The sequence below is a fragment of the Lissotriton helveticus genome, chromosome 7 (assembly GCF_964261635.1).
Source record: "Lissotriton helveticus chromosome 7, aLisHel1.1, whole genome shotgun sequence".
In the NCBI taxonomy this organism is placed as follows: domain Eukaryota; kingdom Metazoa; phylum Chordata; class Amphibia; order Caudata; family Salamandridae; genus Lissotriton; species Lissotriton helveticus.
The window spans coordinates 115,926,404-115,998,492 of NC_136068.1; positions in this window are offsets into that span (position 1 = coordinate 115,926,404).

Genomic DNA, 72,089 nt, shown 5'->3' on the forward strand with positions numbered 1-72,089 from the left:
ACAGAGTCTATTTAAGTTTAAAAGCTTTATTAAAAGTAAACACATTTATTAAAATCTACTTTGTCATAAAACTATTTAACTGAAAACGGAAAAGTGGTTAGTGCTGACGATTAATTGGACACATTTCTTGTGGTCGAGCCGAGCTCTCACCTGGTTTGAACTTGATCCTGGTCGTGTTCTTAGGAGTCAAGCTTCTGTCTGTTAGGAGAAAAAGTGGTGCGTGTTAAAAATAAAAAGCAAGCATTCATCAGTTGTGCATAAAAGTGCAGCAAGACAACAGCCTTCCCTGGAAAAAGGGACATTTTTACTTTGGAGTAGACAGTCACAAATTATTACATTGTATTCTGTTTTTTTAACATTTCTCCTAGACCAAATATTATATAGTAGTGAGTGGTGTATTCTAACATTCTTAAATGTACTTTGTAGGTGTAACATCTGGTGACGGGGCCAGCGCGGAGGTGGCTGTGTTGGGCGAGGACTCGGAGGACTCTGGGGAGGAGGCGGTGCAAGAGCCGGCGGACGGTCCTGTGGGGGTTCAAACGGTGGTGGCGGAAACAGGTAAGCTATATATTCCTTACTTATTGAGATTGAAGACTGCATAGTGTGCTTTCTGCACGGGTTTATTACAAATCAACCAGGTAGTAGCCTCCTCGAAATTTACTTCGACTTAGCTTTGAAGTTTTTGGTGAGAAGAATCCCAATAAGTTCTTAGACGAACGTGATGGATGGGATGAACGAAAAGCGAAAGAAGGGTGTAAGTAAGTGGGACGCGAAATTGTATGATGGCTGGCAAAGAAGAACGATATGTGTTTGCTTGGCCCCCGAGGTGGCTGGGAAGAAAGAATATGGTATGGTGCATGGCTGGGTCAATGATGAAGCAAGGATGGGTGGAAGGACAGCAGCCTGGGTGGGTGAAACAGAAACTGTATGTGTGCGTATACTTTGACTGAATGGATGCCTGGAGCATGGTATTCTCTGACTCTTAGATAGCACATGTGTATCTAGAGAGAGTAGATGGTCGCTGCATGAACTAAGTGTTACCTTGAAGAGCATGTACCACCGCACCCGCACGTCCGTTCCAGTGCAGGGAAGGCAAGGAAAAGAAATTGTAAATGTGTCCAATACTACCATGAATAGTAGCAGTACTTTGTATTGCGTCTGCAATCACAGCATATATCTGGTTATTACGGTGGACACTCCGTACCTCTCTTAATAACTTTAGTTTACTTGTAGTACGTCATTCATGTGTGGGTGTATCACTGTTCACTCAATATTAAGCAAAGCACCTAAAGTCATCCCATATGTCATCAAATACGTCCCATGTGAAGTGATAGATAATCAAATTAGTTAGCTTCTTCATTTTCCTTTTCTAGTACTCATTTGCACTGTAGGGTGAAAGGTAAATTAATTAAGCAGTAGCCCTTGTAACAGAGTATTCTCAGTGCCACCCGTAATAGAAAAGTAATAGCTTCACCACCTGCATGTACTGGAACGGTACAGTAACGCAAGTCTGTCTCACTCATCATGGTGTGCAACTTTTTTTCTCGGGTGCAAGTTCACTGTGCTGTCCATGTCATTCTGCCGGCTTGCATAAGATAACGTACCAATTTTCCTAAACAAGAGAGAAGAAGAAGAGCTGGCTCCACATGAAATGGGGATTAACGTTGTCAATCCTGGGCGGGTGACATTTCCTCATTGCGGTGGTACTAGTGGTGTGACACAGTGGCAGTTGCATGCCTATGGAAAAAAAGAAAACGAAACCTTGTTTGTCCTTACTGTAGCATTACAACGGTTACGGTACGATCGAGAATATAGCAGGTGACAGTACACTAGAACAGTGCCATAATGTAGCCTAACAAATGGTGGTAAAGTATTTGCTTGCAAGTATAACTAGTACTTGCGTTGAATTTATTTGACATTGGCTACTACTACTAGAAGATATAGTACTGAAGCTGAGTAAGTCTAGAAGATATCCTCGTATTCCTTCACCAGCCTGTTGCTATGACCTTATCCTCCCCAGCATGTGTGTGGAATTATTGATGTCATTTTAGTCAGACATCAAGCAAAACAACACAGCCCGGGGGAAGAGGGTTAGGGTTTGTAAAATGGATGGGAATGGGGGTTTCTTTTTGGGTAGGTTTTGTTGAGAGAAGAAAAAAAAAGCAGAGCATGGACAAACAATAATTGAAGATAAAGACAATCTTTGGTTACAAACTAAAGCTAAGCACATGCAGTCACACTCATAGAATAAAACAATGGATACTGTATCTGTATTGCGTATGTTGTTGGAGTTGTCCTGTTGAATTTGGTAAGTAAGTTGCATGCAGCAAACAATTCCTCTTATTGGCGGCACTCCTCCATTCCAGCTGACGCTTTGTCCATCAATGTTGGTGACCACTGACAGAAGACACCCTGTCCACTGCCTGCCTGGCGGATGTTGACTGAAACCCGGCCTGTAATTATTGAACGGAAAACAGGAAGTGCTATTACAATACCACTGATAAATAAATAAAAGGTATGTACGCTGTGTGGTTCAAAAAGTGACACTTTGATTTCCCTAATAGACAGTACAATATTTTTGAAATTGCGTGCTCTGTCTGAGTCACCTTTTTAAGGATAAATAAGTATGGCCAAAATATTATAGCGGATCTTTCCCCTCAAGGTAGGTGTACTGTAAACTGTGTTTTAGAACAAAATTTGACCTTCCCAGCAATGCTCCCACCAAGACCCTTACTAAAGCCAGTCGCAAAAATGTAGAAGAACCCCAATCAGATCTCCAAAAACGATGCCTAGCAGAAAAATGGTTACAAAACGTACTTTGAAAGTAACAGTAGGCCCAAATACAGACCGTGGATTGTATTCAAACCACTTGCAAGCAAGCAAAAGTATCCATAGCCAGCATCGCTCCAACAGTGCTCTACAACACCAGAACTGCGTTGCAATAGAACCCCCCGAAACACATGCAATCCTGCTGCTAGGGCTAACCCTAACGAACCCTAACTTACAAAAAGTGCCAAAACTGGTGTTTCCTTATGGATTTTGTCCAAAACACTTCTAGCCGGTATTAGACCTTCCCAGGAATGCCCCAGGCAAGACCCGCCAACCCACCCGAAAAAAACCACCCGACAACACCCCCAAACAGCGAAAAAGCTAAATCTCATACTTACAATATCTCTCGGCCTTCGGTCCAAACGCGGCGCTGTGCAGCTAGGTCATCATCATCAATCATCATAACTCCTGTTTTCCACCACGGATTTCCTGAAAAGCAAATGCAATCAAGATTAGATTGTCGCAGCAGTGCTTCGACAGAGACCCCGGCCGCAACCCACCCACGAACAGCAGGAAGCCCCCCAAAACGCTACATTGAGCAAGATGACAGAAGAAATAGCAAAAAAAAGGCTGTTCCTTAAGGATTTTGTCCAAAACACTTCTATCCGGTATTAGACCTTCCCAGGAATGCCCCAGGCAAGACCCGCCAACCCACCCGAAAAAAACCACCCGACAACACCCCCAAACAGCGAAAAAGCTAAATCTCATACTTACAATATCTCTCCGCCTTCGGTCCAAACGTGCAGCTAGGTCATCATCATCAATCATCATAACTCCTGTTTTCCACCACGGATTTCCTGAAAAGCAAATGCAATCAAGATTAGATTGTCGCAGCAGTGCTTCGACAGAGACCCCGGCCGCAACCCACCCACGAACAGCAGGAAGCCCCCCAAAACGCTACATTGAGCAAGATGACAGAAGAAATAGCAAAAAAAAGACTGTTCCTTAAGAATTTTGTCCAAAACACTTCTATCCGGTATTAGACCTTCCCAGGAATGCCCCAGGCAAGACCCGCCAACCCACCCGAAAAAAACCACCCGACAACACCCCCAAACAGCGAAAAAGCTAAATCTCATACTTACAATATCTCTCCGCCTTCGGTCCAAACGTGCAGCTAGGTCATCATCATCAATCATCATAACTCCTGTTTTCCACCACGGATTTCCTGAAAAGCAAATGCAATGAAGATTAGATTGTCGCAGCAGTGCTTCTGTGGAAAAGTAAATTTTGCCATGTTCTGTGTCCCTACGTGTTCCCCATGTTATGTTATACGTGCATGATTAATATGCATATGTATTCCCCATGATCGATTAAAGACGCAATTACAGTTGTGTCCATCTCTAGTATGCCAGTTCCCAGTTTTCGTGAATACAACGAATATCAGGCCTATGTAAAGTTACGTTGCCACGTTTCTCAGTGTGCACGTTAATTCAGTAAAAGTCCCCGTTTCTAGGCCTCAAAAGGGCCCGGACTCAGATTCAGCTCCTGTCTCCTGAACCCTCTCCGAGGAGCGATACAGCCCCCACCTGTATCCCTGACCCTTAGCTTACTTCATGCCTCACAGTGCCCGGCTCGGCCTGGCTCTGCCTGCCAGTCTGCCAAGAGTATGTTATGATTCTAGTTATCAGTCCAGCTCTCCTTCCCTGCATTCCTAAGCTACTGAATCGCATCAATAGTTTCAGTCATCATCTAGCCTTTACGTCTCCATGTAAGAGAAATACTGTATTTATGGTCATTTAATATTCCTCAACACGCACTACATGTAGAATAATGCATGCACCAGTCTTAGAGTCTGTTAGCTTTTACCCTGATAACTTTTGGATTCTATCAACATGTTCTTTAAACATCAGATACTAGATAGTGTTTAGGCACATGTCGCTCTGACTCTCCAGACTTTAGTCACTCCTTCTAGCGCAGAAGTCATAGCCCCCAGCTTCTCCCTAGTAACACGTCATTGCCAGCTTGCGCGCACCTCTAGGTTAGAGGTCCCGGCTCCTTAGGTAGCCCCCTCCATGTTTCCGCCCCATTTATGACATATTCTGTTACGTTTACATCACATGTCTATGTATACGCCTCTTGTTACACCTACTTTATGCCTTATCTTTCGCGACTGCTATGAACTCCACCCACTGCTACGCCCACTACACTGAATGTAATGCAATTGTTTTAGTATATATATGTTGTGTACTGTTATTAAAGTTAGCGCGCTCATCCCAGATCCTGTCCCGGCAGCTGCCGGGCTCTGCCATCCTATGCCTGTGCAGGTTGTCCTGTTCCTGTCCTTTATGCTGTATTAAAACCTGCAAACTCCAGCTACCTCGAATCTTGACTCTTATTTATTGAGCTATCTGTTATTATAGTATCCTGAAAAATAGTACCGGTATTTAATTATTTATTTACCACATAATGGCGCCCGAATAGGGACTTGCCCTTTCCACACGCGCTGGAGAAGCCCCGCAAGCCCCCTGATCCTCTACAGCCGTGACGGAACCATACCGTGCACGTGCAGATATTTCTGCTTCAAGTATCCCTCAGGCCCACGGAGGAGACGGAGGTTGCGGTCCAGCATCCAGACGAGGCGGTGGAGGAACGCGGCGAGTCCCGACCAGAGCCCAAGCCGAGAGTCCAAGGTCCGAGGTATCCGGAGGCCCACCGGTAACAGAAGTCCGAAGTTCGTCCGTCCGTCATCGTAGCAGTCCAGTCCAGTCCGAGGCTTTCCGTTCTTGCTGCCCGGTGAGTACCGTTGCTGGGGTAGTATCTAGACAGGGTCAATTGTATTGTCTCTGGTCCGTGGGTTTGGGTACACAGATCCAACACGAAGTGTCCACTTAGGTGGATGCGGGTCCTGACGTGTCTCTTTATGAGACCGGTAAGTTTCGTACTGTTTTAGCAGTGCATCTAGTTTCTGTTCTAGTCTGTTCTGTTCTCGAGAAATTCATGTATTCTGTTTTTGGTATTCCAGGTAGTATTTTGTCCGAACTGTTATCTTAAATGTCATTCATGTATTTCAATGTCGTGGTATGAATGTGTTGTTCTTCAGTAATTATCGTGTTCATTGTGTATTGTATTGTGTCTAGACTCCAGCCCAGTCATGCCTCTATTCTCCAAGTTACGTCAGTTAAGAACTAGAAAAGGTCTGTTAGAAGAAGCAGTTCCTGTCCCGCCTAGGGACAGTCCAGGTCATTTTATGTATCAAAAGCATGGCATAAGTGCCATATTGTATCTAGATTTGTGGGTAGAGTACACCAAACAGTTAGAGGAAAAGTATAGATGGCCCGTATCAGGTACGTGGGATGCCGAGTGCATCATGCGAGTAGAAGAGGCATTATGGAAAAAGAAAGCCAGACAGTCACAGAAAGATGCCATCGAGTTATGGCGCAAAGAATCTCATAAAAGAACCGAAAAAGAAATCAGAAAGTCAGAATTAAGTAGGGAATCCACAGAGAGAGCCCAAGAAAGGGAATTAATCGAAATAGGTGAACGAGTTAAAACCGAACAGTCAGACAGACAGAGAAATGCCCTCATTAAGGGTATGTATCCTCTTCTTGCCGAGGGCTTGCCAAAAGCAACCCCGGAGGCATCCAGTAATTTTCCGCCGCCCTTAGTTCCGACCAAGCTACATCACAAACCGACCGAAGCTGATATTTTTCTCTCATCCTATTTGGACGACACAGTCCCAGAATATGCAAATCCTGTTCCGCCAGTTCCTGTAAATAATGTAAATCCTGCTCCTCCAGTCACCGGGGCACCTGTTACAGCACCTGTTACGGTACCCCCGGTCCAGCCTACATTACAAGTACCCGCTACATCAGTCACTTTGCCAGCACGAAGAGTATCAGTCGACGATTCCAGTTCAGGGGCCGCGGGAGGAGGTCCTCCTGGTACCCCGCCGCCAAATAGACGTCTAGGGGTAGTCGAGTTACATGAACGTGCGTTACAGCGTACGCCCAAATATCAGTCCATTGCAGAAATCAGGCGAGCTCTTACTGAATGCTGTTATGATCCAGTTCCAGGCGAGGATGGTATGGTTATATATTCCGTGCGTATAAGACAGGTGTCCGAGTATTTGGTCACCCTACCGAATATGAAAGAAGATCTAGACAGAATGTATCGTTTCATTCGTACAGGACAAGATCCAGAAAGTATTGGTGAAGTCATGTCTCTCAGGAAAGCTGAGATTCAGTTCATGCTATTAAAGTTTCTAATCAATTGTTTAATAAGGGAACAAGATTATGCGACTAAAGATTTGAACGAAATGAAAATTCTGACAAGGTGGAGTGATAATATAGCCGAGGGTAAGCACAAGACACTCAATAGTATAGAGAGTATGTACAAGAAAATACGTAAAGAAATAATAAGGTTACACGAACAACGCAAAGAAGCTCGAGTAAGCGAGAAAGAAAATGACTCTTCTAGTGAAGAGGTAGACGACGAGAATCCCGCCAGAATAGCGTATGTAGGTAAATCTAGATTTCCAGACCGACATTTACGCCTAGAACACAAGAAAGTCTTTCCTCTTCCAGCACCAGAACAAGGCTCTCTAGAACAAGTATTTCAAGCTACCGATCAAATTCTGAAATCACGAATCGGTTATAGTGAGTTAAGTACCATACATGAACAAGAACTAGACAGATCAGCAGTCAGATGGATTACTGATTCTACCACTTTTCCAGACGAAATAGTGGCACAAATGTTTCTGAAACTGCCCCCAGCCGAGCAGCGACTGGTGGGTATGTATATGATCCAGCACCTCATTACACTGTATGAGGGTCAACATTCTGATCCAGGTCCGTTACATGATATCCTGAACGAGTTACTCCAGTATAGATGGAAAGGTTTAGGTACCGATTTAATTAGTGTCATTCTAGAACAGCGCCACAAATATAGAACGTTTCTGAACCCGCATTTTGTTCATGTCCCACCTCCAGAAAGTAAACCGTTTTACATAGACAGACAGAATCCGTTACGAGAAGTACACCCAGTTAAGACAGCGGGTGGTGAAATGCAACGAGTATTTGTTTACACCCCAGTTACCAAGATGGAACTCTTAGAAATGAAGAAGTTAATTCCCTGTCACGATAAAGATCCAGCAGGGTTCCACCGAGAATTAAAAGACATGCTCCGTATGGGAGAATACACGTACCCAGATATTATTAAAATGCTAAAAGTCCTGTTGCCCGCAGGGGTATACGAAAAACTCAAGGAAAAAGAATGGGAGGTGGGAGAGAAAAAGATCGATTGGACAGCTCTAGAAGCTGAAGATAAGATACGAGTACCAGGTACCGGTCTCGGAGACAAATGTAAAGAATTACCAGAATTGTTGATACAGGTTTTGCCTAGGTTATTAGCCACTAAAAAGGAAGACTGGGATGCAATCTCAGCATGTAAACAGAAACCAGACGAGGATACTAGTGATTTTTATTCCAGATTCGAGAAATGTTTTATCATAAACAGTGGTTTAAAGACGAGTAGCGAGTCATACCCTCATCTTTTTGTTACTAAATTAGTCGAGAATTCAAGTCCACAAGTTAAGAATCGGGTTTTGAAAGTCGAAAGTACATGGCAGGCTAGTACTCCGTCCCAGATGTTACAGATGCTCCAGTACCACCAGAATAGAATCAGAGAAGAGCAAGAACACGAGAGAAGACGTATGAAAGACACGAAAATGAAAGTACTAGTTACACAATCTGTTCCTCAAGACAGTCAGAAGAGGGGTCCGAATCAAGCCAATCATCCTGCAGTTCCTGTTAAAGGGACCTGCAATTATTGTAAACAGCCAGGTCATTTTATAAACGAGTGTGCAGTTCTGAAACACAACATAGCTACCGGTAAGACTAAAGAAAGACCACGTCCGCCTAGACAAGAACAAGTTTCACAGACTTCTCAGCCACCACAGAATGCACAACAGACAGTTACAGTACCGCAGCCTATAGCTGCAACACAGCATGTTACACAGCAAATGTACCAGTATGCACAGTCCGAGTATCCAGAGTATCAAGCGTATTCATGAAACAGCCTAGAGAGGGAGGCAGGCTTGCCTCTCATCGAGATTCCTGTAGATCAAGAAGGTCCCTATGTTCATAGTCAAGTATTAGGGAAAGACAGAAAGTTTTTGATTGATACAGGGGCAAGTAGGACCACTATCAGTCATGACGAGGTTCCAGGGGCTCCGCTCTCAGGCTCTAGAAATGTTTCCCTTGGATTTTCAGGAAAGCCTATTGTAAACGAGATATCAAAGCCAGTTACTCTAGAAGTAGGTCCATTGTCCCGAACTACTGACCTGTTACTTACGAAATCATGTCCAGAAAATTTGTTAGGTATTAAGACATTGAAAGAATTAGGTGCAGTCATATGCTGCTCCCCAGAAGGAATACGTTTGTTTTTGCGTGACTTCAAGGGTCACTATGTTTTACGAGATTTTGATCCGAGATTGTCTAATGTTCCGCAGCATCTATGGGCACAAGGACCAACTGATGTTGGTTTTATGCGAATCACACCCCACCGTGTGACTCTCAAACCAGGTGTAGTGTTACCACGAATCAGACAGTACAGATTGCCACCTGAGGCTGTAGCAGCCTTATCCAAAATTATTGATGAGCTTATTGCTCAAGGAGTGGTTGTAGAAACTGACTCCAATGTATGTAATTCTCCTATCATTCCAGTCATGAAACGTACTGATCCAAATGCACCTCCAGTATATCGATTAGTGATTGACCTTCGAGAACTCAATAAATGTATCATTCCCCAGTATCCAGTAGTCCCAGATATCTCATCTCTGTTGACAGCTATTGATTCTGAGGCAATATTTTTTACTGTTATCGACCTCAAGAATGCATTTTTCAGTGTCCCCATTCATCCAGACAGCCAGTACCTTTTCGGATTCTGTTTAAATGGAAGGAGCTATAAATTCACACGAGCTCCTCAAGGTTTCACAGAAAGTCCTAGTATTTACAGTCAAGCACTTAAGAGACAACTAGACAATATTCACATGCCAACTGACACTGCCCTGCTCCATTATGTCGATGATCTACTGATCACAGCCCGATCTGAACGTGACTGCGAGCGAGCATCACTTACAGTCTTGTATTTCCTAGCCGAGATGGGGCACAAGGTGTCCCCTTCGAAGCTTCAATTCTGTGTCCAGCAAGTAATCTACTTAGGCCACTTACTGTCCAAGTGGGGTAGGCAGTTGACACCTGATCGCATCCAGTTGATAGCGAGTCTTCCACAGCCCAGGACACAGAAGGAGGTACGAGCTTTTATCGGCCTTACTTCTTATTGCAGACAATGGATTCCTCAGTATGCATTTCTAGCCAAGCCACTGATACAGTTAACGACTCAGGAGGCAGCCGTATCGACTGTCCTCCCTTGGACATCTGAACATACACTTAGTTTTAATGAGTTAAAGAAAGCCTTATGCCAAGCACCTGTTCTAGCTACACCGAACTACAGTAAGCCTTTTACGCTTTTTGTCACAGAACGTGATGGTACAGCATTATCTGTTCTTACACAAGACCAAGCCGGACAATACAAGCCTTGTGCTTATTTTTCTAGCACATTAGATCCAGTAGCCCAGGCTCTGCCTGCGTGCCTCAAGTCAGTTGCAGCCACAGCACTAGCTATCAGACAAAGTGATTCCATAGTATTAGGACATTCCTTGACAGTACAAGTTCCACACTCCGTGGAAGTTCTTTTAAACCGAACACAGACTCAGCACTTGACAATTGCACGTTTAACAGGTTATGAACTGACACTGTTCCAGCCACACATAGAAATCAGACGCTGCAACGTCCTAAATCCTGCTACACTGTTACCGTCAGTTATTTCAAATCCTGCCACACATGACTGTGTGGAAGTAGTTAACACTATGACTAAGCCAAGACAAGATCTGACAGATATTCCATTACCAGATCCCGACCTGACACTTTATGTGGATGGTTCATATATGAGAACAAGTACAGGAGAACTAGTAGCTGCGTATGCAGTGACTACTGACACTGACGTTATAGAGACCCACCGTATTGACACCCTGTCTGCCCAAGCAGCAGAGCTAGTTGCTCTGACCCAAGCCTGCATACGTGCCAAGAACCTGAAAGTTAACATTTACACAGATTCACGTTACGCATTCGGAGTTGTACACGACTTCGGAGTGCTCTGGCAAGAGAGAGGTTTCATGACTTCTCATGGAACCAAGATTCAGCATGGTTTCCTTATCCAAGCTCTGTTAGATGCAATACATTTACCGACAGCTATCGCTATCATGAAGTGCAAAGCACACACGAAAGTTACAGACATTATTTCCCAAGGTAATGATCTAGCAGATCGAACAGCCAAGCTTACTGCTCAGACACCAGACATACCAGTTAACAAGACACCAGACATACCAGTTAACAAGACACCGACATCCACTCTAGAACCGACTACATGTATGACAGTTAAGGACCCTACTCAAGATGTCATAGATATCCAGTCACATGCTACTCCTGAAGAAATCAAGAAATGGTCCGAACAAGGAGGGGTCCAGACAGATCAGGGATGGTTGACGAAGGGAAAAGCCACATGGTTTCTCCCCGACTCTATGGTTCAAGTCATTATTAATACCGCACATAGTCCAGCACACTTAGGAGAAAAAGCCATGTTAGACAGTATCCAGAACCTTTGGTTCAACAAACACTTACGAGCTGCAGCCAAACAGAAAGTCCGTACCTGTATGATATGTTGCCAGTTCAATCCAGGTAAAAGTGTCCCGGTGGAACAAGGGGGATTTCAGCCTCCTGACCACCCTTTTGAAGTCCTCCAAATGGATTATATTCAGATGGAGCGATGTCGAGGTTTCAAGTATGTCCTTGTAGTTGTGTGCGCTTTGTCCAGGTGGACAGAAGCATATCCAGTCCCAGATTATACAGCCGCGACCACTGCCAAGCAGCTGGTTCGTGAATTTTTCCCCCGCTATGGACTCCCTAGGGTCGTGTATTCAGACAACGGCCAGCCATTCTCATCTGAACTTATGAAGAATGTTTCCCTTTTGTTAGGGTACCAGTGGAAGTTCCATTGTGTACGCCATCCTGAAGCAGCCGGTGTCGTAGAGAGACATAATCAAACCTTGAAAACCCGTATTGCCAAGATCTGTCAAGAAAAAGGTGTAGACTGGTTAGTTGCCCTGCCAGTTGCTTTGTTTTATATGCGCATGGTCGCACACTCCAGATCAGGTCTGTCCCCTTATGAGGTCGTAATCGGCCGCCCCCCGAACATGTGAGGTACACCTAGACCCCGAAGTATTACAGATGTTTCAAGTAATATGCTGACAGATTACCTAGCTTCCTTGATGTCTGCCCTACACTCTTGTCGTTCACAGGTTGCCGCCGCATTTCCCGACAATACTGAAGTCAAGCCACACGAGATCCTTCCCGGCACTTTGGTTTTAATCAGGAATTTTGATCGTTCAAGTCCGCTGGAACCTCGCTGGAAGGAGCCGAAGTTAGTCCTTCTGACCACCCGTACGGCCGTGAAGTTGGAAGGCAGAAAAGGCTGGGTGCACCTGTCTCACGTCAAGAAATTTCATGGACTAAGAACTAAAACATTCAATGATACTTCTACAGACATTTCCGAGTCTAAAAATTGCCCTATTCTCAAGGACTGTCCCGCTATTGACTTTGATTCCAAGCCTCCCCTGTTAGAGAAAACTCCGCAGCAGGAGTATAAACAGAAGCTCCGGTCTAGTAAAATAAGTCAGCCAGTTTAATTGTCTAAGTCCCCCTCGGGTGAAGCGGTTAGACAGGTATCTGACATGTATGAGATAGACCCCCATAGTGAGAGAGTTAGTCAAAACTCAATCCGATGTATCGTTTTTCTAAGTTTTATATTGTTTTTGAGTTTGATTGTTACCTGCACAAGTTATGCATTGCATTTATGTTTTCCAATTTCTCATGTAAATAGGTTTTCTAATGCTACAGTAGAGCACACATTTAGTGATCTGCCTCCTCACGAACTATCCTATCGTCTTGCTATGCGCAACAATACGTTTATCCGTATGCTACATTATTCACACCAGACCAGCAATGCTACTAATTGTTGGGTGTGTGGTCGACTTCCCCCTTTCCAGACACCGAAGGGAGTTCTGCCACTCTTTCCTTATCCGTTTTCACATAATGGTTCGTGTGGAGCATGGTCCACGTTAACGTCATCCTCAACAGATATGTCCCTTCTGAATAGTACATGTTTTCCAGACAAGCAAGGTCTCACCCATAGAACAGGGTTAGATCTAGAAAATGAAGTTTATAATCTGGGTAATTATTCATCGAATTTTATGGTCCTGAATGTTCAGTCTGATCCTACTTCAGACTTACCTGCTATTTCAGTACTACCAGTCAAAGGCGAATTATGTGTCAGAAAGAATGGTTCCGCACATGTGGGACATAGTGATTGTACTACTATTGTCGAGTATAGTGACAGTGGGAAATCTATTTTCAAAGCCTCACGTCATTCTTATTTTGTTTGTGGTCAGACCGCATATGTTCGTCTGCCCCTCGATTGGGATGGAACCTGTTACATTGCTTTCCTACTGCCACCAGTTTTTCTAGCCCCATCTGATTATCACAGAAACACACATCTAGTACACCTTAGACATAGAAGGGAGATCGAGTCCCCGATTGTCGATCAAACTGAAACTGCTCTAGAACAGTATACAGACTTCAATAAAGGATTCTTCTTCTTTATAGGCCCTATCCAGAATAGTAAGCTAATCCGTAGGTTAACCAGAACCCTTGAAGCAGTAGTGAATGAGACTGCCTCTGCCCTAGGTAACTTAACCGAAGAGCAATCTGCTATGAGATTTGTTGTGCTCCAAAATCGTCTCGTTCTTGACGTCATACTGGCCGATAGAGGAGGAGCATGTAGAGTCATCGGATCTAGTTGCTGCATTTTCATTCCTAATAACGCGCCGTCTGTTTATTCAGCTATAACCAGACTTCATAAAATTGCCCATCAGTTACACCAGAATCCAGGTACCTGGACATGGTCCGGTTGGTTTTGGAGTATCATATCTGCCTGGGGATGGAAAATATTGTCATTTCTAGGTATTGCAGTAGCGATCATATTCAGTTGCTGCCTCTGTATACAATGTGGCCCTGCGATTTGCGGCATTTGTGCTACCTCTTGTATTCCTAGTCCCAAGTCCCGTCCTAGATCCCGTTCCAAGAAAATTCGAGACGAGCAAATGATACTGTATGAAATGATAGATGGTATCATGAATATTGATGTTTCCTGATGGAAACGTAGTGACAAGGAGGGAATGTGGAAAAGTAAATTTTGCCATGTTCTGTGTCCCTACGTGTTCCCCATGTTATGTTATACGTGCATGATTAATATGCATATGTATTCCCCATGATCGATTAAAGACGCAATTACAGTTGTGTCCATCTCTAGTATGCCAGTTCCCAGTTTTCGTGAATACAACGAATATCAGGCCTATGTAAAGTTACGTTGCCACGTTTCTCAGTGTGCACGTTAATTCAGTAAAAGTCCCCGTTTCTAGGCCTCAAAAGGGCCCGGACTCAGATTCAGCTCCTGTCTCCTGAACCCTCTCCGAGGAGCGATACAGCCCCCACCTGTATCCCTGACCCTTAGCTTACTTCATGCCTCACAGTGCCCGGCTCGGCCTGGCTCTGCCTGCCAGTCTGCCAAGAGTATGTTATGATTCTAGTTATCAGTCCAGCTCTCCTTCCCTGCATTCCTAAGCTACTGAATCGCATCAATAGTTTCAGTCATCGTCTAGCCTTTACGTCTCCATGTAAGAGAAATACTGTATTTATGGTCATTTAATATTCCTCAACACGCACTACATGTAGAATAATGCATGCACCAGTCTTAGAGTCTGTTAGCTTTTACCCTGATAACTTTTGGATTCTATCAACATGTTCTTTAAACATCAGATACTAGATAGTGTTTAGGCACATGTCGCTCTGACTCTCCAGACTTTAGTCTCTCCTTCTAGCGCAGAAGTCATAGCCCCCAGCTTCTCCCTAGTAACACGTCATTGCCAGCTTGCGCGCACCTCTAGGTTAGAGGTCCCGGCTCCTTAGGTAGCCCCCTCCATGTTTCCGCCCCATTTATGACATATTCTGTTACGTTTACATCACATGTCTATGTATACGCCTCTTGTTACACCTACTTTATGCCTTATCTTTCGCGACTGCTATGAACTCCACCCACTGCTACGCCCACTACACTGAATGTAATGCAATTGTTTTAGTATATATATGTTGTGTACTGTTATTAAAGTTAGCGCGCTCATCCCAGATCCTGTCCCGGCAGCTGCCGGGCTCTGCCATCCTATGCCTGTGCAGGTTGTCCTGTTCCTGTCCTTTATGCTGTATTAAAACCTGCAAACTCCAGCTACCTCGAATCTTGACTCTTATTTATTGAGCTATCTGTTATTATAGTATCCTGAAAAATAGTACCGGTATTTAATTATTTATTTACCACACTTCGACAGAGACACCGGCCGCAACCCACCCACGAACAGCAGGAAGCCCCCCAAAACGCTACATTGAGCAAGATGACAGAAGAAATAGCAAAAAAAAGGCTGTTCCTTAAGGATTTTGTCCAAAACACTTCTATCCGGTATTAGACCTTCCCAGGAATGCCAATTTTTTCAATGTTCATGGGGGCGCACCAAAATAGAAGTCCAAGAAAGAGTAAGTAGAAAATGTTCTTTATTTATCTTTGTCCATTTAAAATACACGTCATCAGTAAAATATGCAACGAGTTCAGCCAACGCGTTTCACTCCCTACCAAGGAGTTTCTTCAGGGCACTGCAATTCTTTTTGGTATGTTACGTTCAGGAGTTTCCTCTATTAACACGCTAGTTTTTTATGCCATTCCTTTGTTCACTCCGACATAGTTCTTAAAATTCTGCAGTTTCTGTCTTCCCTTATCTTTTCACGTTTTCAAGGACTTGGTATATCTTGCCCATAGATCGATTCGGGTAATCCACTGTTTATCCGTCCCTGGCCGTATTAGGTCAAGGTTGTTGCGGTACTGTATCAATAGACGTTCGATGTCAGCGTTTCGGCATGGCTGGTTCCAGGAATGCCCCAGGCAAGACCCGCCAACCCACCCGGAAAAAACCACCCGACAACACCCCCAAACAGCGAAAAAGCTAAATCTCATACTTACAATATCTCTCGGCCTTCGGTCCAAACGCGGCGCTGTGCAGCTAGGTCATCATCATCAATCATCATAACTCCTGTTTTCCACCACGGATTTCCTGAAAAGCAAATGCAATCAAGATTAGACTGTCGCAGCAGTGCTCCCAGACACCAAAAATCACCCACAAACACCCGGAACCCCGCCAAAGAGCACCCCAAAGGCAAGCAAGTCAGCAAAAACGGCAAGAAATTTCCACCTCATATTTGGTCCAAAACACTTTTGTCCATTATTAGAGCTTCACAGCAATGGGCCCAAATCCGTCAACTCACCCGCAAAGAAGTACAACACCCCCACAAGTGCTGAGTCTTTCTTCATTGGGCGTAATCCAGCACTCTGCTTTGAGGGAAATCGCAGTCTGGAGGAGGAGGATACAGGAGCATGTTCTTCAGAACTTGTGAACCTGAGGAATGTAGACTGCGGCACCTTCAAATCAATAAGCAAACAAGTGAAGACAGTTCTGATGATGGTCTTGTTTTTGGGATTAGGTGATTAAAGTTTGAATTAAATTAACTGTGCAAAACAAAGAAAGCGAGACACACAGCACACAGGAATAAAAGTGAATAAGGACGAAAAAGAAAGTTCTTGATTGATTGTCTCATTTTCAGGGCTCGGTGTCAGGGAATAAGAACAAGATTTCGTCATCATACTCTGCGAATTCAGGCAGGATGAGGTCAGTGCCACCGAACAGAGAACAAATCCCCTCATCTACGTTGCCGTCCTCCTCGTCTTCATGCGGCGTGCTTTCTCGTACTTTGTAATCTGGTGGTATGAGGTGCTGATTCATCTTGATCATTGTCAGCTGCTCCACATTTTTGAGCGAGAGGCGGCTCCGTTTGGGAGTTACAATGCCACCAGCAGCACTGAAAACACGTTCAGAAGACACACTAGCGAGTGGGCAAGACAAATAGTTTATAGCCAGGTTGGAGAGCTGTGGCCACAATTGTTTTTTGCCATGCCAATACTGCAATGGCTCATCATTAAGAAAGACCTCTGTTGAGTCATTCATATAGTCCTGCACCATCGACTCAAGGTCATCAACGGTTCCTCCACTTTGCTTACTTTTTGCTGTGCCTTTGACATTTTTTCGAGAACCATACCCAAGCAAACTTAGCCAATCCTCCTCAGCAGCCACTGTTATTGTTGTGTGTGGTGCAGAAGATGATCCAGTTGCCGGTGTCTTTAACGGCTGAGAGGTCACTTGTGCCCCAGCCACAGGTGCAGAAGTGGATTCTTGTGACTGGGGATGGCCTGCTGATGCTGCTTCTCCTTCAATAACCTGCCGTTCTTTTTCAAACCTCTTGGCTGACAAGGCTAACCAATGTTTGTACTTTTGAACATCTGCATCAGCAAAAGGAAAGAATGCTTTGCCTGCCAGCGCCTTTTTGTAGCGTGGATCCAGAATAGTAGCACAAATGTAATGCTGTTCTGACTTGATTTTTTGAAGACGTTCATCACCACGTAGGCGCTCTAATAATTTCTTAGACAAAATAAAATGGTCTTTTTTTTTTCATCATTTTCAAACTCAGAAGACACCGCCATCAGTTGGTGCTCCAGCATGCACAACAATGGGATAGCTTTTCCCAAATTACAGTCCTCCTGGCTGACTGCACGCGTGAAGAACTCAAAAGGACGAAGCATGTCTGTCAGGCTTTTAACTATGTCCCATTGCGCCGCACCCAACCGCATGTCCTCCTTCTGAGATGTACCCTCTGTGAAGAAATAGTGATCGAGTACCGTATACTGCTCATACAGACGCTCAAGCATGTAGAAGGTTGAGTTCCAACGTGTTGCCACCTCCTGGATGAGTGCTTTCACTGGCATTTGACGTTCAAGTAGCAGTCTCCTCAGATGCTTCCGGGCCTTAAAAGAATGGCTGAAATGGTTGCACATTTTGCGGCAGGTGGCCATTACCTCGAACGCTGGACTGTGTTTATCACTCAAGAATTTTTGAACTACCAGGTTGATACAGTGCGCCAAACACGGCACTCTAAAATAGTCACCCTGCCACATGGCCTTAACTACATTGGCGCCATTATCCGTGGAAACATAACCAATCTTGCGTTTTTGGGGGGATAGCATTTTCAAGACCTTTTTGTCAAACTCTTCCAAAAGGTTTTCTGCTGTGTGACTTTTCTCCAAGCCAAACATGGCTAGTGTTGCATGTTTCCGAGCAGCTTTGAAAACTTTGTCCGGGTCAACACCTGCGTTTAGCTTTGCTTTAACACCTGAAAAAGAGACCCAGTGTGCAGTGATGCACATGTAATCAGCGCCTGCGCCACTGGTCCACATGTCTGTTGTCAGATGTATTGTGTGAACAGCACTCTTCTGCAAAGCTGCCCCAATCGCCTCCAGCACATCTTCATGTAGTGCTGGAACCGCAACTCTGGCAAAATAGAACCGGCTAGGAACCTTCCATTTAGGGCAGAGCGTTGCCACTAATTCTAGAAAACCTACCGCTTCTACAAAAGAAAAAGGGAGAAGGTCCACAGCTAGCATTTTAGCCAGCTTAGTGTTATACAGACGCGTCAGTGGGTGGTTGCGTTCATATGGCACGTCTGAAGTAAGCATTGTTCTAATGTTGCCCTGGACCAAGCATTTACGGGCTGATAATGACTTCGTTGACCCAATTTTGCTCGCTGGTGAACTTTTGTGCGTTGGTGTCTCACTCGCTCCAACACTCTTAGTGTGCCTCACATTGGGTGTGCTGCTGACAGGGGTACTGGGTGTAAGGGAAGTGTTTGACACGTCTTCTTCCTCCTCGTCATCATCAGATGAAACATCAACGTTTCCTTGAATTCGGCCTTTCTTGATCGCATCTAGGTGCGCAAACCATTTGACAGTGTGCTGTCTCCTAAGATGACCTCTCTGGCCTCCGGTACCATAGTTGGTACCTGGCTTACCACGACTAACTGCAGCCTTACAAAGGGTACAAATGGCAAACTTTGGATTTTTTTGACAAACAGTAAAGAAGTCCCAAACTGGGGACTTGAAGTGTCTGTGGGACCTGGAGGAGGCGGCGATACTGGTGGTGGTGGTCATGAAGCTAATGCCAGATGAAGTGGAGGATCTGCATTGCCCAACTTTTGTACGTTTTGCACTTTCACCGCCACTAATTAAGGTCGAGGTTGACGGAGGTCTCTTCTTGCCAGAAAGAAATATGGAAGCGGGACGAGTTGGTGTACTACTTAACTCCAATGATTGTGGTGTTTCCACTGCCTCCTCATCGACAACATCATCATCATCATCACGCTCAGCAGCTCTTCGGGCTAGGGTCAAAATGTCTGTTTGCTGCATGCCCGCTGGGGCTGCAGTGACCTTTATGATGACTGGGTCGTCGTTGGCAGAGTCTTCATCAGCAGCAGTATCCGCCACTTCTTGTTGAGCCTCATCACACTCCATAACTCTGAGACTTTGGACGAGCTTCCTTTTACGCTTAACTACCTTTGTTGGATCATGGTGTGCCTCACTCTCAGACGGCTGTGGTGCTGGTTCCCAAGTTTGATCCATATCATCAGAAGGAGGTGTGCTTGAAGAAGATGTAGACACCACCCTTGATCTCTTCCTTGCTATGGGTGTGGAAGACAATGAAGGATCATCAGGAGGAGTGGCTTCCTCAAATGATACCTCGCCTTGATTGTCGATTTCCTGATGTGCCCCTACTTCGGGAGGAACAACTATTGTGGGCACTTGTGACCCTCCATGCACCTCTGCTTGCGCATCGCCTTGCGCTGCCTCTCCTTCCACATGTACTTGGGCTTGTACTTGCACATGTGATTGTTGTTGCGGCTGTGGTTGTTCAACACTCGTCAGATGAGCTACAACAACCTGTGTTTATTGAGGGACATTGCTGCTGCTTTCTTGCGATGAGCCAACATCACTGGTCGATGGTGATTGAAGAACTATACTGGCTGCCTCTCCAGCACTCAAGGGCTTGGACTTAAGTTGGCGTGGTGGTGGTGGTGGCACTGAGCCCAATGGAGCGGGGGTGCTGCTGCCAGCTTGGTCCCCAGCAGATCCCGCTGCTGCTGCAGGCATACTTTTTTTTTTACTCCCAAAAAAAGGGGCGGGCGGCACACCAGTGTCCTTGGTAACTTGCTTCTTCTGCTCCTTACTGGCACCTTTCTTGCTAGAGGAGCTACGGGTTACTTTTTTTGGGGCCATCTTCTTCAGAGCAGGTCAGCAGGCAGCAGTTGCACGAGTTGCAGAGGGTTCTGTGTCCAGACGTGACGTCGCGTGATGTTATGCTGCACACACACACCGCTGCAGGACTTCTTCCTGGCACTGGTGGTTCTCTTGAGTCTTCTTGTGCACCTAAAAGCAATGGAAGACAGAGGAACATCAGTTCAGTTATACACCCCAAAAAATCGACAAAACACAGAAAAATGAGCACAATCCCATGCCATCCATGATGTTTACATTGAAGACACCCCACAGAAAGACTAGGGACATGCAAGTATGCAACACTCACTACCCCTGGGCATAATGGATGAAAAGTAGGCAAAATAAGTGCATGCCTCAGACACTGCCTCTCTTCAAAATGGCCCCTTACACCCCAAGCACATGTTGCCTGTACCAGCCAGCACTCAAGATGGCCACCACCACCACCCACATGGCCAGTCCACATCAACAGTACACCCCCAAAAAACAGAAAAACAGCCAGAAATCACCACAATCCAATGCTATCCATGATGTTTACATTAAAGAGAGTGAGACCAGACCACACCACAGGCACACTCAGTCCATGCACACCACCACCCCTGGGCAAAAGGCCACACCAGCAGCCCCCAAAAAACGACAAAAAACAATCAAATCAGCACAATCCCAGCCCATCCATGGCCTCAATTATGTTTAAATTCAAGAAGACACCCCACAGAAAGACTAGGCCCATGCAACACTCACCACCCCTGGGCAAAGGGCCACACCAGCAGCCCCCAAAAAACGACAAAAAACAATAAAATAAGCACAATCCCAGCCCATCCATGGCCTCAATTATGTTTAAATTCAAGAAGACACCCCACAGAAAGACTAGGCCCATGCAACACTCACCACCCCTGGGCAAAGGGCCACACCAGCAGCCCCCAAAAAACAACAAAAAACAATAAAATAAGCACAATCCCAGCCCATCCATGGCCTCAATTATGTTTAAATTCAAGAAGACACCCCACAGAAAGACTAGGCCCATGCAACACTCACCACCCCTGGGCAAAGGGCCCCACCAGCAGGCCCAAAAAAACGACAAAAAACAATCAAATCAGCCCAATCCCAGCCCATCCATGGCCTCAATGGTGTTTAAATTCAAGAAGACACCCCTCAGAAACACTAGGCCCATGCAACACTCACTACCCCTGGGCATAATGGATGAAAAGTAGGCAAAATAAGTGCAGGCCTCAGACACTGCCTCTCCTCAAAATGGCCCCTTACACCCCAAGCACATGTTGCCTGTACCAGCCAGCACTCAAGATGGCCACCACCACCACCCACATGGCCAGTCCACATCAACAGTACACCCCCAAAAACAGAATAACAGGCAGAAATCACCACAATCCAATGCCATCCATGATGTTTACATTAAAGAGAGTGAGACCAGACCACACCACAGGCACACTCAGTCCATGCACACCACCACCCCTGGGCAAAAGGCCACACCAGCAGCCCCCAAAAAACGACAAAAAACAATCAAATCAGCACAATCCCAGCCCATCCATGGCCTCAATTATGTTTAAATTCAAGAAGACACCCCACAGAAAGACTAGGCCCATGCAACACTCACCACCCCTGGGCAAAGGGCCACACCAGCAGCCCCCAAAAAACGACAAAAAACAATAAAATAAGCACAATCCCAGCCCATCCATGGCCTCAATTATGTTTAAATTCAAGAAGACACCCCACAGAAAGACTAGGCCCATGCAACACTCACCACCCCTGGGCAAAGGGCCACACCAGCAGCCCCCAAAAAACGACAAAAAACAATAAAATAAGCACAATCCCAGCCCATCCATGGCCTCAATGGTGTTTAAATTCAAGAAGACATCCCTCAGAAACACTAGGCCCATGCAACACTCACTACCCCTGGGCATAATGGATGAAAAGTAGGCAAAATAAGTGCAGGCCTCAGACACTGCCTCTCCTCAAAATGGCCCCTTACACCCCAAGCACATGTTGCCTGTACCAGCCAGCACTCAAGATGGCCACCACCACCACCCACATGGCCAGTCCACATCAACAGTACACCCCCCAAAAACAGAAAAACAGGCAGAAATCACCACAATCCAATGCCATCCATGATGTTTACATTAAAGAGAGAGTGAGACCACACCACAGGCACACTCAGTCCATGCACCACCACCCCTGGGCAAAAGGCCACACCAGCAGCCCCCAAAAAACGACAAAAAACAATAAAATAAGCACAATCCCAGCCCATCCAAGGCCTCAATTATGTTTAAATTCAAGAAGACACCCCACAGAAAGACTAGGCCCATGCAACACTCACCACCCCTGGGCAAAGGGCCCCACCAGCAGGCCCAAAAAAATGACAAAAATCAGCACAATCCCAGCCCATCCATGGCCTCAATGGTGTTTAAATTCAACAAAACAGTTGTATCATGCACCCCTAACCAACCCTGGTCCTACTGGATACTGTGGCTACCCACAATATAATTTATTTAATGTTCTGAAAAAGTTCCAAAATTTTACTTGCAGCAACTGTAATGCCCCAAACAAACTTACCTGTGAAAGTTGATTTCTAATCCAAAAGTGATCCAAAGACAGTCAAAAAGGCCTCAAATCCAAATATCCAGCAGCACCCACAAAAAGTAATCCTTCCAGCTCCAGATCCAAATGAAAGTGACCAGGAGATGGACAAAGCACTGGGAGGAGCCTGCTGGACAGGAACAGGAAGTTGGAGACTGTGGGGCACTTCCTTCCTCCCCCCCCCCAAAAATGGACTCCTTGCAAAAAAAAGGCCATGCAAATGTCAACCTGAGGAGTGATTCTGATAAAAATCATAATTTTCTGAAGGTTTATCCTGTTTGCTGGTGATTTTCTTGTGCAGAATTGCAAAAGCTCTATTTCGCGAGTGCGAGATTGTTCCTTTACGCCGCAACTACGTGTTCGCAATTGCGAACTCTCGCGAGGTGTGCTGTGCAAGGTGGCAAGCCGCGATTACGTATTCGCGGGCGCCAAACTCCCGCGGGATCACGCAGCAAGATCTAAAATGGCGCGGCACTCGCAAAGAAAAACAACTCGGCAAACGCTAAATGACGGAAAGTGAACGCCGTGCACCACGCCGCGCGCCGCAACCAAGCAAAAAATCCGCCGCGAGCGGATTCACGGATTTTCGACAAATTCGCGAGAGTTCGCGGATTGCGAATTTGCCGAAAATCCGAAAAATCCGCGATCGGAGCGGATTTTACGCCCATGCTTAGCCACCTGCTTCCACCGCAAAATCACTGACATCCACGACAGCTTCAACTCCGACACCCCCACTTCAGCCGCCGAGACCACCTGCTCGCAAGCCCCCACACGCACCAGTCGCCTGACCTCCTGGACCAACGTCAGCGTCGAAGAAACAGTCAAGACCATGAACTCCATCCACTCCGGAGCACCATCTGACCCATACCCTCACCCCATCTTCAACACAGCCAGCACAGCCATCGCACCCCACCTACGGAAGACAATCAACATCTCCTTCGAGACAGCAACCTTCCCGAAGAGCTGGAAACACGCCGAGATCAAGGCCCTTCTGCAGAAACCCAAGGCTGACCCCAAGGACCTCAAGAACTTCCGGCCCATCTCCCTGCTTCCCTTCCCGGCGAAAGTCACAGAGAAGATTGTCAACAGACAGCTGACCCGCTACCTCGAGGAGAACAACATCCTGGACCCTTCCCAGTCCGGCTTCCGGAGCAACCACAGCACCAAGACTCCCTCATCGCTGCCACCGACGACATCAGGACCCTGATGGACAAAGGAGAAACAGCGACCCTCATCCTCCTGGACTTATCCACAGCCTTTGACACGGTCTGCCACCGCACCCTAGCAACACGCCTCCACGACGCCGGAATCCAGGAGAAGGCCCTGGCCTGGACCACATCCTTCCTCCCCGGCAGAACCCAGAGCGTCCGCCTCCCTCCCTTCCGATCCCAGACCACCGAGATCGCTGGGGTGTCCCTAAGGGTTCCTCCCTAAGCCCGACGCTGTTCAACATCTACATGGCACTACTCGCCCGCGTCACACGACAACACAGCCTCAACATCATCTCCTACGCCGACGACACCCAGCTGAACATATCCCTCACCGAAGACCCCACACCGCCAAAGCCAACCTCCACAAAGGAATGAAGGCCGTCGCCGAATGGATGAAGGACAGCAGGCTGAAGCTGAACTCAGACAAAACGGAGGTCCTCACCCTCGGCCCATCAGCCTGGGACAACTCCTGGTGGCCCACTTCGCTAGGAACAGCCCCAGAACCTACCAACCACGCAAACAACCAGGGGGTCATCCTCGACCCCGCCCTCTCCATGACCAAGCAAGTCAACTCCATCTCCGCGTCCTGCTTCAACACCCTCCGGATGCTCCGCAGAATCTACAAATGGATCCCCTCCGACATGAGAAAAACGGTCACCCATGCCCTCGTCACCAGCAGACTGGACTACGGGAATGCCCTCTACGCAGGAACAACAACCAAGCTCCTGAGATGGCTACAACTCATCCAGAACGCCTCGGCACGACTGATCCTCGACGTCCCCCGATGCAGCCACATTACCCCCCACCTGAGAAGCCTGCACTGGCTCCCCGTCAGTAAGAGGATCAGCTTCAAACTCCTCATCCACGCACAGAAAGCCCTACACAACACCGGACCAGCATATCTCAATGACCGACTCAGCTTCTACACCCCCGCCCGCAACCTCCGCTCTGCCGACCTCGCCCTCGCCACAGTCCTACGCATCCGGAAAACCACCGCCGGCGGCAGATCCTTCTCCTACCTCGCCGCCAAGACCTGGAACACCCTCCCTACAAACCTACTTCCGACCCAGAACCTGCTAGCCTTCAGACGACTTCTCAAGACCTGGATCTTCGACCAGTAGCAGCAGCATCAGTACCCCCCCCACCCCCCCACCCCCCTCACGGGTATGTAGCGCGCTTTATAAATGTTGATTGATTGATTGATTGATACATCCAGATTCACATTTTGTGAGGAAAACAGTTTTAAAGTTAAATTGCACGGAAGTCCTAACTTTTAGATTCGATGCAATTGATGTAATTTTGGAATGCAGGGGAGCCGTGTGCGCCAAAAATGTTTAGCTGAAAGTCATTTTCTGCTTGCACTTCTTCGCTAGACATTTTTATGAAAAGCGAGTACTCATATAAAGAAATCACACATGATACAGGCAAAACACATTTCACTCTAAAAGCATAATTTTGTGAAATTTTGTAAAATTCTTATGTTCATGAAATTATCAAAAAAGAGGCGATTAGGGCAACCTTTTTTTCCAGTGCGGACTAGCAGTCACAAGGAATTATTGACAGTCTGGAGAGAAAAACTAGACCAGTAGGAAACTTTGCAAACTACAGGTGGTATATAGTAATGTAGTAATAATAATAATTTACGTTAATATTTGTTTTAGGTATTATAATAAAGTAATAATACAAATAATTAGTAATAACGGGGGTTTTACGGAAAACTTTTGACCACGGTTTTGTGACTTAAAACTGTGGAAAGGAATTTGACATTGACCTGTTTAAATTTAATTTGGTGAAATTGGGTTATACACATTTTTTTATTAATTTACAGAGAATTTTAGGGCCTTGACAATATGATCTGCATCCCGAAAATCGCTCATTTGAAATGAAACCCGCAGCCCTTACAAACAGAGTGCTGAAGTGCATGCAGTTTGTTTAGCCATCAACCAATCAGTGGCACCACATCGTCGCAAAATATCTTCTCATTTTCAAAAGGCAGTGGAAATAATTATGTGATCTTCTGTCAATGGACATCATTGAGGAGTCAAAAGGGTTAACATCAAGGGAGTAGCCCAAAAATTAAAATACCCCCTCTTTAAACCAAAGCCCTTATGGCACCAAGCAAGCTTGTCTCTCTTCTGTTCAATCATCAAGCCACTCATCTTTTCATCCTTCCATGCACCCGCAGATATACACAATTTCACCTTTACATTCTGTCATCTATTCAGTCTTTCATCCAAAATTCAGTCTTTCACCATTCCATCCATTTGTCCGCCCGTCCATATCCAAACCTATCCCTCTATATTTAAACCTATCCATCAAACAAATCTATCTTTTCACTCAGTCATCCATTCTTTCCCTTACCCATTATCTTCATCCATCCCTTCAGTCTTTCATCCACCTTTATGCTCATCCATCCACCCTTTCACTCATCTATCCATGCTTTCACTCTATACTTCCATACATCCTCCCTTTCACTCATCCATCAATCCACTCTTCTACTTAGCTGTCCATACTTTCACTCATCCATTCACCCTTCGACCCATCCAGCCATTCATCCATCCATCTATTTACCCTTTTACCCATTCATCCTTTCAGTCACCTATTCATCCATCCACCCTTTCACTCATTTGTCCATCCACTCACCCTTTCAATCATCCATACGTCCACCCTTTATCCAGCAATCCATCTGCCCTCCCTTTTACTCATCCATCCATCCATTCTTTCACTCATCCATCAGTTTACTCATCCATCCTCCACCCTTTCACTCAGTCCATCCACCACCCTCTCATTAATCCATGTATTTACTCGTTCACTTATCATTCCATCCTTTCACTCACTCAGTCACTCACTCACTCATTCATCCATTCTCTCATCATCCACCATTCACTCATCCATCCAACCATTCAGCCGTTCACTCATCCATCCATCTATCCATCCTCCCTTTCACTCATCCATACTTACACTCATTCAGTGATGCATCAAACCATCCACCATTTCACTCACCCTGCCATCCACCATTGTATCCATCCATTCATCTATCCATCCATTCGTTTTCCCTTTTACTCATCCATCCATACTTTTATTTACTTATCCATCCATTCATGCTTCACCTCATCCATTCCCCCTTTCATCCAGCCATCCATCTATTCTACCTTTCACTCCTTGATCCAATCTTTTACTCGTCTATCCTCACATTCCTCCTTCCATTCAGCTATCCATCCTGTCATTCATCTATCCATCCACTCTTTCAACCCACCCACCTATCCTGCCTTTCACTCCATCCATCGATCCATTAATCCATCCACCGTCCATTTACCCTCTCACTCCATCCATCTATTCAGTCACTCATCCATCCATACTTTCTCTTGTCATCCATCTATCTTCCTTTTCATACATCTATCTATCCATCCATTCACCATCCTTGCTCCCTTTTCTCATCCATCATTACATCCATCCTTTCACTCATTCATCCATGCATCCATCCAACCCTTCACTAACCCACCCAGCCACCATTTCGCCTATCCATCAATCATTTTCCAAGTTGCGGACAGAAGAGGCCAATCAAAAACCCCAACTCCTGCTGTAGCTGCTGAAGCAGTGGGGTGGGGTTGACTACACCCCTGGCTAACATCCTAAGGCAAAACTGAAGACAATTTTTGGCTGTGCTGACATGCAACAGCCAAACACAGCCAATGAGAGTAAAACATCCCAACCTCACCTCACACCAGTGACATGATATCAATTTTGAAAAGTTGAAAAAAATTGAAACTAGTCCTTGTCAAAGGTTATTATCAATTTGAGTTCCGTAATGTCTACATATATTTAGCAACATGTACTACTCAACTCAGTCTATAAATAGGCCAAGTTTGATGTGTCATCTGCAACAGAAAGCTCACCTGGGTCCATATTATACATAGTGCCCATGCAAGTGCACCTGCTTTGCTCACCCCCCAAGGGCACTATGTCATCACAGAACGGTCCAGAAATGCGTGGGCGGTCTCTTCTGTATTACCAGTGGCGTACCTAGGAAGGGGGTGGTCCTTGCCAGGTTTCACTGTTTTTGAGGGCGGCGGGAGTCATGTCTGTCGACTACCACCATCTTCCCAGCCCTGTGCAGAAGTCCCCTCCCCCTGGAACAAGTCGTCCGTCGCCCACCCCGAAACAAGTCAGCAGTCAACCGCAACCCGGTTCCCCCTGAACAAGTCGGCCGCCACACCCCGCTCTTACCTGCACCTGGGTGGCAAACTTAGAGGCCGCCCCGGGTGACAGTGCGTCTAGCTATGCCTCTGTGTAATACTGACAGCACTGGAGCACATGTAGCGCCAGCGTTATCTTGAGTGGACGTTCCTTTATTTGCATTGCTGTCTGGCCCCATGCAAATGAGGGAATCCCGTTGCCGCTACACCCATACTCTACAGACGGATGCGGGTGCAGAGTAAAAAATGCCCTTAGAGGCCAAGTCACTCTGCGCCACAAAGAGGTGGTGCACTGTCATTATGCCCCCAGAAGTGGGCATTGCAAAAAACACAGTTGATGGACAGAATGTAGAACAATGTCATACATTCATCCCAGTACAAGGATCTGGGCCTAAATCCATCGTTTTTTTGCACTCCACACCACCCTGGGTTTGTACTGGGGTGAATGTATGACATTGTTCTACATTCTGTCCTTCAACTGTGTTTTTTGCAATTTTCACCCCGAGTGGGCTGGGTATGCTCAGACGTGAGTCCCAGGCTCTCCACACCACTGGAGTCAAGCTATCCAGGCTGATGAAGGCTGATAGCCAGAAACCGGTCCTTGGATGCTTGATTCCGGTCTGGGAAAGACATGGCTTGGTAGTTCGGACTGGACTGTTCCCATGAGGCACAGGGTCAGAGCTGATTTGCATATAGCCAGTGTCTAACCCAGGGTGGGGTGGAGTGCAAAAAAACGATGGATTTAGGCCCAGATCCTTGTACTGGGGTGAATGTATGACATTGTTCTACATTCTGTCCATCAACTGTGTTTTTTGCAATTTTCACCCCGAGTGGGCTGGGTATGCTCAGACGTGAGTCCCACGATTCAGAAAAGGGGGTGGTGATGAACAGAGTGTCTGAATTAAGCAGACCACTCTTACCCAGTCCAAAGATCAGGGCTTGATCCATCACCGTTATTTAGCTCACTGCCCCATCCCAGCTCAGAACCTGGCTATATGCAAATTAGTCTGTCCCTGGCCCAGTGCATCATGGGAACAGGGCAGACCAAACTACCAAGCCAATTCTTCACCAGAAAGGAGACAAGTTCCGGGGACCGGTTTCTGGCATTTCAGCCGTCGTCGGCCCGGCTTGCTTGAATCCTGATGGAGCAGTGAGCAAGGGACTCATGTCTGAGTATACCCTGCCACACCTATAGTGGCCAAAAACGATTCAGAAAAGGGGGTGGTGATGAACAGAGTGTCTGAATTAAGCAGACCACTCTTACCCAGTCCAAAGATCAGGGCTTGATCCATCACCGTTATTTAGCTCACTGCCCCATCCCAGCTCAGAACCTGGCTATATGCAAATTAGTCTGTCCCTGGCCCAGTGCATCATGGGAACAGGGCAGACCAAACTACCAAGCCAATTCTTTACCAGAAAGGAGACAAGCTTCCGGGGACCGGTTTCTGGCATTTCAGCCGTCGTCGGCCCGGCTTGCTTGAATCCTGATGGAGCAGTGAGCAAGGGACTCATGTCTGAGTATACCCTGCCACACCTATAGTGGCCAAAAACGATTCAGAAAAGGGGGTGGTGATGAACAGAGTGTCTGAATTAAGCAGACCACTCTTACCCAGTCCAAAGATCAGGGCTTGATCCATCACCGTTATTTAGCTCACTGCCCCATCCCAGCTCAGAACCTGGCTATATGCAAATTAGTCTGTCCCTGGCCCAGTGCATCATGGGAACAGGGCAGACCAAACTACCAAGCCAATTCTTCACCAGAAAGGAGACAAGCTTCCGGGGACCGGTTTCTGGCATTTCAGCCGTCGTCGGCCCGGCTTGCTTGAATCCTGATGGAGCAGTGAGCAAGGGACTCCTGTCTGAGTATACCCTGCCACACCTATAGTGGCCAAAAACGATTCAGAAAAGGGGGTGGTGATGAACAGAGTGTCTGAATTAAGCAGACCACTCTTACCCAGTCCAAAGATCAGGGCTTGATCCATCACCGTTATTTAGCTCACTGCCCCATCCCAGCTCAGAACCTGGCTATATGCAAATTAGTCTGTCCCTGGCCCAGTGCATCATGGGAACAGGGCAGACCAAACTACCAAGCCAATTCTTCACCAGAAAGGAGACAAGCTTCCGGGGACCGGTTTCTGGCATATCAGCCGTCGTCGGCCCGGCTTGCTTGAATCCTGATGGAGCAGTGAGCAAGGGACTCATGTCTGAGTATACCCTGCTATCTATCTATCTATCTGGGCATTTGTATAGCGCACTACTCACCCGGAGGGTCTCAAGGCGCTGGGGGGGGGGGGGGGGGTCCGCTACTGCTCGAATAGCCAGGTCTTGAGCTGCTTCCTGAAGGCGAGGTGGTCCTGGGTCAGGCGGAGGTGGGTCGGAAGGGAGTTCCAAGTCTTGGCGGCCAGGTAGGTGAAGGACCTTCCTCCTGTGGTGGCTCTTCGGATGCGGGGGACGGCGGCGAGGGCGTGGCTGGTCGATCGAAGCTGGCGCGTGGGAGCGTAGAAGTTGAGGCGGCTGTTGAGGTATCCTGGTCCTTGGTTGTGTAAGGCTTTGTGTGCGTTGGTGAGGAGCCGGAAGGTGATTCTCTTGTTGACCGGGAGCCAGTGCAGGTCTCTCAGGTGTCCGGAGATGTGGCTGCGGCGGGGGATGTCCAGGATGAGTCGTGCTGAGGTGTTCTGGATCCGCTGCCACACCTATAGTGGCCAAAAATGATTCAGAAAAGGGGGTGGTGATGAACAGAGTGTCTGAATTAAGCAGACCACTCTTACCCAGTCCAAAGATCAGGGCTTGATCCATCACCGTTATTTAGCTCACTGCCCCATCCCAGCTCAGAACCTGGCTATATGCAAATTAGTCTGTCCCTGGCCCAGTGCATCATGGGAACAGGGCAGACCAAACTACCAAGCCAATTCTTCACCAGAAAGGAGACAAGCTTCCGGGGACCGGTTTCTGGCATTTCAGCCGTCGTCGGCCCGGCTTGCTTGAATCCTGATGGAGCAGTGAGCAAGGGACTCATGTCTGAGTATACCCTGCCACACCTATAGTGGCCAAAAACGATTCAGAAAAGGGGGGGTGGTGATGAACAGAGTGTCTGAATTAAGCAGACCACTCTTACCCAGTCCAAAGATCAGGGCTTGATCCATCACCGTTATTTAGCTCACTGCCCCATCCCAGCTCAGAACCTGGCTATATGCAAATTAGTCTGTCCCTGGCCCAGTGCATCATGGGAACAGGGCAGACCAAACTACCAAGCCAATTCTTCACCAGAAAGGAGACAAGCTTCCGGGGACCGGTTTCTGGCATTTCAGCCGTCGTCGGCCCGGCTTGCTTGAATCCTGATGGAGCAGTGAGCAAGGGACTCATGTCTGAGTATACCCTGCCACACCTATAGTGGCCAAAAACGATTCAGAAAAGGGGGTGGTGATGAACAGAGTGTCTGAATTAAGCAGACCACTCTTACCCAGTCCAAAGATCAGGGCTTGATCCATCACCGTTATTTAGCTCACTGCCCCATCCCAGCTCAGAACCTGGCTATATGCAAATTAGTCTGTCCCTGGCCCAGTGCATCATGGGAACAGGGCAGACCAAACTACCAAGCCAATTCTTCACCAGAAAGGAGACAAGCTTCCGGGGACCGGTTTCTGGCATTTCAGCCGTCGTCGGCCCGGCTTGCTTGAATCCTGATGGAGCAGTGACCAAGGGACTCATGTCTGAGTATACCCTGCCACACCTATAGTGGCCAAAAACGATTCAGAAAAGGGGGTGGTGATGAACAGAGTGTCTGAATTAAGCAGACCACTCTTACCCAGTCCAAAGATCAGGGCTTGATCCTGTGTTTTTTGCAATTTTCACCCCGAGTGGGCTGGGTATGCTCAGACGTGAGTCCCAGGCTCTCCACACCACTGGAGTCAAGCTATCCAGGCTGATGAAGGCTGAAAGCCAGAAACCCGTCCTTGGATGCTTGATTCCAGTCTGGGAAAGACATGGCTTGGTAGTTCAGACTGGACAGTACCCATGAGGCACAGGGTCAGAGCTGATTTGCATATAGCCAGTGTCTAACCCAGGGTGGTGTGGAGTACAAAAAAACGATGGATTTAGGCCCAGATACTTGTACTGGGGTTAATGTATGACATTGTTCTACATTCTGTCCATCAACTGTGTTTTTTGCAATTTTCACCCAGAAGTGGGCAGCACTGTCCCTGTTTGCGCGCCTTACCTAATACTACACCATGAAATTAAATTATTAACATATTGCAGACCTGCTAACTTCAAAAAATATTTCACACTGGGATGTGGGGGGCAGGGCCTCGGAGGGGGGTGGGGTCTTTTTTTGCTGAGCACTACCTAAGACACACTTCTGCACCCTCCCACCACCAAACTCCCACCTCCAAAACAAACAAAACATTTGCAGAAGGCAGGTGCGATGTCCTAGGCTTTTTGCCACAACCCCCTATTATTAATGGACATCAGCTGATTAAAGACTTCAAACAGGAGTTTGGAAATCCCAGTCTTAGCAGTGGTTTCCAGCTCATTTTCTCTGCCAACGTGTGATACTGGCTTCTCACCGGGGTGACCGTGTGAAAGGCGCTGATATCGTGTGACACACTGCGCCAGCCACTGTGTGAGTTGGCGGGTCCGTCTTATCAACGATTTATTCGCGGGCAGGGACCGAGTGAGACCGCGCTCATATCTTTTACTGAAGCCATCACTGATTCGATCGCTCCCCACAACCTCCTGGCACCCTAAGAAATTGAATTAGAAATTCTCAGAAAAGAACAGTTTTTTTTCCGAAAAACCTAATTTACTTTCCTAGAGTGCACAAAAGTATTTTGCATTCTCTGCTTTAGCTTATGTGTTCTCCTGTTGTGACAGCGTTCATTTTCGCATGGAGATATCTGAGCCCCCCTCCCCACATCTCGCTATTTTCCTCCTTCCAGCATCCATCCCATCTCTCCCCCTCCCCCCTGCACCAATATCTGCGTTTTCTTACGGTTCCTATTGAGTTTTATGGAAAGTAGCGATTTTTTTTTTTTTGGTCAGGCGCTAGACATTTTTCAATTTGCTATTTATAGTGCAGTCGTTGCAATGCGGAATTGTGTTTTCAAGTGGGGCGATATCTCATCAGAATGAGTCTTTTCATCCCCGGATGTAAAGTGCCCGACCCGGGAGGCGCCCCTCACGCGCCTGGGCCCACATCCGGAGGCCGAGCCATCAACCAGCACAAATCGTTAACTCATTTTCTCTTTCCCTTGCAGGTCACATGCGATCAGCATCCGGGCAGAAAGATCACCCGCCCCCTCCCCACCACCGAGGCAGCACAGCAAAGTCTGCCCAAGATCTAAAGTGCCTCAACCAACCAGCGTTATTTTACCGCGTGCACTAATTACCAGTCGTGTGATAATTATACAACCTCACAGTTTTCTCTTGGGAGATTCTGCCAGAACCTGCAGTAGTTTATCAGTGGGAATTAGGGCATGAGTTTTGTCTTTCTTGGAAAGTCAAAGCCACTTCTTCAACCTATTGGCAGGGCCACTGGAAATATGCAGCAGTGGAGGGCCAAATTCTGTGGCAGATTTGAGTAAATTATGCGGCAGGAAAAGGCAAATTATGCGGCGTAATGTGCCACATCTTGCGATAGTACTACACTCTTTTGTCATCCTAGTCAGGGGTAGTAGTACGCACTACATAAATAAAATTACAAATATAATTAAAATGTTGATACTGTCTGGGCTCTGCCTGCACCTCATTAGTTTAATACTCAAATACAGCTATAATCAACAGAAGGGAAACAAGCCAACCTTTGCAAAGAGGTGACCTCTGTGGGGAAACACATGTTGATGCATTTTTAGTAACGTTTGAACTCTTTGACCCAACAACAATTGTTTTTGTTGAAATGTGCAGAATATGCAGCAGATGATGGATTATGTGGTAGATGTGGCAAACCCATAATCATTTGAAAAATGCCACAGACGCACAATCGCATAATTCTAGTGGCCTTGCCTATTAGTTTGGTTGGATGGAGGGCCTGGTCTCTAGTCAGACCTCACCCCAAACTCCCATGGGCACCCAATCTCCTGCGGGGGCCCAACCCCAAACTATGACCAAACCCTTCCAATCTTTTAAAATGTTAATCTGGTACAGCAATACTTGGTTGGCACATTGGTACTGCAGAGGATGACCCCCTTCTAGGCACTATGGTTCCAGCTGCTGCAACTGAGGTTACTGCAACCAAAAATATTTTTTTAAACATTTCGTTCTAGTGGAATGTCTCTTTGGGCCCCACCTCCCTCATTGGATTGGGTTCTGATTGTGCTCTCCATGCCCCACTATTGTCAATTTCTCAATTTTTCTGGACTCTAGGAGTGATGCCCTGAATTCTGTAATGGAGGGTGCAACATTGTCTTCATTTTCTTGCAGCCAGCCAATCACATCTTTTTGAGGACATAGATTCTTCTTTGGATCCATGGTACCAAAATGGCCGACTTGAAAGAAAACTCATATTGCCAATCAAGGCCTTTTGCATTTACAGCGCTGAGAGCTATCCACTTCTTTAGGGTAAAAGATACTCAAATGTTGAGACCGAAGCCTAACCACCATTGCTCACCTCTTCAGATTGGCTCTGTTTTAACTTTGTTAATAACTTTGGCGCTGTTTGATGAATCTGCACAAAATTTAAATGAAAAATAAATATATCCACCTCAGCTCCATCCTGGAAAATTACAAGATGATCATGGAGCAGAAGATAAACAATAGAGAGAGGTGCCAAAACTTTGATTTCCTATGATAATCCCCTTAGGAAAATTCTGTTGCAGATACAGAAAAAAACTGTTGAACAGAATTACACCATATTTGGCAAAAAATAGAACTTTACTCAAAGAGCATGCTTTTTGTGATTTTGTATACATCTGTTCAGTCTTTTTTCAGATATTTGCAATTACCATGGTGCGTAGCGTGGGCACGAAGTGTTTTAAAAAAGGTGTATCTGACAGTTGCTATGATGGCAAAACCAAAGGGGATGATGGACGGAGTGTTGAACATTGCAAGCACTCACCCCCAGTCAACTGATCTGGGTTTAATCCATCATCATTCTTTAGCTCACTCCGCCACCCCAGTTCAGACATGGCCATATGCAAATCAGTCTGACGCTGTGCCTCATGGGAACAGTCCAGCCCGAACTGCCAAGCCATGTCTTCCCTGGACTGAAAACAAGCATCCTGGGACCGGTTTCTGGCTAATCAGCCGTCATCAGACAGGGGGGAGGGGACAGTGGGGTTAGAAATGGACCCTCATTGATTGGCTGGCCACAACATTAGCAACATGTGGCAGCTATTACAGGACTCGTAGTCATAATCTTCATTGAAATGCATTGTACTGAATGCAAAGTTTTGAGGGCCACAAAAAAGGAGCACATATAAAGTGTGATAACAGATTTTTGTCACAATACAAATCATTTGTTCGTGATATTATACTCATTTTAGGAATTTAGGTTGAGTTCTCGTGCTGATCCCCTGCTTGGATTTCATGAACCATGTTTGAGAGAAAACAGATTTCTCTAATTTTTTTTCTCATAGAAGTTATGGAAGATGATCCGGAAGCTAAAATGAGAGAAACATTTCTATAAGTTCACTCTGTCTTCCTCAGCCATGTGAGAGGAAAGTCTGATGTTCTGGGTAAAACTTGTACAACAGCAGCAGCAGTGGGTTGATTTTCCAGTCTTCTACTGCATCCTTCTACAGTGTTCTAATAAACAACTAGAGCGCCAATATTCTATATTGAGGATAAATGATTGGCACGCTTGAAGCCATCCTACGAAATCAAAGATGTAAAACTTAAAGCATTTCCTTTAGAAATAAAGACAACAAGGGGGCTAATTTTGTCATAGATATTATGATTGGGGCCCTAGAAAGATAAAGTAAGGTCACATGAGTTCTCAAATATCTTCTTAATTTATTTTAGTAAAACATTCTGACATGCAGTGTCCCCATTGTAATTCTAACACCACCAGCAGTCTGCCATTTCAATCCTTAGTATTCCACTGTAGCATCACCACAGAGTTCTAATGAACAACTAAAGCACAAGCATTCTGGATTTATGAAAAATGTATGGTACTTCTGAACACTATTTTGATGGAATAGGAACTGTTGAATTTAATGCTTTTCTTGAAAAGCGGGTGAAGTAAATTAGCATTGTGCTGTTAACGCAGGCATGAAACCAGATGGTTCACAATCCAAGTGATGGTGTGGGTTTTTGGCAATTTGAGGCATAATATATTTTTAAAGGGGCGAAAAATAGTTAAAGACGGAGACATCTGTGTAAGCGTGCTTATTTCAGCACCTAATAAGGCCAAGTCTTGTGGCCCACCGCCTGCTGAATACCTCCTTCTAACATACACACTTGGGGCTCATTTATTTATTTATGTTTTTATACTTTTCGTAGTACCACTGTACTCCCGTAACCACTGTTCAAGCTTACCCTTTACAGTACTGCAGGAGCATGTAAGCTTCACCCAGGGAAGTTTGCATGGTCCTGTGGTACCATGGAAGTGAATCTTGTGTGGCTGCTCTCACAGGGGTAATACCGTAACTGACAGCATACAAAAAAAATCTTGGGTGTCCTCCTTATTCCCCCACAATAGTCCTGCACCCTTATATTCTAATTGTTTATATTTCTGGAAGCAAGAACTAAGTCACCGAGTCCTGTAATGACACCAGCAACAATTCTCTTTGAGTTCTAATCAAAGAATCAGATCTCTTGGTCCTGAAGGAACAGTGCCAGTGCCACTGAACTGAAAAGGCTGATGGGAGAAAAGACTTCCTTGGCCATTCAAAGGGTTACATTTTTGTTAAGTGTTGGTAGTGTATGATTCCTGCAGGATTCCTGCCATGGATTATCCATTCCCTGGAAGGAGTTTCAGCAACAGTGAAAGGTAATTTTTACAGGTTCTCTATGTGTAACATAGTGTATGTAGCATCCTTGCGCGCCATGTGCATTTGCTGTTTTTTAGGGTTGTATGGGGAAAACAGGCTGGGGGCATTAATATGTCTCTACGACAAAAGGGTATCTAGGAGTCTAGACAAAATGAAGTCAAATCACAAACTAACATTGACATGAAAGAATAAGAGAAAGGTGGAAACTACATACATCAAACGCATCACGTGACGACATAGAACATTTTCCCATCAGTTGTCTAACTGTGCCACCACTGTCACATCATTTGGGTTCTCCTTACCCAGGAGTAGCAAAAGAAGCAGTGCAAAAAGAGTGACAAGTGACATTTTTCCTTTTATATTTCTCACTATTAATGCAGTAGCAACAACTAGGTCCTGGCGAATGCATGAGTACTTTCTCATATGCAGAAACATGTTGACCACTCGCTGAGCAGATATTTTGTTAAATCTGCTTCTTGCACTTATGTTTTTATAGTTAGGAAGCTGAGAGAAACCATTAAAACTTCTTTCTTCTACTCAGTCTTACCTAATTTTATATTTTCACTTGTCACTCTTTTTGCACTGCTTCTTTTGCTACTGTGTCCGCCTAACAGATCAGTACTGTAGGGCCTCCTTATTTTCATAGTCCTGTTCACGTTCTGTGTGACTGTGATGGTACCAACTCCTGGGTAAGGAGAACCCAAATGATGTGACAGTGGTGGCACAGTTAGACAACTGATGGGAAAATTTTCACCCATACTAGGTGCCTCACCTGAATGTATTGCTATGTCGTCACGTGATGCGTTTGATGTATGTAGTTTCCACCTTTCTCTTATTCTTTCATGTCAATGTTAGTTTGTGATTTGACTTCATTTTGTCTAGACTCCTAGATACCCTTTTGTCGTAGACTCATGTTCATAACTGGGGCATGTATCTAGTATGAGTCGGTAAACCAGCCCCTTGACCCCCCCTAAGTAGTTTGTTGTAAAGGCATTAATATGTCACCATGGTACAAGACCAGAACTAAGGGGCCCATTATGATGTCGGGCGGATTGCCCCCGCCAGGCTGGCGGTAGCCACCGCCAGCCTGGCAGGGGCAATCCGCCCGACATCCACACTCGTTTTCCCCCCGCCATATTAGTATGGAGGGGGACCTCGGCGGACGGAAAGACCGTCCACCGATTTTCTGCCCAGGTCGCTTTGCGGCAGAGGCGGAAAAGGAATAATATGGTGGCGGTGTCTATCAGACACCGCCAGCCATATTATGATGGTTGTCTTTAGGTGCCTTTCCGCGGCGGTGATGCCGCCACGGAAAGGCAGGCGGTCTTCAGTATAGATGGGGGGTGCACACGGGGGGTACCCCCCTTCATTTGCATTAACAAAGCGGCAGGCACCGCGCAGTGCCTGCCGCTTTGTTAATGCAAATGCTGAAATGCATTTTTAGCATTCTGGCGGGCGGTGCAGAGAGCACCGCCTGCCACAATGCTAAAAGTACAGGATGTGCCCGCCACTGTGGCGGGCACATCCTAATACCCCCCACGGGAACCCGCCCTTATGGCGGGCGGTTCCGAAATATGACAGGATGGTGGGCGGACAAACTCCGCCCGTCATCCTAATGACCCCCTAAGTGTCTAATATGTCCAACTCAGCAGCATGATCGATCTAAGTTGTGACTGTCCATGTTGTAATGCGGACATGTCATGTTGTATAAATTCTATTGCTGATGACCCAATGTTACCCATTGATTATATCCCGGAAGACAAGGTAGTTATACCATTATCAACTTCAGCTAGAGCCTTTTCTAAATTAGCCCTGTCAATCTTGTACAGTCTTTCAGTCGCTTCCTGCTGAGAAACTTTCCACACTTCATTGTATATTGCATACAAGTTGCAATTTTGATGTCGTTTTCAAGGACCTAGTTAAAAGTCTGTAGGCCCATGTCATCAGAAACAAGAAACAAGTGTTTTGCCTGGGATAAGGTTGAGATCTTTAGCCAATCAAGCCACAACTTCCCAACACTGGAAGTTATTGCCACCCCGAGTGTTCCATCTGCACGTAACGCAGTTCAGGCCTGCTGGTCTTGAAACCTATGGTGACATCTGTTAGTGTCTAACGGCCACACTAACCATCCCGATCAATTGGTATCTAATGAATTGTACAAACCATTACATAGCATGGTGTCAAGTATATCCTCCTTATATTTTGTAAACTGCTGCGAGTCTGCCAAATGTGCAAAAGTGGGAATGTGTGGTGTGTTCAGATCCTTGATCTTAGCTAAACCAAGGCATGATTTTTTTTTGCACAGTTTTGTTCAGTAAAATCATCCGATGTGGTATAAAACATGCTCTAAACATAGCCTTGTTTCCCTGAAACCGGCCAGTCCTTATTTCCCCATATTTATTTTATATCTACCAAATCCCTCCAAAAGTCAAACCCTTGTGTGGACAGCTGAGAAAGATAAGATGCAGAATATATCAGCCTGGTATTTTTTTCTTTGCAGGTGACGGTGCAAGCTTATAATAATAATAAGACGCAGAGGCTGTTGTGTCATAACCAGAAAAATAAACAAACTTCTGTGCAAAAGTTTTTGAACTACCCCATGGTGATGTGGGGCAGAGTTCCCATTATGTATTTATCATTTATTCACATCTTTATTCAATTTTGTAATAAAATCATAAAAGCACATTAAAATACATGATTTCATCAGCAAGTTAAATCAGAACTATGATGACAATATATACACGTTAAAAAGAGACCAACTTTCATCAAGTCCGTAGATCATTTCCTAACAATCACTCCCATGAATTTTAACTTGGCAAATCAAACCTAATACATTATTCCAAGTGCTTGTGCAAAAACTAATTAGGAAGGATTTAAAAATCTTATCATATACCTTTTCCTTAACCTCAGGGCCAGAACATTAAAGTTTAAAACTGCAATACACTCCCTGGCAACATTAGTCAAGCCAAATTAATTATTCAAAGTGCTTGTGCAAAAACTGGATAGCAAGGATTTAAAAATCTTAACACATTTAATTTCCATAACCTCAGAGCCTGTACAATAAAATTGAAAACCACGATATGCATCCCGGTTGAGTTATTCCTCCAGCAGATGTGGGCAAAATAAATCATCCTAATAAGTTATTCTAAGTTCTTGAGAAAAAATCATAGCATGCATTTTTTCCTTAACCTCAAGGCTTTAACAATAACATTTAAAAATACTGTGCAAATAGCAGGTGAGTCAAGACGCTGGAGGAAAATCAAACCCCGCTTATATGATTTAAAAGACTTCCCTCAAAGCACAGGGTATAAAAAACGTAATCTGTAAGAAGCATAGAGTGGACAAAATAATATAAAACGACTAGTGGTTTGCCATGATATTCCATTACAGGCACAGCTTGGTAGTAAGGAAAACCAGGTTACTGTAACTGGAAAAACCCGTAAAAAATGAGTAATGTTTAGTCGCAGTTGTAGTGGATAAAATCTTTGTTGCAGGTCTTTAATCCACAAAGGGTATGGTTCCATTCCATTAAATGTAGCAAGCAAGGTATAGTGCTGGACTGTTAGCATGTTAATTGATATCTCTATCCTTATATTATCTCTTAATTCCAAGTACGGTGACTTAGTCTTGGAGTGACTTTTTAACATAGTTAAGCCAAGGACTAGATTGCAAGCTGTTTAGTTACAAACAATCCTCCACTATACCGTGCATAAAGTTTAACTCTGGTACAGACCATAGTTTAACCCATAACAAAATAGGTGCCAGTCCGAATACATCTTCTACAAACCCTAGCCCTGTCTCATGGTGAATAATGATACTTGAAGTAGATTTTGGAAGTCCTAAGAGTCTGACCAGAGAATTATTTTCGACTGACTGTAAGTGCTTCTCAAACTCCACATCCTTGATCCATTTCTGGACATAGACCGGCACTTGATCCCGTAGAGCATCAACAATTCCCTCGAGGGGCTGTGACCCAGTTTGTTTGCAAATCTAAAGATTGTTACCTAAGTTGCTTCCATTTGCTGAGATCTCTGAGTAATGAGTCTGTCCCAGCTCAGGTTTCCAGAAAATAGGATACCCAAGTAGCTAACATTTGGGATCTTTATGATGGGTATTCTTCCCACCATGAATTTCCAACATCGTGTGCTTTTAGGACCACTAGTCCAAATGTATGATTTTTTATAATTAGTCTGGAGTTTCAATTCTGTCATAAAAGAATGAAATCCATCCAATAAAATTTGTAAACCATTTGCCGTGCGAGATAACAGCACCTCATCATCCATGTAAAGCAGAACAGGGACAGTTCGCTCGCCAATTTTAGGTATATCTGGGGTTAGTGTCTTTAAAAGGCATTGAGTGCATTAATATACAATAAGAATAAAAAAGTGGTCAATATGCATCCTTGTCTAACTCCCTTTATAAATTGATTTGGGGGCATCTGATTGCCATCTTGAGACCATCGAACCCTCATTGTGGTGTCTTTGTGAAATCTTTTCAAAATTAGTAATGGGGAATCAACACCCACTTACTCCATAAAGTCCCATAGTTTGTCTCTATCCACAAGGTCAAACGAAGAGGAGAGGTCCATAAAAGCAATATACATGGCACCTCTCCTGGCCGTAACATATTTGCCTAGGATTAGAGACACATTTAGGGTTTGTACTCTGGTACACAAGCCTGGGCAAAACCCATATTGGTCCTCTGAGAAGAAGGTTCTTTCTACCGCCTACTCTTCCAGACTCCCGAAGATCACCCTACCAAAGATCTTTGTGGAGGAATTGAAAAGGGAATGGGCTGATAGTTTGAAGGATCATATTTGCTACCTTTTTATGGTGTGGAGACAGAATATCGAGTAGGAAATGTCAAGCCTACACAAATATCGAATTGGAAATATCGTGATTCCGAAATATCGACAGCAAGAATATCATGGTAAAGAATATCAAATTTAGGGTAAGAAATGTCCTTTTTAAAAATATAGAAGGCATTAATAATGTTTGCAAAAATATAGTTGTTTAAAATATAAAATTTTAAAATAGTGTCATGTATTTTAGCCTATATTTTAAATGTATGTGAGGCAGCCGCGGCCGGTAGTGGGAGTACCAGCCGGGCGGTGACGTGGGGAGGGGGAGGGGCAGGGTGGGGGGGTAGTAATGTATGGATTACGGACTTTAAAAGGTAAGTATACATATAAATAAATAAAACTAATTTTGTTGCACACACTGCGTCGCATTTGGTGATGCAGTGTGTGCAACGAAATTCGTTTTATTTATTTGTATGTATACTTACCTTTTAAAGTCCGTAATCCATACATTACTACCCCCCACCCTGCCCCTCCCCCTCCCCATGTCACCGCCCGGCCGGAACTCCCACTACCGGTGGCGGCTGATGTGATGTATGTTTTTGTATACAATACATTAATGAATGGTTTTTATTTATTTAATTTAGATTTTATAGTGTTAATTGTGGGAAGCGACTTATTTATAATTAATTATAATTGGTTGTTAATTAATATTAATTAATGAATTGATAATTAATTAATTCCAGTAATTGTGTAATTTATTTTAGATGCGGGTTGTGGGGTTTATAGGGGTAACATTTATTTTTGATTGATTAATAATTTGTTGCTAATTTCTGTTAATTATTTGATTGAAAATTAATTATGGAAATTGTGTAATTTTTTTTAGGTGCCGGATGTGGAGTTTACAGGGTTACAGGGAGGGAAATATTTTATGTTTAATTAATTCATAATTCGGTGTTGATTTATATTAAATAATTAATGGTAAATTAATTATGGAAATTGTGTAATTAACTTTAGTTGAGGGTTGTGGGGTTTATAGGGGCAAAGGGCAGGAAGTAATTTATATTTAATAAATGAATAATTAGTTCTTAATTAATATTAATTAATTGATTGAAAAATAAATATGGAAATTGTGTAATTAATTTTAGGTGTGGGTTGTGGGGTTAATATGGGTAACAGGTGGGAAGTAATTTATGTTTAAATAATTATTAATTAGTTGATCCTTAATATTAATTAATTAATTGATATTTAATTAGGGTAATTGTTTATATTTTTTTGTTTGCAGATTTTACTTTTACTGGGGTAAAGGGTAGGTAAATTATTACTTTTAAGATGCAGATGATTTTCTGTTAGCCATCTTCAATTCAAAATAGCTTTATTCGACAGATGAGTCATAAAAGCACACTATACATACAAACATACAGGTTAAAAGCATAAATAATCCAGACCTAAAAACATTTTAAGAAGATATTAAACATTCGATAACTGTCGAATAAAGAGAATCAATGGCAATACATTAATAATTCCTTTAAAAAATTCAATAGGAGACACAACATAGGCCATTCACATTTCATAACTCCAGTTCATTACTAATAGTTCGGGGTGACATTAACCATCAACATTACGAGGGGCCTGGGAAGATGCCCTAGATCGAATACACCAGGCCCAACCCAAAAACTTGGCCATAGCTACTGACATTAATAACGTTGGGTCGGTTGAAAGAACTCTCAACGCCTCCTCATGCCTTCTAAAACCTAACAGCTTACAAATAGGTATGATCCTCTTTGTACGAGGTTTCTTGTATAATGGGCAGAAAAACAACAGGTGACTGATCATCTCTCGCCTATCTTGACACCCTGGGCATACAGTCTCGGCAAGCCCTGCCCATTTACTAGTAAATTCCCTAACGGGAAGGGTGCCAACCCTATCAAATGGTTTCTCAATGGCATCCCAGTACTGCTCTAGGGCCGGCGTTGACTTAAATTCTAGAAACCGGCCAGTCAGATGCTTTACTGAGACACTGGAACATACAGAAACCCATATCATTTCCCAATACAACTCTTTCAGGATCTTCTTTGAGGGGAAAATAGCATTAAGGGGGTCATTCCATAATTCCCTCAGACCCAGGTTCTCTAACAGCAATCTGATCTCCCTGAGCCACTTCACCTTATGGAAGCGATCACTATCCATTACATCTTTAAGACCCATGGCATAGTGAGATAATTCGGCCGTACTCCACAATCGCCGCCAATATAAAAGGGGCGTAGTTTCACCAGGTCCGATACTGCTTTCCTCCCCAGATCAAGCAGTAGCGAGCACATAGGTGTACTTTTAGGGATGCTTGTGACCTTACATAAAAATGAGTTTTCAGCTGCATTTAAAGTAGAGACATTCGTGAACCCCCATAGCTCAGCTCCATACAGACAGGAGCCTAAAACCTTCATGCTTTAGATCTCTAACAAGGGACTAATAGGTTTGGAGAGGGAAGTCTTATATTCGGCTGCCAGGATCCTAGCCTGTTGTTTGTGCTTTAACGTGGCCACGTCAGTTTGATTTGACCACTTCATATCAGCCTGTAACGTGACCCCCCAGATACGTAAAAGCATCCACTTTTTCAAGAGACGCTTTATCCATGTATATCTTTCCCCGAAAAGATCTATGTTCATTAAAAGACATGAACTTTGTCTTGGCCATGTTAATTATTAGCCCCCGGTTTGAACAGAATTCCTCAAACTTGCTCAAGGCTTTCTGCAGACCACTAGGTGTTTGTGCTATAATTAAGGTGTCGTCCGCAAACATGAGGATGGGTATGTGTACACCGGCCAGCAACGGGGCGTCGGAGGGTGCCTCGGAGAGGAAATCGGCCACACCGTTTACGAAGAGCGAGCACACAACCCTGTCGCACTCCCCTGTTCACGGCAAATGACTCGGTAACCTCCCCCCTGGCCCCCCACGGAACCCTTGCAGGGCTACCCTCATGTAGGCGGACAATCAGAGATAACAATTCTGGGGACAGCCCCATCTCCCTTAAAACACACCAAAGCCTGCGTCGCGGCACCAAGTCGAAGGCTGCCTTCAAATCCACGAATACCGCGTATAATGCCCCCTTCCCCAAAATGACGGTCTTCCAATAAATATTAATAAAACGGAAGACCTGGTCAATAGTACTTGTGAGGGGTCAGAAGCCTGCCTGCAGTGGGGTAAGGATATTCTCATCGTCCATCCATGACTGAAGTTTTTGTAAGATCAGTCTCCCCATAATCTTTTGGATGGAATCTATAAGGCTAATTGGCCTATAGTTTGCTGCTACAGCTTTGTCACCCTTCTTAAAAACTGGAATTATCTCCTCCCCTTACAGGATACTGGAATTGGAGCACCACAGGCAATTGCGTTTGCTAGATGTCTAATGTACAAACGCCAGGAAGACTTATAACTTGTAAAGACATCCGCAGGGATGCTATCGGCTCCTAGAGCACGACCTGGTGTGACGGTATCTAGTGCTGTATCCACATCCGCTAGTGTAAATATCCCATTAGTATAAAATGAATGACCATACAGGAGGATGTTCTGCTCGTCAACCAAAGAAGCATACTGGGGTTTGAAATACTCGACCCACAGATGATTGGCAACATAATTTTGCGGAAGATCCGGGCACCCTCCCCTATCCCACTTAAACACATCCCAGAATAGTTTAGGATTCCGGGACTCACACGCTTCCTTGAGGTCCTGCCACCTAGCTTGGTCCCAAAGTTTTTTGGCTTCCATAACTGCTTTTCTGTAGGAGGCCCGTGCCGGCCTTACTCCCTCAGGATCTCCTGCACCTAAAGCTACTCCTAGCGCCCTCCGTGTGTGTCGACAATTTGCGTTAAACCACCCTTTGGCTTTCTTATTCATACCATTCTTAGGATTAATAGTTTTACAAAAAAAGACTTTAGATGGTCAAAGAGCGTGGTATGGGTCGCGGTTATATGGGGCACCGGGGCCTGGCTTCCCTCGCTACTACTCCATACTTCCAGTACCCTATCTACCTCGTTATTCACAGCTAGCACTGTTTCCGGGTGTTGTCCAACATTACGCCATGTAAGATGGCGAGTGTTATTGGACAGTGCCAGGTCGTTAGCCCCTGTCTCTGTCTTATTAGATAGAGCTTCTCCGAACAACCCCACCATTGTAGCTGTAAGTGGGTCATGATCACTTTCGGGGCGTCTAACTACCACCATGTCCCCCAAATACTGCCACAATGAAAGGCTCACCAACAAATAATCGATACGGCTGGACCTGAGGCCATTGTTAAAGGTATCAACCCCTATCCTATCAGACTGCGTTCGCCCATTTGCGGCTCGCAGTTGATGGCCCATGCACAACACCTTCATTTGAATAGCCGCCGCAGTCCACTTTTTTATAGGTTCAGTAGTGAGGATAGGTATTCCCCACTTTGCGTCTTCCTCCTCCAGGAAACACTGATCCTCAAGCCCAAGAGGTTCAAACGTAGTATTGAAATCCCCTACGATTATCGGACCAATATTTCCTGGTATACCATCCAGCAGCCTCTGCAGGTCCTCTACAACTTCTGAACAGCGCCCACCAATAAGGCCTCTTGCATATACATTAAAGATATAAAAGCTAGGACCCTGCTCTGGAATTATTCTCAAAGCGAGAATATCAACATTATTGGTGGGTATTTGGGATACTTTGCACGACAAACCTGCCGAACCCAGATCACCAGACCCCCCATTGGACAGCCCTTTGCTTGTTTTACAACTGGGACCTGGAAGGATAGATACCCTGGACGAAACACGGGCTCCACTGCCAGGTCTCTTGGAAAGCACATACGTCGTGGGTGTCGATAAAGTCTGCCCAATCAGGAAGAGCTAATTTAGACCCCAGCCCTGCGATGTTCCATGATAGGACTGTCACTACGTTAGTCCTTTGGGGGATAAGGACCTCTGTCAAAGGACGTCCTACCTGTGTGGAGGGCTGTTCAGGGCTCATAGACCGCCTTATGGACACTAACTGATCATTACCCCCTGTAGTGCCAGAGGATAACCCAAATCCTTCCCTGACAACTTTGTTAACAATATCTACACACGCATTGATCCTGTCTGGCTGGCGATTAAGTATGCTAGGATCACTAGTAGCTATTAGGCTACCTACAGCATGGACTTTGGTGGCATTCGCAGGACAGGATGTGATTCTGCCGGGCATAGGACTACAAAGGCTAGGGTTACCGTTTACCATAATGTCGACTCTATTCTCACAATTAGGAGCGGTCTCTGATTTGAGGGCACAAGCAGGGACCTGATGAATAGAGGGGGTTTGATGACAGTCACACTCCTCTAGGCCTGATATTGCCTCAAACCTGTTCACAGTCCGAACCCCCTGCCATCCCCAAGTCCTTTGGGCAAGCCCACCCCTTTTAGGCTGGGTAATAAAGGGATCTGGGTTGTTAGCTGGGTAGAAATATGTCAGAGGATAAGATTTAATCGGGGAGTCCGTACCTTGATATTCCCAACCGCATATGTACTCAGCAACTCTAGTGTCCCTGAAATTTATTATGATGCTGTCCCCCTTGGTAGTTTTAAGTCGAGACCCAACCCAATCCACCCTTCGCACAAATATAATTTCAGCCGACACACCAGGGGGAAGAGACCGGTTCTCATTGAGCCAGTGGATACACTTATTTTTCAGGTCTATATAATTCTCTCGTTGACCTGCTCTCAATGGTGGAACCCCAATAAGATACACATGTAAGGTACGGAGGCTGGGGGGAGATCTATACGTAGCAAACGATCTGTTGGTAGATCTTTGGGCATCCTAGTACTGCATCCTGGGAGTTGGACACCTGGGGCAGAACCATCCCCCACAACACCCTTATCACACAGTGGCCTCACTCCCTTTGTACCACTCTTGCTGGACAGAGGACTTAGATCGCTAGTAGACAATGACAGGATATTTTTGGGTAACACCACCTGTTTTGGCTGGGTAGACGGGTTAGGGGGTTAGGGGCATTAGAAGATAGGGTAACCACAGGTGTACCCCCAACCTCTTGCCCACTCCCAAACCCATCCAAGATCCCCGGCCTACTAATATCTTTGTCCTTTGCCTTTCCAGATTCCAGAATTAATAATCTCTTTTCGATGGAGTCCAGTCTATTATAGATCGGGATACAGGACCTATAGAAAAGTTGCTCAAGTTTATCCCACATTTCTTGTGACCAGTCCAGTGGAGTGTCCATCCTTGGTGGCGTAACTGAGTCTAATACAGCCACCGTCGGGGAGGGTGCCACAGCCCCAATGTCTGATGATGCTAATGCTGCCCCTTGAGTTTCCACACAGACATTCGGTTTTGAGATTTTTGCTTTTCTGCCCTTGTGGGCTGCATGCCGACGCTTCCTTTTAGTGGCTAGTTCTGGATGATCTGATTTTCCTCCACTAATGGGGCCAGCCCTTACGGTACTCTCCTCAAGGTCAGACCTAGTACTACGGTCGGCGGTGCCCGTTCGTACGTCCAGCTGATTATCTTGGATAGGGCATGAGAGATGAGAGTCACTGTCGGCTTGGTGTATTTGTACAACGTGGAACCCCACCCATGCTTCTACACTTAAGTGGGCCTCTGGGCTTGGAATAACAATGATGGGAGACACTGCCCTAGCCAGACCACCTATAGAAGACCTTTTGTTAAATGCAGGGTCAAAGGACAGTCTTTTTTCTGTTCGCTCAATCTCATGGGCAACAATAGAAGAGGCACGCACAATAAATTGGTCCAGCGTCCCTATAATAGATCCAGTAGGTGCAGTTTTCCCGCCCTTTGCAGCCCTTGTAGACATGTTAGGCAATGATATTAACTAGATGTGGGTATACAATCCAACTGAATGACGCAGTATCCCGTGTAGAAAACAACAGTGGCCCCCAGGGACACGATCATACTAACCTTGTTGCGTCGATGAAAGGGGGGTGGCCCGTCCCGTCCTCAAGCCGTTCTCGAACAGGCTCAAACGGGCCCGCCCTTGGCCCGGGCTTCGCCCGGCACGTGTCCGCGGGCGTTCGCGCAGTGAAGACGGAAGCCTCCCTAAATACTTCCGGTCCGAAACAGAGAGGAGGGGCAGGCGATCTCCAGGCGGCCCCCACGGCTCTCTGGAGCTTTAGTCCTGTGAAGTGATGGCAGCAGGCAAGGGTTTGGCTGCGTAGCGTCTCCCCTCAGAGACACACGTCTCTCTTCTGGGAGTTCGTCTGGTGCCTTAGCCAAGAAGCAACAAAGGTAGCGCTGTTCAAGCAGAAGCGTCCGTGGTTGTGTTTCCTGAAACACAATCGCTTTCAATAAAGTTTTGTAAAAAGAAAAAAAAACTAAAGGAAGGCTGCGTCCCGGGTTCCAGTGCAAGCTGACGCTGTAGTGAAGATTTCTAAAACTGCCAAACCGTATTCAGGTTCAAAAAGAAGAAAAAACATTGAATGGGCAGTGTCTAATATAGCGCCGACTCCCGTTGAAGGCAGTCTAGTACTCCTCGGAGATCGCGCTTCTTGGAGAGGAGACAGGAACCCAGTTCACGGCTTGGATACAGCGGGAGCTGAGGAGCTAATCAGCGTGTTCTTAATCCGATAAGGTATTTCTTGAGAGCAACTGTTTATGAAGGGGCAGCGGCATCCCAAGCAAGCGGGGACTAACTGCAACCCTCGCCGGGTGACACCGAGAGCCACGAGTGAAAAGCACGATGTGTCAGTGGCTCGTGCAGCGAACAGCCGCGAGCGGTCATCTCAAAACTGGACTGAGGTGGGGCCCAGCCAGGAGTAGAAGCCCAGCGTGAACAAGCATGGAGCGTAACAACAGATCCGAAATATTTTTTTTATTTACTTTATAATTAGTTGTTAAATACTATTAGTTTTTTAATTTAAAATAAGTTTTAATTGTGTAATTCATTTTTTACAGTTTAATTTTAGCTGTGGTTTGTGGGAGTTTTAGAGGTAACGTGTGGGAAGTTTATTAATTTGTAGGAGTTTTAATTAGTTTTTTTATTAATAATATTTCTTTAATTTACAATTAATCATGTACGTAATTTTTTTTAAATTTAGATGTAGGTTGTGAATTGTGTGGTGTTATAGGTTAGGAAATAAAACAAGTAAATTCATGCAATAATTAATTTTTTTGTTTCTAAATAATTTCTAATTAAAAATATTATTTGTTTGGAAATTATTTTTAATTTTATTTAATATAATATTTGTAGATATGTGTCTTATGCATTTAACATTATAATATGTTTTTTTTTAATTTGTGATCTTAAATATATTTGTATTTTAATTTTTAACATATTTATATATTTATTTATCTATTATTTTTCAAAATTGTTTTTTTGTTGTTCATATTTTTTTTGTTTTGAATTTTGAACTGACTGGAGTGAGAATATTAATTGTTACCCTTCTGCAATTCAACACTTTTCCTACTGTTGCACTGATTGAAGTGGGAATTGTAAATGTTACCTCGCCACTATCCAACACTTTCCCTACTGTCGCACTCACTGGAGTTGGAATAGTAATTTTTACCCCTCACTATCCAACACTTTCCCTACTGTTGCACTCATTATAGTGGGAATAGTAATTTTTACCCCTCCACTATCCAACACTTTCCCAACTGTTACGAATATTGGAGTGGGAATAGTAAATGTTATCCCTCTGCTATTCAACAATTTCCCTACTGTTGCACTAACTGGAGTGGGAATAGTAAGTTTTACCCCTCCACTATCCAACACTTTCCCTACTGTTGCACTCATTGGAGTGGGAATAGTAATTTTTGCCCGTCCGTTATCCGACACTTTCCCTATTGTTGCACTGATTAGAGTGGTAAATTGAAGTTTAAAGATTTTTAAATAGTTTAGTGTTTTTACAATAGAATGCTTTAAAAAATAGATTTGATGTTATTGGGATATCTATATAAAAAAAATATATATATATATTCACTGAAAAAACCATAGGTTATAGACCATATATAGTTAGGAATTAGCATTTAAAAAACCTTATTTTACTCACACAAAACCATTGAAATTCCATATATAGTTAGTTGTACTAACTATATATCGCGCACCCGCAATCCACTGCTGATCATGTCACATATTACATCATTCATGACATGGTCAGTGACATCACTGATGACATCACTGATGACATCTCAAATGACATCACTGATGACATCACTGATGACATCCCAAATGACATCACTGATGACATCACTGATGACATCACTGATGACATCTCAAATGACATCACTGATGACATCTCAAATGACATCACTGATGACATCACTGATGACATCTCATTTGACATTACTGATCACATCACTGATGACATCATTCATGTGATAATACGATGAACCTCTTCAGACTCTAATATAACCTTAGATACACTCAGTGAAAACAGACACTCACAGACTGTCACTCATCCATGGAGTTACTCACACACCTAGTCAGTCATGCAAAGAATCAATCACACCTCCATTTCCTCAACTATACAGTTATACACACCTTACTTATTGAAACATATACTAACACATATTTACTCACTTATACAATCCTGGATACAAGTTCACAATGATCCATACAGCCACTCACACATTCACTGGCTCTTATGCACAGTTATTTATATATGTCAACTCTCACATGTACTGTGTTTTACATATGTACTTACTTTGACATGTAGCACTGAGATATCCATTCACTCACCAATGCACTCATGCACACAGTCAACCGCCCATACAGATGTTTCCACATGCACTTTTGAACCCATACACCTAGTGAATCAACTGCTCACACATCTATGCAGAGAGTCATACACCTCCCAGCCACCCATAAACACTCTGTCTCCCATACAAATACTTGGGCAACCAATCAATAACCCATATAGTTAATCATATAGCTACTGATCAACACATGCAGCAGTTTACATAACAACAGACATAATGATGCACAAATTAAGACAGTTTAGTCACTAACCCATGCACTCAGTGAGACACATTTAATCACTCACTCATACTGTCAGTCATGCACCTACTAAATCCTTTGTTCAGACACTTATACATCCACTCATTCTTCAATATGTAAGACATATTTTAACTTTACAGAAACATACAGTCACTGGATGTTGTCATCAGTGATGTCATCAGTGATGTCATTTGAGATGTCTTCAGTGATGTCATCAGTGATGTCATTTGAGATGTCATCAGTGATGTCATCAGTGATGTCACTGACCATGTCATGAATGATGTAATATGTGACATGATCAGCAGTGGATTGCGGGTGCGCGATATATAGTTAGTACAACTAACTATATATGGAATTTCAATGGTTTTGTGTGAGTAAAATAAGGTTTTTTAAATGCTAATTCCTAACTATATATGGTCTATAACCTATGGTTTTTTCAGTGAATTTTCAAGGTTTTGTAAATGCTAATTCCTAACTATATATGGTCTATAACCTATGGTTTTTTCAGTGAATTTCATTGGTTTTTTAAAAGCTAATATCTGTAGCTGTAAAATGTATTCTTCTTTAAATCCAAAAATATATTTTATATGTTTATTAATAATTTTTTTTTGTAATATTTTTTTTTCTTCGCTCCCGGTTCGCGAACCGGGAAGCTTCCCGTTAGCTCATCTTGATGCCGCGACCCAGTCCGCGAACCGGTAAACGTTCCGTTTGCGCAACTGCCGCGTTAGAAATCAACATCGTGACGCGTCGCGGAAGCGCAACGTATCACGTTGTCGCGTAATGCGTCTTATGACGCGCCGCGTTAGCGCACCCGGAAGTGCTCCGGTACGCGAACTGAGACGCGAAGCGCAGCTCCCCGGAAGCGATCCGCGGCGCGTCGCGAAAGCGCGACGTATCGCGTTGCCGCGTAATGCGTCTTATGACGCGCCGCGTTAGCGCACCCGGAAGTGCTCCGGAGCGCGAACCGAGGCGCGAAGCACAGCGACCCGGAAGCGATCCGGGGCGCGTTCCGCAGCGCGTAACTTAAGCGTAAGAGGTCATGTGACTTGTTAATAAAACTTTTCATTGGTTCATTTCACTTTTGGTTTCATAATGATGTAAGGCTAGGTCAGGTGACCTAAAAATAACACTTTTCATTGGTTTAGAACTATTGTTTTTCCCAAATGATGAAAACCCCTCCTTCTTTCCTCACTCTGACTTTCATCTTTGTGAGAGGAAGACCTTTTTTCATAGTTGAGCAATGGCTTCATTAGTTGCTTCAGCTGGTGCACCCCCACCACCACCTCCACCTCCTCATGGGAAGAGAGGACCACCTCCCCAGTTCATCAGCAACACAGAGGAGGAAGAGGATGAACTAGAGGAAGAGGAGACAGAAGGACCACAGTTCTTACAAGAGGTGCCCCGGGTTTCCCATCGGAAAGCCAGTTTTATTTGGCAGTTTTTTTCAATCCCTCGAGGGCAGAAGAAAGTAAATGCTAGGTATGTCACCTGCCTCATTTGTAAAGACCAGTTATCTAGAGGCACTGATAAAAAGTATAGCTTCGGTAACTATACCATGCATCGTCACATGAGCAGGTGGCATCCATTGAACTACAGCCAAGCAGAGATGCGTGACCTGCAGGATAACCCAACAACAACTCCTGTGGCCAGGTCAACATCACAGATATCGTTGACAGGAGCAGAGGCACGGGAAACCGTGCCAAACATTCAGGAGAACTTTGTTCATATCAAATGTACCTGTTTGTATTGCGGTGCATTGCTGTCATGTGGTAACATGAGCATTAACTTAATCAACCTAGCTTATGAAAATCACAATTGCCCTAACCGCCCCAGACAGTAATTTTTTTTTTGCTCCTGTTGAGCCCTTTTCAATGCCTGTTTTTTGTTGTTTCCACTCCATCAAAACAAAAAAAAACATAACACTGTTCAAAAAATACAAAAAAAACAAAAAATGTTCAGAAAAAAAAAATATATAAAACAACAAAAACATTAAAAAAAAAGTTCTTTTCAGAACTACCTCCCCTTTCAAAAAAAAATTGCTAGAATGTTTAGCACTCTGGCAAGCTCTATTTCTTTTAGTTCGCTTCCCCGTTCGCTTCCCGGTTCGCGAACCGGGAGCGAACCAAAAAAATAAAAAAAATAAAAAAAAGAAGAGTAAGTATAAGGGAAGTAAACAAAGAGTAATGTTAAAAGAAAGACAGCTATAGGGAGTAAACCAGAGATACTGTTTAATAGATCTATTTACCGAAGAAAAGATGGAAGAGGGTATAATTGTGAAAAACAAAATAGATAAGGAAGTGAAAGAAAAAAAAGAGAGTAGAACAATAACAAAGAAGAGTTTCTTGGAGAATGTGAGTGAATGTTCAAAATAAGATTAAAACATGTGGAATAACAGAGAGAAAAAACAGAAAACAGAAAAGAAAAAATAACAGAAAAAGATTAATTGAAACAGCAAAGAAATGTAAATAACATAGAGCCATATCATCAACATAGGCAATAAAAGTTTTGCAGCTTTTATCGGCAGAAATGTGTTGCTAAAGCCGCTTTTGCGGCGGAAAACTGCCGCTAAAACCACTTTTGCAACAGTTTTCTGCCAATAAAAACAGCAATAATTTTATTGGCTGTGTTCACAATATGCCCCTCAGTGTGCTTCAACTACACAGAAAAAGCATAATGAACAAGTAGTGAAAGAGTGATCAGTCAAAGACACTAAGAGTAATAGAGACGGAGTGAGTGAACAAGAGTGAGGAACTATGAGAAGAGAGGGACTGAGAAAAGGAGTGGAAGGAGTAGAGTAAGTAGGTAATAGAGAAAGGAATGAGGGAAGTAGCAAAGGCAGGAAACTGAGGGTTAAAGAAATGAAGCTGTCGAACTACTAGTAGGTGAATGTGATAGAAATGTAACGAAAAGAGTACAAAACATTTACCTTATAATTGTCGTTAACTTACTCACTTTTTGTTTTTATACTTTCAATCTGTGAAAGAGAGAACAAACATTTGAAAAATATTAAAACATGTATTTAAAAATTAGAAAAGACAAGGGAAAAGATTGAAGGACAAACAGTTTTTCAACAACTTTGACACTTACAGAAGCTTCTGCTTCTCCAGGCCCCCTACACAGTCCTAAAGATATACATTTTAAACTAACAGTATCTTGATGCAGATGAAGTGAGGCCTATCTTAAAACATGGTGCATCTTTTGCACTGCTGTTGTCTCACAAAAGTGTCGCAAGACACTAACATTTTAAATGATTGTTTCAGGATGCCAATAAGATGTGTCCTATCCAGAGGTTTGTTTGAGGTGAGGCCTACTCAGGGTTCCAAATGAAATTTCGAGTTGTTGAAGAGAACAGAGGACATAATACATGTGAAGGCCTACCAATGAAGTAAGTCATGTCCACTTCACTCTTGAACAAAGGCCAGACCTCTTCTGTGTCCGTGGACAGACCTAAACTTCATCTGCACAATGTCATTCGTAAACTTAGGAAACACAGGTGATGTAATTGAAAAATGTGGAGTTTCTTTTCCTCATTTCACAATCACATCACCTGTGTTGCCTTTGGTTAGGTATCTCATAGTGCAGATCGAGTCTAGCATATCAAAGAGTACATAGAAGTTGAGCAGTATATACAACAATTTTGACATTTACAGAAGACTTAGCTTCTTATCTTGTTGGAGATGAAGTCAGGCCTGTCTTGCAACATGGTGCATCTTTTGCATCACTGCTGCATCGGTTTCATGTGGCACGGTTTTTTTACAGCATGACACATCTGCCTAGATGCATCAATTTGTAATTTTGTCGCCTCATAGCAAATCTTTTGCACCGCCGCTGCATCACAAAAGTGACGCACAGTGGCGCAAAAGAGGCATACACCTATCATAAATCTGTCCCTAACATTTGAAATGATTGATTCAGGATGACGATAAGGTGTGGCCTCTCCAGAGGTTTGTTTAAGGTGAGGCCTATTCAGGATTGCATATCAAATTTATGCTTGTTGAAGAATACAGAGGAGATAATACATGTGAAGGCTTACCAATGAAGTAAGTCATGTCCACTTCACTCTTGAACAAAGGCCAGACCTCTTCTGTGTCCGTGGACAGACCTAAACTTCATCTGCACAATGTCATTCGTAAACTTAGGAAACACAGGTGATGTAATTGAAAAATGTGGAGTTTCTTTTCCTCATTTCACAATCACATCACCTGTGTTGCCTTTGCTTAGGTATCTCATAGTGCAGATGTAGTGCAGCATATTAAACAGTACCCAGAAGTGCAGCACTGCATGCAACAACTTTGACACTTACAAAAGCTTCAGCTTCTGCATGCCCCCTACACAGTGCTAATTATATACATTTTAAACTGATGGTATCTTGCTGGAGATAAACTGAAACCTATCTTGCAACATGGTGCATCTTTTACACAAAAGTGACCCACAATGGAGCAAAAGAGGCGCACGGCCACCATAAATCTGACCCTAACATTTTAAATGATTGTTTCAAGATGCCAATAAGGTGTAACCTATCCACAGATTTGTTTCAGGTAAGTCCTACTCAGGGTTGCAGATGGAATTTAGGTTTGTTGAAGAATACAGAGGAGATAATACATGTGGAGGCCTACCAACGAAGTGAGTCATGTCCACTGCACTCTTGAACAAATGTCAGACCTCCTCTGTCTCCAGGAACAGGCCTAAACCTCATCTACACAATGTGATGTGTAATGTTAGGAAACACAGGTAATATAATTGAAAAACGTGCAATTTGTTTTGCTCATTCCACAATCATATCACCTGTGTTTCCTTTGCTTAGGTATCTCATTGTGGAAATGTAGTCTATCATATGAAAGACTACGTAGAATATGAGCACTGTATGCAACAACTTTGACACTTACAGAAGCCTCTCCTTCTCCATGCCTCCTACACAGTTCTAAATGTACATCATAAATGCAAACAGTACAGAATTAATTATACATGTTAAATGGTTTATTTTTGCTGTTCTCAGAATGTATCAAATTTCACTAAAAACAGTGACTTGAAGGTATTCATCATATAACAGCGGGGAAAAAAAAACACAATCAAAATGATTGTGTTTAAAAAACCCATACAACATAACAAATCAGAATTCAGAACTCCTTAAAGTTAACTTACTTTCCATGACGTCGAAGGATGTCCTATGAACAGCTTACACTCTGTTGTGCTGTTATTACTTTCAGACCGCCACTTTCTGAAAGAAAACCTCCATCGTTTTGAAAAACATGTTACATACAATAAATGACTTCTTGCTCTCTACCACACGTTTCCACAAGGCCAAATCATGTCAGAGCCATTTATAACTCTTAGAATTCTTGTAAGCCAATCCCGTCATGTTGTATTTCCGCAACTTTCACAATTAAAATGTTGAAGATCATTTTCACAATCCTGGACTAGTAATATCTTCCCCTTCTTGCTCAGTCATGTTCTACATTTCCTATGACACTGATACTGCTTACTATGAAGCAGACTTACACTATCTCTATGACTACTACAATTATTTAATTCTCTACATCACTTTTAATCACAAAGCAATATAAAACAGTAGACAGCATTGCAGACTTACATTCCCTCTACTCCATGTTTTGATTGGCTGCTTCAATTTGCTTCTAAAAAGAAACAGTTTTTCTGAATTCATTCAAAGTGCAGTTATTTCTCCATGACGTCCAGTGTTATGGTAAGAAGTTATGTCTCTGTACTACACTTATCCTCAAGGCCAAATCGTGTAGGAGCCATTAGAACTTCTTGAAATTCCTCAGAGCACATCCCGAGATTCTTTCCCTAAAATTTTGGTTTTAAAAACACCAGGTAAGAGTTTTTAAGGTCATACGGCAATTTTTTTTTGAAAATTAAAACAGAATCATTGCAGAATGACCAGCCATTTCTAGACTTTAAATAAGCTGTGTAATGTCCTGATGTTATTGAAGGACCGTCATGATATATAATTGCTGCAGTTACAAAAGTCCTTCCTGATATTGACAACTGTGAAGCCACAACATTTTTAATTAAAGTTGTCAATTTTGTTCCATCAGGCCTACATCGTTGGAACATTAAAATAACATACTGGCCATATGTTCGTATAAATAATGTGGACATCATTTCAGATTTACATTGGCTACACTCCATGTTGTGATCTGCTGCTTTTACTAGTTTATTAAAAGAGACTGATTTACTGTCTGGCAAAGTTAAATATATAAATCTTTCTGAGTCTACACTAGTAGTACTTGATACCCTACAGTTCTCGCAGTCATGCTGCCATTGATAAGAAAGCCCAAACAGGTGATCTACATCTACACCTTCAGCATGCAATACATCAAGCATATACATTAAAAACTCCTGACAATCTTTCTGAATATTTTGAGAGAATTGTGTTTGGCCTGAACATCTGTCTAACAGATTTCGAATTTCAGACACACTTTCTATTTTTGTTCTATCAGTGCTACATTTCTCTAACACAGAATTTAACAAACTGCAAAATCTTTGATCAGAATTGACCACAATCTCTTCTTTTACATTTTCTAGAGAAAACAAAACATTAACCACTACATTAGCATAGCAGTTGACACCAGAACTGTTTTCAAATTGAAAACCAACAACATCTTCAACAGAATCCTTTTTGTTTCTGCTTATAATTTCAGGTTCATCGACTTTTCGTCTTTTTGCTACAACCTCCCCAGTATTGGTCACATTTCTTCGTTTCCGGCCTACCACACGTTTCTCAAACAAAGGATATTGAGGCAAATGTGGCGCATACTCTCTTCTTAACCTATTGTATTCCATAACACAATCTAGATCCGCACAAATGTTTGTGACATCACACTCAATCAAGTACAATCCCGATAAAGTTCTAACTCGTGACAATGCCACATATGCCATACCCTCCTTGAACACAGAACTGCCAATATTCACCAATGCACTGTCTACACTTAAACCTTGCGATTTATGGATTGTCACCGCATATGCCAAGCAAACAGGAAACTGCTTACGGCGAACATATAAGTCTTTTACAAGCAAAAATCTAGCAGAACAACGACCAATTAGCTGTACTTCCTCAATGCCATCAAATTTAATTTTTAAAAATTCAATTCCATCTCTATTTCTGTATTTTACAAAATCAACAACATTACCCATTGATCCATTTACCAGACCTCTTTCAACATGTAAATTCCTTCTTAAAATTATACGGCAGTTCAAGCACACATTCAGAGTCTTTTCAAAACCTGCAGTTTTAGATATAGTCTTCTCTAATGAATCCAATTTTTTTTTCAAATTCTCAGACAAAATAATTGTTGATCCCATATGCTCTACTCTGTCAATAGCTTCCAGTTTCACAATCTCTTGCTTTTCTAAATGCAACATTTTGTTGTTGAATTTGGCACATTCTGCAAGAGTTGGCATCAAACATATTCCAGATTTCTTCTCAGTAATTTTCTGAAAAATATTCTCAGGCACAACATCTTGTTCTGGATATAAATTTGACAGTAGTCGTGCATGTAAAGCTTCTTTCCCATGCTCGGTCACTTTTCCAATTCTAACATCTTGGAGAATAGTCTTGTAAACTTCATCCTTCGCCTGACGCATATTTTCATGCAGTTCAGCATAATTGAAGTTTAACCATATATTGACATTGCCAATGCTCCCTAGGCACTTCCTGGTATCTTCATGCGTGAGCATTTTGAACACAGGTTGCCCTTTCACTGGTGTCAGCTGCAGAAGATCTCCGAAAACAATGATGTGTTTGCCACCAAATAACACATCATACTCTGTTTTGAGAACTTCTTGCATTCTCAAATGCACAAAGGCAAGCATGACATTGGAAACCATGCTTACTTCGTCAATGATAAGAAGTTTCATTTTCCTCAAGACTCTTGAAACTTCACAACAAGCATCTCCAGATAGCTTGTGATATTGTAATTTGTTGTCATGCTCCACTGGCAGCATCAGTAAACGATGTAAAGTAATCCCTTTAATGTTATGTGCTGCCAGTCCAGTTGGAGCGGTGACAACACAAGACAGCGATGACTCAGTCCTTTCCTGCAAATAACATGAAATTGCTTTAATAAGGAAACTTTTTCCAGTTCCCGCTTCTCCACTCACGTACAGTCGGACAGGCTTCAACGACGTACATGAGCACTCTTTCTTCTCATGACTTAATCCATGATCAATTTGCATGGTAACTTCGTCATATATTTTCCTCTGCTCAATGTTGAGTTGTCTTTCCAACTCTTCTAAGTTAACCGCATCCTCCTGAGCATGTGCCATGGCTCTTTCCACTTCATTCATAGCAGTGGCAGCTTCATTTTCGATAACAGGTCCTCCTAGTGGATCCTGACTCAATGAAGCAGAACTCTGACTTTCCTGAGAACTGTCTCTGGCAATCTCGGCTGCAATCGTTGCTTCCTGCTCAATTTCCGCATTCAACATTTCTACATATTTGGGAAAAGCAGGACATTCTATGGTCTCCTTGGCAGCATTGAAAGAGTCTTCGTAACAGAGGAAATCTCCAAGCAGTTCCTCTTCTGCACGCCAAGGCTTGAAAAGTTGCAAAAGTGCTAAATAGAAAAACTCCTTATTTTCAGGAGATTCGCCACTCAATTTTCGATGGTTTACCAAGTGGCATTTTCTTTGCTTGACCAGACATCCCTCACTTCCTATTACAGCATACACTCCTTTCTCAGTATCTTCTTTGATGTTCCTCTTGAATATGTAATTTTGAAGAACCTCATACAGACAAACATTCTCGAGGTGACTGCTTCGATTTGGATAATATGTATCCAACATGTTGGTCTTCAAAATGTTGGTACTGTTTGGCTCCTTTTCCGCCAAATACTCAATTTCCCGCACAGGTTTCAGAACTCGATTACGCGTTGCAGCAAGACCAAGACTCGCACAAATGATACTCCTGGATTTGGCATAGAGACTTGCTGAAGACAACCGGTCAGAACATTCGTAAGCTCCGATTTCTCGATGCGACAACATCTTCAGACTGAAACTGTACAACTTCTTACTGAGGCTCTTTTCATGGGAAATGTCCTCCCACATATCCTTCAATTCTGTCTTCTCTTTTTTGGTGATGTAAGATGTCACATACCGAGCCACAGCCATACAGTTATCAGCCACAAACTGTATATCCATGGTAGCATTCCACATGGACAAAATCACCGGGTTGTAGTCGTTGATGTACTTGGACTCTTCGTTCCTCTTCAAATTGTATGTGTTTTTAGGTGATTTCTTCATCACATTATGTCGCAGCGAAGACATCAAACTGTTTACTCTTCCTTTAGAAATCACCGGTCGTGGAAAGCCGAAACGACATTTGGTGTAGAACTTGTCCTTGTTTCGGAATTTACGACGACAGTACTTTCCACATCGATGGCTTTGGAAACGTAGAACTTTTTCTCTTAGGCTTTTCTTCTCCTTTGCGTTTGGAACAGCACACGTAGAATACTGTTGTATGAAACTCATCACTGAGTCTTCTGGATCCGTTCCAAATTTAGGTGCATCCTTGATCCACAGCAGCATATGTATATGAGGAGCACCTCTTGCTTGGTACTCCTTTCTCCAGAAGAAATCCAACACCTCTCCAAGAGGTGGATTCTTCTTATTCATGATGAAAGACATCATAGCTTCAAATCTATGATTGAAGTACCTGCATACATTGACTGGATCCAAAGAGCACAGTTCTCCGGGTGTCTTGAATTCGATGTTTTCGATGTTTCCATTTGCCTCTCGTAGAAATTCAAGTAAGTCTTCCCAGCCATACTTGACACAGCTCAGAGTGAGGAACCATGTGGGAGTTCCTACGTTCCTCAGCATACATTTTAAATCACCATGACGACGGTACCAGTACTCATTAGTACCACGCTGACACGCCATGAGATTAATCAGGTGAGAATCCAAAATACTGTCTTGGACATTGACTTTATCCATAAAGTCACTTGCCGAGATGTTTTGCATGTGTATACCACTTTTCAAGATGTGGTTCACTGCATATGACAGTCCAGACAGATCGCTTTCAAACAGGAGATGAAACATATAGGGAATGCATTGTCGAAACCTAGCATCTCCTGCATACAATCGCAAAGTCCGGTATTCAGAAGCAGGAATTTGATGAGGTCGCTCATCATATCTTCCTCCCTGACCTGTTGGAAAAAGCTGTGGGAAACACCGAGCTTCCAAACTTTCCTCCCAAACACTAATGGGACTCCCTTTGGCTTGTTTCATTTGAAACAACTCAATAGCATTCCCCATGACTTCCTTGGAATGCAAAGGATGAACACTATAATGTTCATATATTTCTTCACTAGTACAGGGTTCTACTTTCTCAATTTGACCAGCACACAAATCGCTATCCTCTTCCTCACTTACTTCCTCTTCTGCAACATATACATTCTTATAGTATTTATTATTTTTTTTCAAATACAATGTTGCCTTTTTAACTTTCCTAACATCCACTAAATCTTGCCATATTTTCTTATTCTTTGTCGGAACCCCATTAACTAAGATAACCAGAGGTTCCTCTTCCACTTTTTCTACTCCAATTGTGTTAATGTTTTTCTTCAAATCTAGAGGCAAATAAACAACTCTTCCCTTTAATCCTCTCTGTAAATCTGATGGAGGCAATTTCCCTGTCTTTGGCTCCATTCTTACAATAGCCTGAAAGGGATGGATACTTTGAATCAAAATAGATTCATAAGTATTGAAATCCTTCAATTCAGAAGGAATCTCAACCAATTCCAGATTATTATGAACTGCTCTAGCAGGCATCTGGTTTTGATTTAATTTGTTACAACAATAAGTACACACACGTTGATCCAATCCCAAATCAAAACAATTTTCTACCATCAAGTATGTTGTGAAATCCTTCCATTCACTATTATTTTCCCTTTCACTTTTTGCATATAAATCCACTAACTTAGTCTGATTCTTATAATAAGTGCGTCGACAACACACACAAGTGAAATTTGGCCTCTCACTTGATTTCACCTGAAACGTCGCAATTTCCCTCTGGAAATTATCTGTACTGGAAACCTGTACACTATCTTCCACATTACCCTCTTCTTCTTGGTCAATTTCAACATTCTCCTCTTTACTTCCAAAGTAACAAAACTCAATTTCTTCACATATATTCTTCACATCTATTTCAGAACCATGCAAAAGAGCAGCGCATAATTGTTTAAGCATAATTGCTGGACTCTTAGCATAATACAACATTCTAACTAATTTCCTCACTTTATTATGATGCACTGCTAGCATCCTGAAATGATGAAAAACACTCTGGCCTACTCTCCTGGAAAGACAATCCAGTGAATGACCATGCAAACCTGTCACTTCTCTCACTCTGCAAGGATCTAATTCTTGCAACAACTTCATTTTCTGCTTCAAACTTTTCTTATTTAATGACCGTACAAAATCACAAAGCAAATTGATGGAATCCTGTCGCACACTGCAAATACTACTACACTTCCAGGTGTACACAGGACCCTTAGGACGTCTTCCTAAAACCTCATTACCTAACACCTCTTCTGTCTCTGTTGTCACAAGTTTTTCTTTTTCAACTGGACAACCATCTTTCACTTCATAAGCTCGACCACTGGTGTCAACTGCATGCACCAAATCATTATCCTGGAAATAACTCTCCTCATTAAAAAATGCCTCACAGCTTGAATTATGCATCCATTCTCCAGAAAAAACTTCACAAAAATTACTACGATTAACTATTCTCTTCCATCTACTATTTCTTTTGAAATCATAAATTGCCTTGTTTAGCTTCCTAATTCTATTGATTATCAAAATAAATAACTTACGTTTAATTTCAAATGCCTGATCAATAACTTTCTCAACTATTTTTTTTCTCTTATAAAAAACCACTTTCTGTTGACCTTTCTTAATATTTTTTAACAAATTGCCAATTATCCTGTTGCGGAACATTCGTTTACGAATGTCCCTAAACTGTTGTTTCCTTCTACTATCATGCACAGAGTTATCTCTTGCTCTAGCAGTAACATTTTTCATTGGCCTTTCCTTTCCGTTTAAATTGCTTCTCTTTTTCTGGACTGAAACATTTTCTGTAGTAATATTTTTTTTACTACAGATATTTCTTATGAATGTTTTTGTACTCTTACCCGGTGCTTTCTTGGTGACTTGACAAATCTTTTTGTTAGAGGACTGCTGCTTTTTTTCATTGACCTGCTGTCTTTGACGTTTTGCAGCCTTTCTCAGTCTTTCTTTGGTTGGCATGCTGAAATCTTGAAATGATCTGCAGTTGAATCTGTGGTAAAATATAATAAAAAATGTTATTAACCACTATTACCAAACAGTAAATCAATAACAGTCATCAAAAACTTAACACACTACTTGACATTTTTACATAGAAGATTTTTTAGTGCTTGGCAAATTTAGAATACAGAAATAGCAGAAAAGAAATGGAATTTATATTCATTTTACCTGTGCTGTTTTATATGTGAATCTGATCTAATTTTATGAGCATATTTTAAATATTTATTGAAGACACTACACATAACCTGTTTTTGAAGGTGTCTTTATTTTTAAATGAAACGGTTTACATTTTTACTTTTCATTTATTATAAATTTTTAAAATAAATGTTTATAGTTCCATAGTTAATCTCAGTTCACACGATTTAACACCAATGGAAGAAAAGGTACTGAATCGTGGCCTAGGTTTTGTGAGTACAAACACAGGCGATCCTTTCTTGACACAGATCGAGATGTCGAAATTCTTCCGGAAAGTAAGACTACACTTCTTCTTCTCGAAGACAGATCCACCTGAAAGTCTCCTAGAAAACACAGGACTCAAAAAACCATCCACTTTTAGTCCACTTACAGCGATGGTTCCGGCCAAAGTAGTTACCTTTGAAGAAGCCGTGCAACACGACATCCAAGAACTGTTCAAACAGCCTCACAATCCATTTGTGAATATCTCCAAACAGCAGATTGAAAGATCTGACTAATGACTGTTCCATCATTATCAAACCAGCGGATAAGGGTGGGGCGACAGTACTTCTAGATATGTCGACCTATAGAGAAGAGTGTCTACAGCAGCTGGGAGACACACGTTCCTATAAGCTTCTGACGGCCGACCCCACGTCTCGCTTAAAAACGACTATTGGGCATCTCGTGGAGGAGGCACTGGCTGAAGGCTGGATCACCAACAAAGAAGCAGCCTATCTGACTACCCAGAACCCCGTGACCCCTTACTTCTATGTCCTGCCCAAAATTCACAAGTCCAGAAGACCACCACCTGGCAGACCCATTATTTCGGGCATCGGATCTCTTTTGGAGCCTCTATCATCATTTGTAGACTTCTTCCTGAGGCCGTTGGTAAAACGGATGCCGACCTATTTGCAGGACACCAAAGACCTCCTCAGACTACTACCAGAGCTTGATTTTAACATCTTGACTGACCACCTGGTATCCTTCGATGTGGAGTCACTGTATACTTCCATCCCCCAAAACGAGACACTTGAGGCGATTGAGTCTTTGTTGGGTAATCTTACGTGGGAATCAATAACACCCATTCCACTAGTGATGAACCTGGCAACGATTGCCATGAAAGAGAACTTCTTTGAGTTCGAAGGCCAGTTCTATCTGCAGACGTCTGGGACGAGCATGGGCAGCGTTTTTGCTCCGTCCCTGGCGAATCTGTACATGCACAAGTTCGAACAAGACCTGGTTCTCATCAATACGAACCCATTTTTGGAATCGATATGCACTTGGAAGAGGTATATCGACGATATCCTTGTGATTTGGCGTGGCGATGAACAATCCCTCCATGACTTCCATAACTGGCTCAACGAGCAGAACCCGTTCCTACGATTCACCTTGGAGAACAGCCGACAATCCTTGGCTTTTCTGGACCTGTTAATTACGATCACACCACAGGGCCTGAAGTCCGAGCTGTACAGAAAATCAATGGCTCGCAATTCTCTATTGCAATATACCAGTTGTCACCCTAAATCTTTACGGGACAATCTCCCATATGGACAGTTTCTGCGAGTGCAGCGGAACTGCACCAACAAGGAGGACACGGTCAAATATTCAGATGATCTGACATCTAAACTGGCTGAACGGAACTACCCCAAGAAACTGATCCGGCGCTCAAGAAAAAGAGCGGCTAACAATAATAGGGAATCCTTGTTAGAACCACCGGTCCCCAAGACCAAGAACGACAGGCTTACTTGTGTCAACACTTTTAGCACAAGATCCAACGCCATACAACGCATTGTCCGCAAACATTGGAGGATCCTTAATACAGGAGAAGATTCCCTTCCGCAACCACTATTTGCATTCAAAAGAGCGACGAGTCTGAGAGACAGACTTGTACATACCAGACCTCCACCCAAGCCTATCCATCAAGTGGGCACCGTTTGGAATATGCCACCAGTGACGGGACACCACCCCTGTGGCAACTGTGCGGCATGTCCGCAAACGAGAAGAACTACCTCAGTAGACATAGGAACCACTCAACCTTGGGAGCAGAGAAGGTTTACTAACTGCAACAGCAGCAATTTGATTTATCTAATTACCTGCCCTTGCGCCTTGAGATATGTTGGCATGACCACCCGTAAGGTGAAGACTAGGATTTCAGAACACAAGAGCACAATAAGATGCCAAAAGCAGTCAACAAGACTGACCAATCACTTCATTCAAGTGGGGCACAGACCCACGGATTTTGAGTGGACTGTGTTAGAACAACCCAACATTCCCAACCAAATCACGGATATATCCAGACACTTGTTCAGAATCGAACAAAAATGGGTCTATAAGCTTAACTGCGATAAGAACGGGCTCAACGAAGACATCCCGTGGATGACACTGTAGACACTCCAGGAATGCATGTACTCTGATAAGTCTGTCTGGCTGGCCATCGTCTGCTATCCTGAGTTAGGTCCTGCCCACGAGACATGGAACAGAGCCTACTCAGAGGGTATCCTCTATAGTAACAACAATGATTGAACCCCTAACTTAGGATGCATCCATATCCTTACTCCCCCGTGGGGCGTGCAGACACCACTGGTCGCGCACTCTCGGGCGGGGAGCCCCACCATGAATTTAAATCAGAAAATATTAGGAAGTTAATATTAGAACTGAAGACCTGTTCATCACACTAATAATCGCTATGTGTGTTGGCCGTTCACATACAGGGGACTTAATGATACCACATTAAGAGAGAACACGAGCTCGAACACCACTGCGTCTTTTTGCAACCAGGGAGCCTCCGTGCGATTATAGAGGTGATTACATCACCATGTCATTGGTGTTGATATCTGACTGAAGAGTATTATAAACTGAGCCTGAATATAGGTATGACTAGATCCATGCCCCTCGGTGTGGTGGTCATTGACGTGTCATCATGTCTAATGACTGGCTGAATCGAGCGTGATCGTGAAGCCTTTTCAAAAAACTACATTTCCCTATTCTGTAGTTTTTTGAACACACTCGCGCGCAGAAACGCTCGTTGTTACCCATGCGGACTACACTTCCCATGAGTATCTGTAGTTCTGGCCTCTGCGCGCATGACCTGATGCGCAGGCACAGAATCAATAAGGAAGTGCACGTCGTCGTACACGGCACCTCCCCAAACAGCCCGGCCGGCTGTCTGAAGTACCGACGGATAGGTAAGGCAGCAGGAGGGGCTTCATTTAACTCCTTGATAGACCAGCAGCGCGCGTTATATGCCGCTTGCCTGAATGGGTGGGAGCGCTCCTGTCACTCGGTCTTAGCCTTATTTAAGCGAGCGACATTACCGATAGTGATGTACATCTTTTGATGGTACTAACATGGAGAGACCATGATTATATTTCGTCAATTGGGGGATTTTCGCATGATTTTCTCTTTATCTTTGGCGAATGACAAATGAGACATAACAATTAACAACACCACAGCTCTGGAAACACTCTTACTGTTGATATCACGGTATATATATGTTGAATACACTGAATCCAGTCCATGTGCGGGCATTACGATAGGTTAACGGGCCCCCCACGCGTGGGTAGTCTTTCTGGGCACCCACCTTGGATGTGCTTCTGTAATTGCCTGACACTGCTTTTTTGACACTGACCCTGTATACATTTTTCTGCACTACAGAGCGGTGCTTCATTTTCCTGAGCTGTTTGCCAGGTGAGGTGAGGCGTTTTCCCTTACAAATTAAGGTGAGACATTGATTATTTTAACAATGTGGGACACTCTAAGGTAGCTTTGACCTAGAGGTAGTATCATAAATACTGACAAATTGTGTCTTGGGATAGCCTTAACTAATGTGAGTGCTATTTTATTGTGTTTTTCATTACATGTGGATTCGCTGGCTATATCAAAAATGGACACTCACAGGAGAAAAATGGAAGTGTACAGGTGACACTTTGTATGTTTGTATAATGTCCTATTTTCACTTATTATTTATTTAGCAGTAGCAACTAAGTTAATGGGTCCTGAGGAAGCGGATGGTAACACTTGACCAATAACCGCAGAAACATGTCGACCAGATAGCCCAGTCAGAAGGTATTTGTTTGAACCACCTGACTTACTTGCACTTTATTTTTAACCTTGGAGGTGTGTAACGCCAGAATAAAATATAATTGTATGCACCATCCAATCTTATACTTTTCAATTTTCACACTTTTATTTTTGTGCACTGCTCACAGTTACGACAACTCAACCCACCAGACATCCATCCATCACTCTTCTTCTCCAATATTGATCTATGGTGATAGAGTGGTGGTTATACTACTGTGGAGTAGACCACATGATGTACTGGGCGCCCACTATCGCGTAACTGATGGACATTTTTCCACAGTGGTTTACTGTCCAATCTGTCTTCCATCTCTAGAGGAATAACAGACACATAGCCAGCTACACATAGCATGTTTTGAATTCTCTGTCAGACCCACAGTTATTATTTTTTATTTTTTTTATTTTTTGTTTTTCTGTATGCTACTACGGGGGATATAACTGTGCCATGGTCTTAAAACACACCCCTTGAACCCCAGAATAATTGTTAGTTGTTTATAGTTCCATAGGCTCAAGCACGTCAGCTTTCCATCCTATGTCATACAATTCTGACAAATCTGCATCCTCATCACGTTCTTCTTCATCCTCAGGATTTAAATCATCCAAGGGATCAACATCCACTGATGTTTCAATTACGAGTTCAATGATGAGGTCGAAATCAACTGATTGCTGATTGTCGCTCATGTTGATGTTGTCTTTATCTTTAAAGAAAGATAACAACAATGAGATGTTGCAGAGTAAGAGACAAATCTCAGAGATTATAATAGTAAAATTGTTTAACAAGAGTAACATTTTGCAGCTATTATTTAGCCATGTCCAGCGATGCTGAGGAGGTGAAGCCTATGTCCAATTTTTCAGTGAACAGGACTCATCTCTTCTTAACCTTGGATAAGCCTCACCGACTCTGTGTCCCCTGCACATACTTAAATGTAAAGGGGCAGATTTATGTTAACTGGCACATCCCCAGGGATGCACCAGTTAACGTGCACCGCTGCTCTGCCACCCATGGTGTGCCGCATTTACAATCAGATAGGACAAAGCTGCGTCAAAACCCTGCGCCTGCTTGAAGTAGGCATAGGTCTTGACGCAGCATTGTGGCGATGGGGCACCCCTGAGCCTTGCTGGAGCTGCATCGCACTTGCGATACAACTCCAGCAATGCGCCACCTTTACGGCACAGATGCGTCACGCATCTGTGCCGTTTTTGCCCCATGGTGCGCCGCATTGTAAATGCAGCACACCATGGGTGGCGGAACAGCGGCGCAGGATGACTGGCACATCCCTGGTGATGCGCCAGTCATCATAAATCTATCCCTAAGCTTCTTATCTTGTTGGAGATGAACCGCCATATGTATCATCAAACTATTTTGCATTTCCTAAATAGCGAATTTTAAGGAATCGCTATTTAGGAAATGCAAAACGGTATGTATGTACAAAATCGGTATTAAATAGCGATTCTTTACCATTCCTAATTTGCGATGAGCAAATTGCTAATTGCAAATTACCCATTCATTTCCATGGGCCAGGAGGCCCATAGGAATGAAGGTGCAATTTGCGATTAGCAATTAGCTAATCGCAAATTAGGAATTTTTCCAAGGGTGCAGGGGTGTCTCAAGAACACCCTGCTGCACCCCTGAAAAAGAAATTTGGGGGCATATGGCGCACATACATGCCCTAAGGGCATGTATGGGCGTCATATGGCACCTTTTGTTTTTTGGAAAAAAAGCTTTTTGAAAAGAATTTGCAAATTACCACCAACTAGAAGTTGGTGGTAATTTGCAAATCCTTAATGGCATTTTTTGCATATTTTTTGTTTGATACATTGCATTTAAGGAATCGCAAAATTTGCAAATCCTTAAGTGCAATCGCAAAATAAGGAATAGCAAATTTTGCTATTCCTTATTTTGCATCATACTTGTTTGATACATACCATTTGTCTAATTAGCATTCACAAAGGCCGAAATTCGCAGAATTTCGGCCTTTGCGAATGCTAATTAGCTTGATACATATGGCCCCAAGTGAGGCCTGTCTTGCAACATGGTGCATCTTTTGCATCACTGCTGCATCGGTTTCATGTGGCACGGTTTTTTTACAGCATGACACATCTGCCTAAATGCATCAATTTGTAATTTTGTCGCCTCATAGCAAATCTTTTGCACCGCCGCTGCATCACAAAAGTGACGCACAGTGGCGCAAAAGAGGCATACACCTATCATAAATCTGTCCCTAGCATTTTAAATGATTAATTCAGGATGACGATAAGGTGTGGCCTATCCAGAGGTTTGTTTAAGGTGAGGCCTACTCAGGGTTGCAGATCAAAGTTACGCTTGTTGAAGAATACAGAGGAGATAATACATGTAAAGGCCTACCAATGAAGTAAGTGATGTCCACTTCATTGCGCCAGTCATCATAAATCTATCCCTAAGCTTCTTATCTTGTTAGAGATGAACCGCCATATGTATCATCAAACTATTTTGCATTTCCTAAATAGCGAATTTTAAGGAATAAATAGCGATTCTTTACCATTCCTAATTTGCGATGAGCAAATTGCTAATTGCAAATTACCCATTCATTTCCATGGGCCAGGAGGCCCATAGGAATGAAGGTGCAATTTGCGATTAGCAATTAGCTAATCGCAAATTAGGAATTTTTCCAAGGGTGCAGGGGTGTCTCAAGAACACCCTGCTGCACCCCTGAAAAAGAAATTTGGGGGCATATGGCGCACATAAATTTTAAAAACATTCCTTTACCTCAAAAACGATTTTCAAGTCATAATTTGAAAACACTGCCCACGGGGAAATGACTTAAAATGTCCTTAAGACACATGAAAGTGTTTTTTTAAAACCTTTGCAACTTTTTTGGGTCACTTTTAACATGGCTATGTAACTCAAACAATCAAAATCTAAATTTACCATGCACAGGTGGAATTTGCACCACGGGGAAAGGTCTTTTAATTTAATATGGGAAAAATAACATCAGAGACACTAAAATGCCTTATAAAGAAGCATACACCATTATGTCCTTGTCATAAATTTTAAAAGCATTCCTTTACCTCAAAAACGATTTTCAAGTCATAGTTTCAAAACACTGCACATTGGGAAATGACTTAAAATGTCCTTAAGACACATGAAAGCGTTTTTTTAAAGCCTTTGCAGCATTTTTGGGTCACTTTTAACATGGCTATGTAACTCAAACAATCAAAATCTAAATTTACCATGCACAGGTGGGAGCATATTTACAAGGAATTTGCTCCACGGGGAAAGGTGTTTTATTTAATATGGGAAAAATAACATCAGAGACACTGAAATGCCTTATAAAGAAGCATACACCATTATGTCCTTGTCATACATTTTAAAACCATTCCTTTTCCTCAAAAACGATTTTCAAGTCATAATTTGAAAACACTCCACATGGGGAAATGACTTAAAATGTCCTTAAGACACATGAAAGCGTTTTTTGATTGCCTTTGCAGCATGTTTGGGTCACTTTTAACATGGCTATGTAACGCAAACAATCAAAATCTAAATTTCCCATGCACAGGTGGGAGCATATTTACAAGGAATTTGCTCCACAGGGAAAGGTCTTACATTAAAATGGGAAAAATAACTTCAGAGACACTCAAATGCCTAATAAAGAAGCATACACCATTATG